General features: G+C 43.6%; 1 protein-coding gene across 1 annotated transcript; it reads right to left on the bottom strand.

The window, feature by feature from the left end:
• Positions 1-32,240: 32,240 nt before the first annotated feature.
• Positions 32,241-63,799, bottom strand: DIPK2B (divergent protein kinase domain 2B). The gene is made up of 5 exons (XM_047716193.1): positions 63,324-63,799; positions 56,483-56,747; positions 37,724-37,897; positions 34,983-35,271; positions 32,241-33,799 (listed from the first exon to the last, which is right to left on the bottom strand). The coding sequence occupies exons 1-5, from the start codon at positions 63,554-63,556 to the stop codon at positions 33,456-33,458; spliced, it is 1,305 nt and encodes a 434-aa protein (XP_047572149.1). The 5' UTR covers positions 63,557-63,799; the 3' UTR covers positions 32,241-33,455.
• Positions 63,800-72,089: the final 8,290 nt, after the last annotated feature.

Here is a 72,089-nt window from a genome sequence, read left to right as displayed (position 1 = left end):
CCTCCTTCCTTACATCCCTTCCTCATTTTGACTTAACTTTGTTTTAAAAACATAATATTTACATGTTAAAAATGTAAAACTATATTGAAACATACTTTCAGAGAAGTCTTGTTCCCATCCCTTTAAGCACCTTCAAATTTTCTCCACCCACCACTTATAAATAACCATTTTTAATTCATTAGCTTGTATCTCCTGTATTTCTTTTTCCAAAAGTAAATAAATTGGAATGTATAGTCCTATTTCCCTTCTTTTATACACAAAATGTAGCATGATGTGTGCACATTTTGGCACCTTGATTTTTTCCCACTGGATATATCCTGAAAGTCATTATCAGTTCATGGTGCTCCAGTGTTTGCATGTGTCATCTCTCAATGATGGACATTTGGGGGATGTTTCCAATCTTTTGCTATTTCAAATAATGTCTCAATGGCCTTACGTAGATGTTGTTTTATATTTGTGGAGGTATATCTTCAGGGTAAAATCATAGATTACTGGGTCACAAGGTAAGTGTGTATACAGTTTTCCTCAATATTGCCCTTCCTAGCTATATTGTGTTGCACTCACCCTAGCAACATATGAACAAGACTACTTCTCCTACAACCTTTCCAATAGACTGTATTGTGGAGCATTGGGAGTTTTGGAAATATAATAGGTGAAAATGGAATCTTAGGGTAGCTTTATTTGTTTACTTTTAAGATTTTATTAATTGCAGATAGAGCGAGAGGGAGCACACAAGCAGGGCAGAAGGAGAGGGAGAAGCACGCTCCCCTGCTGAGCTGGGAGCCAAATGTGGAGCTCTATCCCAGGACCCTGGGATCATGACCTGAGCTGAAGGCAGACGCTTAACCAACTGAGCCATCCAGGTGCCTCCTTAGGGTAGTTTTAATTTGCAATTCTTTAATGACAAAGGTTAAGCAATTTTTCATGTATTTAAGGACTATCTGTCCATTTTCTAAACCCAATCCTTTTTGAGATATGATTACATAATACAGTAAGCTAGACAGACCTTAAGTGTACAGCTGGATGAGTTTTGGCAAATGCGTCCGTTATACCCCAATCAAGAAAAATGCATTGTCATTGCCATAGAAAGTTCTCTTGTGTCCTTTTCCATTCTCTTCTCTTCCTCCCTTGCAGCCCCCAACCCCAGGCAACCACTTTTTTTATTTCTATCCCCAGCGATTAATTTTACTGTTTTTAACTTCATAAAAGTGGAAGTGTGCAAAAAAATTTTTTTTTTGTATTTGACTTCTTTCACTGGGCATAATTTTTTTTTTGGTAGGTTTTCCTTTTTTTTTCTTCATTTTATTTTATTTCTTTTCAGTGTTCCAGCATTCATTGTTTATGTACCACACCCAGTGCTCCATGCAATACATGCCCTCCTTAATACCCATCACCAGGCTCACCCAACCCCCCACCTCCTCCCCTCCGAAACCTTCAGTTTGTTTCTCAGAGTCCACAGTCTCTCATGGTTTGTCTCCCCCTCTGATTTCCCCCTCTCACTTCTCTTCAACTCCCAGTGTCCTCCGTGTTATCCCTTATGCTCCACAAGTAAGTGAAACCATATGATAATTGACTCTCTCTGCTTGACTTATTTCACTCAGCATAATCTCTTCCAGCTCCCATCCATATTGATACAAAGGTTGAGTATTCATCCTTTCTGATGGAGACATAATACCCCATTGTATATATGGACCATATCTTCTTTATCCGTTCATCTGTTGAAGGACATCTTGGCTCTTTCCACAGTTTGGCAACTGTGGCCATTGCTGCTATGAACATAGGAGTACAGATTTGAAATTCATTTATGTTGCTATCAGTAGTTCCTTCTTTCTTATTGTTGAGGAATATTTTATTGTATGACTATAACACAATGTGTTTTATCCATTCCCCTGCTGATATTTGGGTTTCCAATTTTTGCTACTAAGAATAAATATAGCTGGGTCATAAGATAGGTATATATTTAACTTTATAAGCAATTGTTGGACATTTTTCCAAACTGGTGGTACCAGTTTATACTTTCACCAGCAATATCTGAGAGCTCTGGTTGCTCTGTACCCTCGGAGATATTTCGTGTTGTTAGTTTTCAAAAGCTTAACCATTCTAGTCAGTGTGTGGTATCTATCTGATTGTGGTTATAAATTTGAGTCTATGTGATGACTAATGTTGAATGTCTTTGCATGTGTATACTGACCATCTGTATATCTTTGTTTATGAAGTGTGCAGATGTGTGGCCCATTTAAAATTGGGTTGTCTTTTTGTTACTGATTTGTAGAAGGTTCCTTATATGATCTGCTTATAAGCCATTTGTCAGATATTCATATTACAAATATTTCTCCCAGCCTGTGATTTGCTTTTTCATTTTCTTAATGGTGTCTTGATGAATAGATGATCTTAATTTTGATAAAGTCTAGTTTACCCATTTCATATTACAAATATTTTTCCCAGCCTGTGATTTGCCTTTTCATTTTCTTAATGGTGTCTTGATGAATAGATGATCTTAATTTTGATAAAGTCTAGTTTACCCATTTTTTTATGGTTAGTGGTTTTTTTGTGTGTACTGTCTAGGAAATTATTCCCTAACCTTGGTCTCGAAGATACTCTCCTCTGTTTTCTCCCTTAGGGGAGACATTTAGGTCTGTATATCATCTCAACCTAGTTTTTGTGTTCTATAAAGTCTTTCAAGCAGGCAGTGTAACTTTTCCAACTTTGTTATTCTTTCTCAAAGTTGATTTGGCTATTCTAGGTCTTTTGCATTTCTAGATTAATTTTAGAATTAGCTTGCCAATTTCTACCAGAAAAATCCTGCTGGGATTTTGACTGGGATTACTTTGAATCTATAGGTCCATTTGTGGAGAACTGACATCCAACAGTATTGAATTTTCTGACCCATGAAAAAGGCATATTTTGTCATTGATTCAGACCTGTAATTTTTCTCACTGTTTTGTAGTTTTGGGTAAACAGGCCTTCATATCCCAAAGTATTTGATATTTTTGATGCTATTGTGAATTGTATGTTTTTAAATTTTTAATTTCCTTTTTGGTGTGTGTGTGGCTAGTTTGTAAAACTAAATTAATTAATGAATACTGACCGTGTGTCCTGCAAACTTGCTAAGGTCATTTATAACTTCTAGTAGCTTTTCTGTAGATTCCTTGGGGTTTTCTACTTAAATAATTTATGTTACCTGTAATAAAGAGAGTGTTACTGCTTTCTTCCCAATATGGGCACCTTTTTTCCCCTTCCTTTTTCTTCCCTTTTTGCACTGGCTTAAACCTCTAGTACAATATTGAATTAAAGTGGTCAGAACAGACATCCTTGCCTGTTCCCAGTTTTAGGGGAAAGTAGGTATGATGTTAACTGAAGGTTTTTCATAGATGCCCTCTGTCAGGTTGAAGATGTCCCTTACTATTTTGCTGGTTTGCTGAGATGTTTTTTTTATTAGGAATGTATGTTGAATATTATAAAAAGAGTTTTTTGCATTGACTGAGATGATTATATGTTTTTTTCTTTTTTAGTCTGCTAATATGAATTACATTGATTGATTTTTAAATATTAAACTAATCTTATACTCCTGAGATAAAGCCCACTTGCTCATGTTTTATTATTTTATATATGGCTGGATTATATGTTGTTGCCAAAAGTTTGCTGAGAATTTTTGCATCTGTGTTCATGAGGGATAGTGGTCAGTGTTTTATTTTCCAGTAATGCTTTTGTCTGGGTTTATTATCAGAGTAATATTGGCCTCAGAGAATGAGTTGGGAAGTATTCTCTTTCTTCAATTTTCTTGAAGAATTTGAGTAGAATTGGTGTTAATCTTCTTAAAAATATTTGATAGAATTCATCAATAAAGCCATCTGGGCCTGGAGTTTTCTTTTTGGAAAACTTTCCAGCTACAAAATAAATTTCTTTAGTATATATAGGCTGCCCAGATATCTATTTCTTCTGGAGTGAGCTTTGGTAGTTTGTGTCTTTCAAGTCATTTATCCTTTTAACGTTTGTGAAACCTATAGTTCTGTGTCATTCCTGATACTGGTGAAGTGTCTCTCCCCCACCCCCATCAGGCTGGCTAGAGGTTTACAAATTTTCTTGATCTTCTCACATAACCAATTTTTTATTTCATTGATTTTTTTTCCCCTATTGTATCTCTGGTTTTTTTGTCATTGATTTTCTCTCTCATTATTTTCCTTCCTTCTGCTTACACCCAGTTTCTTTAGCTATTTTCATTCTAGTTTCTTTAGGTGGAAGCTGAGGTCATTGATTTGAGACATTCTAGTATAGGCATTTATTCCTATAAATTTCCATCTACTTAATGCTTTAGCTGTGTGTCAGGGTCCCCCAAAACCAATCTTGGGCTTGCCGATTCATTCTTGAGTCACAGGGCTCAGAATGGTTACAGTTTATTACAATGAAAGATACAGATTAAAGTCAGCAAAGGGAAAAGGCACATAGGAGAAGTATGGGGGAAACCAGGCTCAAGCTTCTGGGTATCCCCCCAACAACTTGTGGAGTTTCCTGATACATGCTTAATTCTTCCAGCAACAATGTGTTACATGTAAAGTGTTGCCAACCAGGGCAGCTGCAGGATTCTTACTGGGGGCTAGCACCTGCATGACTGACCTCAGGTAGCTAGACTCCAGGCCTCTAGAGCAAATGCAGGTGTTCACTATAGATCACATTAGCAGTATGAACTATCTAGTCAAACTGGTACAGAATGGCCAAATGCCTCAGACATACAAAAATTATCTTAACAGAACTTCCCAAGAGCTCAGTATTCAGTTCCCAGGAACCAGGCAAGAGTTTTTCTTAGTAATGTGCAGGATTTTATCAACTGAAGCCTACTGATTTAACATTTTCCTCTACAAGCTGCCTTCTATAAACCTGGATAGAATGTATTTTCATCTTCATTTTGAAATACTTTCTGATTTCCCCCTTTGATTTCTTCTTTCACAGATGGATTTTTAAAAGTGTGTTCTTGGGGCACCTGGGTGGCTCAGTCTGTTAAGTGTCTGCCTTCAGCTCAGATCATGATCTCGGGGTCCTGGGATTAGGCTCCGCATCGGGCTTTCTGCTTGTCAGGGAGCCTTCTTCCCCCTCTCTCTCTGCCTCCTCTCTGCCTACTTGTGCTCTCTGTCAAATAAATAAATAAAATCTTTAAAAAAATGAAAGTGTGTTCTTCCAACTATTTGGCTTTTTAAGATATTTTTCTTGTTCGTTTCTAATTTGATTCCATTGTAATCAGAGACTATATTTTGTATAACTTGGATCTTTTTTTTTAAAGATTTTATTTATTTATTTGACAGAGAGAGAGAGAGAGAGAGAGATAATGAGGGCAGGAACAGAAGCAGGGGAAGTGGGAGAGGGAGAAGCAGGCTTCCCACCAAGCAGGGAGCCCAACATGGGCCTCTGATCCTGGGACCCCGGGATCACAACCTGAGCCAAAGGCAGACACTTAACGGCTGAGCCGCCCAGGCACCCTGATTTGGATCCTTAAAAAATTTTTTTTTTTAGTATCCTAAATCTGTGGAATTACAGTTTTCATCAAATTTGGAAGATCTTGGGGCGCCTGGGTGGCTCAGTGGGTTAAGCCGCTGCCTTCAGCTCAGGTCATGATCTCAGGGTCCTGGGATCGGGTCCCGCATCGGGCTCTCTGCTCGGCAGGGAGCCTGCTTCCCTCCCTCTCTCTGCCTGCCTCTCTGTCTACTTGTGATCTCTCTCTGTCAAATAAATAAATAAAATCTTTAAAAAAAAATTTTGGAAGATCTTGGCCATTATTGCTTCAAATATTGTTTTTTGTGTCCTCCAATTATGTATAGATTAGGCTTCTTGAAATTGTCCCATAGCACTTCCATAGTGTCTAATTTGCTCTTAATCCCATCTAATTTTTTTTTATAGCTCAAACATTGTAATTTTTATCACTAGAAGTCTGGTATTGATCTTGTTGATATCTTCCATGTCTCTTGCTTTCTCCTCCTTGCTTGAACATATGTAATGTAATATAGTTTAATAACTCTTTGAATGTCTTTGTCTACTCATTCTGTTATCTGTGTCACATCTAGGCTATTTTGATTGATTTTTCTTTTAATTATGGATCATTCTCTCCTGTTTCTTGGCAGTCCTGATAAGTCTTTATTTAATGCAAGTCAATGTAAATTTTATCTTGTTAGGTTCTGGATATTATTTTATTTCTATAAATGTTCTTGGGGTTGTTCTGGGATGCACTTAAGTTACTTGAAAACAGTTTGAATGTTTCACATCTTTTAAGCTTTGTTAGGTGAGACTAGAGCAATGTTCAGATAAGCTCTCATTTTGCTCTACTACTGAAGCAGACCCATTGAGAGTACTCTACCCAATGCCATGTGATTCGTGAGGATTTTCCCATCCAGTTAGTGGGAACAGGAACTATTATTGGCAAAGTTAGTTCCAGAGATTCTTCCCTCTAATCTTTTTGGGTGCTTCCTCTCTCCCTTACCCTTCTGGTCCTCAAGTAGTTTCTTCACACCCATACTGATTCTTGAAGACTTGGAAGGAATCCTAGGCAAATCTCCAAAGGTATTGTTTTGTACATTTCTATCTACTGTGTGACTCTGAATCTTCAGCTGTCTTGGCCTCCTTGAATTCTCAACTCTGTCACTTCAACCCAGGGAAAACCCTGGGCTCTGGGTTCCCTCTCTCTGGGCTGCAGCCTGGAAACTCCAAGCAAGGGGGGATCACTTCATTTCCCTTTCATCACTGGTTTGTGTGTGTTGCTGCCTGATTTCTGATGTCCTAAAAACCATTGCTTCAAGTATTTTGTCCAGGTATTTACTGTTTAAGGCAAGAGGATAAACTGTCTTGTTACTCTGTCTTTATTAGAAGTCTCTTCTGTTTAATATAGAGCTATCTTCCTTTCGATTTTTATGATTGTTGAATATCTTTCCTTTTTCACTGCTGTTGCAAATGGAATTTTCTCTTCCACTATATTTTAGAAGTGATAATTGTGTGATATATAAAGCCTATTGATTTTTGTATGTTACTTTTATGTTGTTACCATCCTAAATTTGTTATTTGTATTAGTTTTAGCATTGATTCTCTTGAGTTTTTCAGATATCTTATCAACAATAAATATAATTTTACCTCCTCCCTTCCTATTTTTATGCCTCTGTTTTTTTAAAAAAAACTATTTGAGAAAGAGTGAGCACACGAGCAAGGGTGGTGGGGGAAGAGTAGAGGGAGAGGGAGAAGCAGACTCCCCACTGAGCAAGGAACCCAACATGGGGTTCGACCCCAGGACCCTGAGATCATGACCTGAGCCGAAGGTGGATGCTTAACTGATGGAGCCACCCAGGCGCCACTGCCTCTTTTTTTTTTTTTTTTTTTGTACTGGTTAATACCTCCATACAGTGCTAAATATTCACACTCTTCTATTTCAAACATAATATCGATAACTCAACTTATATCAGCTAGGTTTATTTTTAAGGCCTCAGAATGATGTTATGTTAGGCAACAATCTGGTGGCCAATGAAGTCTCTTTTTGAAGTGGGGTTAAATTGAGAGAAACCAGGATCCAAAAATGGATTGTCCCCAGAATGTCTAACAATGCATTCTGAACGTTTAAGTGGTGATGTTAAACGTGTATGGATAAATGAGTGCTCTGATCCACTTTGGTCTATGCTTCTTAGTTTCCCATTAAGACCTTTTTTCTTTTTAAGACTTGATTTATTTTAGAGAAAGTGAGAGAGCACAGGAGCAGGGGTGAGGAATGGAGGGGTGGGGAGGAAAGAATCTCAAGCAGACCCTCCGCTGAGCAGGGAGCCCTCTGCCTGGCTGGATCTCACAACCAGGAAACATGACCTGAGCTAGAACCAAGAGTTGGATGCTCAACCAGCTAAGCCACCGAGGTAATCCCCAACCCAAACCATTAAGATCTTTCTGATGCCTATCCTGTTGTTATTGAATGGAATGGTCTTTAAATACCAAATAGATTATGTTGGTTGGTATTATTGTTCAGATCTTCCATACCTTTGGAGATTTTGTCTATTTGCTCTATTGATTACAGAGAGAGGAATGTTGATGTCTCCAAGTAGAAGTGAATTTTGTCCATTTTTCCTTTAAATTCTATCATGTTTTGTTGTATGCATTTTGGGGCTCTTAATTTAGGTGCATAAAAGATTAGGATGGTTGATTGGAGAATTGATCTTTTATCATCATGTAATGTTCCTTTTAATTGCTGATAATTTTCCTTGTTCTGAAATCTATTCTGCATTATATTAATATAGCTACTCCACAGATTTTTTTTGATTAGTGTAACTGTGTGTGTGTGTGTGTGTGTGTGTGTGTGTGTAGCAGGTATGCATTTCTTAGGCCAGGAAAGATGTGCATAAGAAGTATAAGTTTTCCTTTCTGTAATTTCTATTTAGAGCCTCCATTTACTGACTGACAGAGGAAATTGCAGTCATTTCAAGGTTTGAACCCCTCGCCAGTGTTACATCTCAGTTCTGCATGGGACTTATGTGTCACCAAGCCTTGGGGAAGGGGAATCACTCTGTCAGTGCAAGCATCTGACAATATGACTCATTCCCCTTTGTCTTCTGTTGTTGGACCACACAGACTTGTTCTTCACCCTGGAAACAAGGCCTCTCTCTCCACTACTGCCAGCCCTCAGGGCCCCATCCACACCACTCTCAGCTTCATGAAAACAACCTCTGGGACTCTTTGTGCTGTGTTGGCATGTGAGAAGACTCTGGAAGGCTGCCTTGGGGATGTCTTCCTTGAGTCCCCCACACCTCTGCACTGTCCTTACCTCCCTCCGTCCTCTTAGAGCTGCCACAGTGCAGTTTGAGCTGTGGTAGGAAAATTTCATTTTTTATAACTTTTTACTTTCATGTTATGTAATATTGTTTTGATATTATTTTCAACTTACAGAAAAACTGAAAGATTAGAACAGATGTCTTATTCAGAGTCACCAGTTGCTTATACTTTACCACAGTTGGCTTTGTCATTATCTCTCTTTCCATATATGAGTGTAGAAGGTGTATTATTTGAGTACTTTCTTTTTGCCTTTCTGAGTCATTTGAAACTAAACAACAAAAAAATAGAATAAACCAATGAAATAAAAAATAGTTTCTTTAAAAGAACAACAAAATTAATAAACCTTTACTTTGATCAAGAAAAAAGAAGACACAAAGGATGAAAATCGCAGATAAAAGAGAAGGTATTACATTGACCGTACAAAAATTGAAATGATCATAAGAGAATGTTATAAATAACTTTATGCTAATGAATTAAACAACTTAGGTATCTTAAGTACAAATTACCAGAATGAACTCAAATAGAGGTAGAATCCAATCTTAGGAATGTACTCAAAAGAAATGAAAATAGATGTCCACACAAAGACTTACTTACAAATATAGTAGCATTATTCATAATAGCCAAAAAGTGGAAACAACGAAATGTCCATCAACGAATGAATGGATAAATCAAAGTTGTATATCTGTATAATGGAATAGTATTTGACCATAAAAAGGAATGAGGTACTAATATATCATACAACATGGATGAATCTTGAAAACATTATATTAAGTGTAAGAAGCCAGTCACAATTGGGGCACCTGGGTGGCTCAGTTATTAGGTGTCTGCCTTTGGCTCAGGTCATGATCCCAGGGTCCTGGGATTGAGTCCCTCATGGGACTCCCTGCTTAGTGGGAAGCCTGCTTCTTCCTCTCCTCCTCACCCTGCCTGTGTTCCATCTCTTGCTGTGTGTCTGTAAAGTAAATAGATAAAATCTTTTTAAAAAATCCAGTCACAAAAAACCTCATATTGTATGAGTCCATTTATATAAAATGCCCCAAATAAGCAAATCCATAGAGTCAGAAGGTAGATTAGTGGTTGCCTAAAGCAGGGGGAGGATTGGGTTGGATAGTGAAGGCTGAAGGATTCAGTGTTTCTTTTGGAGGTGATACAAATATTCTAAGATTGAGAGTGGTAATGGTTGCACACTTCTGTGAATATATTGAGTTGTACACTTCAAATTGGTGAATTTCATGGCTTGTGAATTATATCTCAATAAACTTCTTACCAAGTAAATAGAAAAGCTAAATAGACCTATAATAAGTAAAAAGATTAAAGTAATAATTAAAATTCTTCTCAAAAGGAAAAGCATCAGTCCAGAGGGCTTCATTGACAAGTTTTCTCAAATATTTAAAGAAATAATGTCATTCTTTCACAAACTCTTTCATACAATAAAAGAGGAAGAGACACCTTTCAACTAATTCTATGAGAACAATATTACCCTAACACCAAAGCCAGACAAAGATATCAGAAGAAAGAAAGATCACAGACCAATATCTCATGAACATAGATGCAAAAACGTTTAAGAAAATATTAGCAAACTGAATCTAACAACATACAAAAAGGAGTATGCATCATGGCCAAGTGGAATTTATCCCAGGAATACAAAGGTAATTTAACATTCAAAAATCAATTAATGTAATATACCTTATTAATAGAAGTTAAAAAACCACAGGATCATCTCAATATAGTAGCCAACATAGCATCTGACAAACAACAATTCATGGGAGAAAAAAATGTCAAGAAACTTGGATAGAAGGAAATCTTCTTCAACCTGGTAAAGGACATCTACAAAAAACCCACAGCTACCATCACACTGAATGATGAAAGACTGAATGCTTTCCCAAGGTGAGGGAAAAGGCAAGTAAATCTGCTCTCACCAATTTTATTCCATTATTGTAGTTAAGATTTGGGTCATTTCCATAAGGCAAGGAAATGAAAAAACTCCCAGCAGGCTTTTTTTTTTTTTTTTTTTTTTTTTTAATGGGGGTGTGTGGTCTTTTGTCTGTGCCCATTGCCATTTCTGGGGCAAAAAGAAAACACATGGAACTCACCACCAGGTCATTCTTTAGGGCCCTAGGCCTCTGGCTGATCAGCTACCTTTTCTCTCTCTCATAAAGTCACCTTATATTTGTTTTTTTAATCAATATTTAGAGTTTCAGTCTTCACTCAGTGGAAGGAATAGGAAGAAGTGCATATCTTCCATCTTGGTCTGTAACCAAAAGTCTGGACTATTTGCCTTTTATTAAAATTTTTATTTTGGAATAATTTTAGATTTTTCAGAAAAGTTACAAAGGTCACACAGTATAGTTCTTTTATATCCTTCATCCAGTTCTCCCTAATGTTAACATCATACATAACTATGGTATCTTTTTACAACTAAGGAATTAATATTGGTACAGTCCTACTAACTAAACTCCAGACTATTCACATTTCACCAGTTTTTCCACTAATATCCTTTTGCTGTTATAGGATCCACTCCAAGATACTACACTATATTTAGTCATCATGTCTGCTTAGTCTCTTCTGATCTGTGATAATTTTTCAGTCTTTCCTTGCTTTTTTTTTTAATGACCTTAAAACTTTTGAATCTACTGTGAAGCTCTAGAAAGATAAGAAACTGGCTACATAAAGAGCCTCCAGGGATAGCAAACTAGGTAGTTTTGGGCCAGGGGTGGGAGGAAGACTTTTCTCTGTCTACCCTTTAGTTGTGTGCCTTTTGAATTTTATATTCTCAATAACCATGAAGGTGCTGATGTATTACCAGAATTGTTAATAAAAATAATAAAACAATATGTATTCTGTTTATATGTATATAATAGTCATTTATATTGGCATTAACTGATGAATATTTATCTTAGTTTTGGAGTTTAAATCCAATGCTATTATTATTTACTTTGTTGCTCAAACTGTTTCAGCTTTGGCCATTGGGATCCCATTCAAGTTGGCTCTTGTGTACTTTTGACAACTCCCCTTGCATTTTTTCAGCACTTCTGAGTTTTTTTGGCACCACAAAAGGCTCCAAGCTCATCTTGTATTTACTTTGTCTTAGACTCCTAAGAGCCCCAATTCCTTTGATTGAAGAATGGTGTTAGAAACCAAGGTCTGGGTGATAGGTAGGCTCATGGCTACTGGGATGTCACTGTTTCTAGGCCCTCTAAAGGTACAGAACTAGAAAATATATGTATGTGTGCTAATACATGAATACACATACATCCATAATTCTATCTATATTGTATGTTAAAATAAACATGAGTTCATTCACATAAAAAAGATACAAGGAAATTGATGCAAAAAATTAAAATCAAGGGGTGCCTGGACAGCTCAGTTGGTTAAATATCTGCCTTCGGCTTAGGCCATGATCCCAGAATCCTAGGATCAAGCCCACCTTGGGTTCCCTGCTCAGCAGGGAGTCTGCTTCTCCCTCTCCCTTTGCCCCTCCCCCCACTCGTGCTCACTCTCTCTCTTTCAAATAAATAAAAACTTTAAAAAAATTGAAATTATGCCTTGCCATCCTAATCTTCCACAATTTCTTCATCTATAACAAAAACAAATATGTGATTACATGCATACATACATACATACATAAATGTGAGTTCAGTTTAGCTTTCTGCCCTCCCCCTTTGTATATTTGTAACTACTTACTCTGGTACATGGTACCAGAGGCTCCTATTATCAATAATTTATTTATGTATTTGTTCAGTTCTATAGTACATGCAAAATAATTTCAGAATTATTATCCTAGAACCCTGTGAGGAAAAAAAACTTTACAAACTAGAATACAATATTTACATATAGTTCTCTTTGTCTGTAGTCTGAGTAATTAAAACACTGTTTCCTGAAGTTATTTTGATCCGCTCCCTTGTTTTATTTTTTCCAGTTTTATTGAGAAATAGTTTACGTACACTGCTGTATAAGTTTAAGGCGTACAACATGATGGTTTAGTTTACATATGTTGTGAAAAGACTACTGTAATAGTTCATCTTCTCATATAAATGCAATAAAAAGAAAAGAAAGGAAAAGAAAACAACTCTTCTCCTTGTAATCAGAATTCTTGCCTCTTTATCCCCGCCCATCCGTGAGGTTTTGGCATACATTTGTAATACAGTTAGATTCTCTTGTCACAGTCGGTATTCCATCCATTTGTGACTTGACTCCATTACCACAGAGCTCCCCTGATACCTTTACTGATTTTTAAAAATTTGTATACAGTAAAGTTTACTCTGTATGGGTAGAGTCATGTATCTGCCAACTTGGGACAGTTCAATCACTCTAAAGTTTTTCCTTTATTTTCTCCCCATTCCTCCACTCCCCTCCCAGTCTAGGGCCATTTTGAAGGACTGGTTTCCAAGTCTGAAGAAACCATAACGTTGAAACTGCTGAGATGAGTGACTCCTGGCGTACAAGAGAACAGAAATATATTTCTTCTTTCTGGATGCCCTCTAGAGGCTGAATGAGAAGCCTGCAACTACTCCCAGAAGAAACAAAAGAAGGTCCGTAACCTTCAGTTGGACTTTTACCTTTTTCATATGCCATATTACACTTGTTTAAGTAGCAAATGGCTTGACTTACTCTTCAAGCAGCCTTGTGAAAGAACAGAGAGGACATCTATATATTTGAATAGAGACTTTGTAATTGACAATCAAATAGGTATATCATTTTACTTACAGGCCACTGAATTCAACTGAAAACATTTCATTCCGCACTTGTACATTTCTAGATATTAGATTAGTTTATGATTTTTTCTTCTCTTTTTTTTTTCTTTTGCTATCTTTGGTCAGGTTTTGGTATAAGGATTTTGCTCCTGTTGAGAAATACATGAAGTTAGAGTTCTGTAAAGATGACAGACTTGATGTAGGTAGCAACCCAAATTTAGTCTGCTTCTAGAGCCAATAGTTGGGGTAAGTGAGGTTGTGATCTTCATGGGAGTCTCAGATGGAAGAACTTGGGATGTAGCTTTCTCTGGGGTGGACTGGTTAAGCCTTGGAAACCAGAGTGGGAGAGCTCCAGTGAGGGGAGTAGAATGAGGCAGTTACTGGAAAACATCCAAAAAAAAGTCATGGAACTCAAGGTTGGGGGAAGGGGAACTGATGTTGGATCCCTTCAGGTGGGTTTCATTGTCTGGGCTTCCAAGATATCAACAGGAGCTAAGAGGGTAGAGTGTGACTTCTCCCATGCCTGAGTCTGAGGAGGTGTGAGGAGGTCTAAGAGCAGGAAGGTTTTCTCCTGGCCTTCAGTGGGGGTACTGATAGCCTGCCTGTTGCTATGGGGAGCTCCTGAAGGGTGAGACCACTTTGTCTTCCACTACTTTGAGGCCTACTCCCCTTGTACTTTAATAACTGGACCTTGGCTCCAAGTAGAACTAGCACATCTGAAGAGGTCCAAGAAAGCAGAGAGAGAAGATCAGTTGGAACAAGGATAACACATGTCTAGCAAAGCTTGTTGAAGAGAACCACTCGAGTCAAAAAATATATGAACACAGGAAGAGTCACCTGTATGGAAAATATTTTCTGAGTCCATATGAATTCCCAAGTGCTCAATTCAGTAGCCAATTAGAAGATAAGAAAGGTCATAACTGACATAAAACTTGGTGACCTGCAAACTCAAGCCGAGGAAATACTTGAAAGCATAGAGCAAAACACAAAGATGGAACCCATGAGGAACTTGTCATGAGTTGGGGTGAATATATGCATGAGTTTCTTTAGTATATACTCAAGAGTAGAACTAGTGGATCAAAAGGTAGGTGAATCATCCTCTTTATCAGAATATGTTTAGGAAATGTAGAATGGTTTAGAAACCATTTTCTAAAAAGTTGGTACAAGTTTGCCTATCCATCATCAGTTATAAGTTACCTTTACTGCATATCCTCCTCAGGATTTGGTATTATCAGACTTTTAAATGTTTGCCAGTATGATATGTGTGTAGTGGTATATCATGGTATTCATTTGTATTCCCTCTTTAACAATGAGGTTGGACGATTTTTCATATGTGTGTTGTTTACTTAGATTTTCCCTTTTTTGAAATGGCTATTTCAATGTTTTACACATTTTTATACTGAGTTGTCTTTTTTCCCTTAATTCATATGTAAGTATTCTTTACATATTCTGAATGTGAGTCCTTTGTCAATGAATGTGTTGCAAATATCTTCTCCCACTCTGTGGCTTGTCTCTTTATGGAGTCCTCTGAAGAATAAAAATTCTTAATTTTAATGTAGTCAAATAAATCAATTATTTGCATTATGGTTACTGCTTTTTGTGTCTTGTTTAAGAAAACTTTCCATGGTCTCATGTCATAAAGATAGTCTCCTATATTATATTCTAAAGGCTTCAAACTTTTGCCCACATTCAGTTTTATAAGCCACCAGAGTGTATATCTAAGGTGTGAGGTAGGGATCCAGGTTATTAGCCTCTTTCAAGTTGCCAAATGTCCTTGCATGAGCATTGCATGGTCTTTTGCATGGTCTTTTATTATCTCCTGCACGTTCTAATCAAGGCACTCAACTGAGCACTCTCTGGCACTTCTCCCCGTCTCCTGCATTCTCATTAACTCAACATAGTTCAGATCTTCCCTTTCTCTCACTTGGAATGGAGATTTCCCTGCCTCACTCTAACACCCCTCATACAGAATAAAACCACTCATCTCTTCCTAAAATTCTGAATCTATAATAGTATCCCCTTTTCCAATTCTACTTACATTTCCCATGGCTTTAAGAATAGAATTTTAGCACACTGGTGTGTCATCAAATATCTTGGCAGGTTGTGTTCCTTCTACATTTCTTGCTCTATCTTCCCCTCTTTCTCGTCAAAAACTCTGATCTTTCTATTCTATCCAATGACTTTGACCTTGCTTCTCTCATATTCATCTTTGAATTTCTGGTGCTTAGCACTTAGTAGGTACTCAATGATTGTCTGTTAAAATACAATTAAATCCACCCCACACAAAGTATGTGTTCTGGTCAAGTGGCACATCCTAAGTTATGAATAAGTGTTATCTTAATGAATGAGTGACCATCTCTGCACTTACTATTTATTTTGGTATCTAATATACCAAAGTAAGCTTTACCATAGTAAAGTTAGTATGATTTACTTATCTCATGCAGTTGTGGAATCTGGTCTTTGGAGAAATAAAACAGTAAGTTGCTAGCAGTCATAGATGACATAGCAAAATGTTTTATAGAGACTATGAATAATATAGTGAACATGAGGCTAATAGAACAATCTAGATAATAAAGACAAGAAGTGCTTATTAAGAGTGGGGCTACTGAGAGGCAATGTCAACAGGAAAAGCCTCCAGGAAGAGTTAGGACTCTGCTGGATTTTAAAGAATGGTTAGGCCTAAGGAATCCCAACCAGGGAGAAAAGCAGATGCAGGGGTGGGCTTGAGCTTAGAGTCTGGTGGGATATTCAGATTGGTGGTTATTGCCCCTGCAATCTAACCATAAGGTCTGTCACACAGGGTCTGTCTGTCCAGAGCCCGTTCTGAGCATTGGTGGTGGGACATGAGAGTGAGCAAAGTCCTGATGTCATCAAAGAAGTATATAGCATGATGGTTAAGTGCATGGACTCTGGAGTCAGACCTAGGCTCACATCCCAGGTTCACTTCTTAACTAGAGTATGTCCATGAACAAGTTATGATGGTGTGCTCAGCTGTTCCCCCCTCCCCGCAGTTCAAAAGTTGGAACCCTAACCTCTAATGTGATGTTATTTGGAGGTGGGGCCTTTGGGAGGTCATTAGATTTACATGAGGTCAAGAAGATGGGATGTCATGATGGAATTAGTTTCTTTATAAGAAGAGACACCAGAGAGCTTGCTCCCTGCCATGTGAGGACACAGCCAGAAGGTGGTTGTCTACAAGCAAGGAAGAGAGCTCTCACCAAACCTGACAATGCTGGTGCCCTGATCTGACTTTCCAGCCTCCAGAAGAGTGAGAAATAAATTTTTGTTGTTTAAGCCACCTGGTCTGTGGTGTTTTGTTAAAGCAGCTCGAGCTGACTATGACGCCTGTCTTCTTTATGCCATGCTTTCCTCACCCATGAAAATAATTACATCCCAGGGCTTCTGTGAGAAGTAAAGGCAAGCAAAAAACAAACAAACAACACCTCCCCGCCCCTCAGCTCCAAAAGTCAGAATGGTTTCTGGCACATAGTAAACACTCAATAAATCTGTAATAGGAGGCTAGGTGGAGTTACCCTTAGGAACCAGAGATAGGAGCAGGGCAAACACATCATCATAACTGCAGGGACACTTTTGGGCATCATCGATTTTGTAAAGGAGACCAGATCAGTTTCCTTGGTCTCCCCGGGGTGGAATCAGTAGCCTTTATTCTAGACCCACCACTAACAAATCCCTCCTGAGTCCCATAGGACAGCTAAGGGGTGAATGGATACAACAGAGTCATTCATGACAAGGTTGGTTCAGACCACACAGTTGGTGTCCAAGTCCAAGATCTGTGAGGCCAGGGTTGGAAGAAACTCAGCCAAGCACAAAATTTTAATTAAAAATAAAAACTTGAGTCCTGTCATGGCTCCCATTGCTCTTGTGTTTCATCGCCATCAGACACAGCCCCCTTTGGACCGTTCAAAGCATTGGACAGCTGACTCGATTGGGCAAAATTGGGACAACTTCTTTGATGCTTTAACTCTCTCTGTGAGCCAGGCCTCTGGAGATGAGGCCATCCCTCCAAATTCCCGTTGCTTTAGATGAAGGCTTCGGGCCCCATGTTTCATTGTCTTGGTCTCCCCCCCGGGGAAATGGATTCTTCAGTAAAACAGGAGTGTAGATATGTCACATGATGGAAGATGACTCAGCAATAACAAGGAACAAAGCATCGATACACTCAATATGGATAAATCTCGAAAACATGTTGAGGGGACAGAAGCTGGAGGCCAAGGAGCAAACACTGTGTGATTCCATTTATGCGAAGTTCAAAAACAGGCAAAACGAATCCATGGTGAAAGAATCCAGAATCACAGTTACCTTCGTTGAGAGCGGGTGGGGCTCAGTGTTGAACGGGGAATGAAAATGTTCTCTGTCTCGATGGTGCTCCCATGAGTTATATATCTGAAAAATGCATCAAATAATGTACACTGAAACTGTGTGCCTTTTTGGTGTCTAAGTTCTATTTCAATTAAAACAGGAAGAAGTAGGGCGCCTGGGCGGCTCAGTCCGTAGAGCATGTGACTCTTGATCTCAGAGTTGTGAGTTTGAGCCCTGGGTTGGGCATGAAGCCTACTTTAAAAAAAAAAAAAAAAAAAAAAAAAAAAAAAAAAAAAAAAAAAAAAAAAAGAACAGGAAGAAGAAAAGAAGGAACAGCGTGAGAATCTGGGAATGAAGTCATCAATAAACCCAGCAAAGCACATAACGAGGCTAGCAGGAAGTGCCATGTCGGAGTGTCCTCTGCAGAGGGGAGGCGGGCAGTTGCCCCATGCTGGCCAGTGAATGGAGCCAGTGTTCTGGTCTGCTTCCCAAGGGTGCCTGCTGTGAACTTGGCCCAAGGGGCTAGGCTTGATTTGACCTTGGGGCCAGGATCTGGCTTCACTGGGCCAGCGCTCCTCAGCCTCCAGAATTGGTTATCGCACACTCTTTCTGGGAAGACAGATAATTTTTGTAAAAATTACAGGGGCTTTTGCCAACTTCATTCAGCCTCTTAACCTTTTGGCAGCTGCTTCAAGGAACGTCACAGAGCCAGTTGAGACAGTTTCCAGAGTGCAACAGAGTGGGCATTAATCCCACAGTTTTGCTGCCAAACAGAAAGAGAAATGGTGACTTAAAAAAAAAAAAAAGGCAAAGAAACAGTAGAGTAGTTGGAGGCCAAGACTGCTTTTCACTGAAGGGCCAGAGTGCCTCCCAAACTCACCACGGAGTTCTGGTTGGGCTCAGTCTCCTCCTAATCTCAAAGGGCTGGCTCTTCTGACTTTCAACGTAGAGCTTTCATGCACCCGTACAAGGAGAGCTCTCTTATGGGCACTTGCATGGACGGTTACTCTTATTGTAACCGTAGCCAAAAATTATGCATGTGTAACTGAGACAAAAATAATTTATGTATTAATACCCTCTTTTTCTCTGAGCCCATGAAGGCCCTAGGAACTATGGTTCCCCCATAACACTCGGGACTCGAAGGAACAGCATACAACTCAAGTGGGACCTGAGAGAAAGCAGGCTAGGACTGTAGCAAATAAAACAAAAGGAATGATGCATGTGGAAATTATCTTTTTTCCCCCAACTTCCATTGTTAGTCAACCACTTTCTGGAATGCTTCTGAAACTTTGCGTTGATTTGGCTTTAATTCCTGGGACTTAACTTGAAAATACTCATCAAAACTGGTTCAGACTTTTTAAAAATAAGTTGTTTTATCTCGGTTCAAGAAAATAGCAAATCTTGGTGCCTCAGATGAAGTCTGTCTCAGAGTTAAGGCCAAGACTCGGAAGCTTGGTCAGGCCCCAGTTGGCTGGCCAGATCGTGGAAGGCGAGAGAAGTCCCTGCTCTTTAAAATGTCTGCATTTTTTTCATAATAAAAGCAATACATCTAGATGATTTCTCTTTTCTTCTTGGCCTGTATTAATATTTTCAATAACGAACACGTGTGTGGTATTATCATTAGATCTTTTTTTTTAAGTTCCCGAAGAATATTTGTTAAATACAGAAAAGTAGAAATGATTTAAAAAAAAAAAATCCAAAGCCCCATTATCTAAATCCAACCACTGCTAATATTTTGGTATCTTTACGTCCCATCTTATTTCTATGCAAAACTTTATTTATTAAAAAAAAAAACACAAACCAAACCAGAAAAAGCTCAACACATACAGAACATTTGATGATCTGTTAGTTTCACTGAGCATCGGTCATAGGCATTTTCTCATGGCGTTGCAATTCCTCCATAAACAGTATTTTAATTTAGTTACATATATAATTGTGTGGGTGCAACCCAAATTACTTAGTCATTTCTCAGCTCTCAGGAATTTAAATTACATACAACTCTTTGCTATTTAAAATAATGGCGTGATTATAATTTCAGTGCATAAATCTTCTGTTTCTTTTATTTAACATTTTGTGGTGTTGCATTAAAAAAACACTTTTGAGGGCATGTGGGTGACTCAGTTGGTTAAGCATCAGACTCTTGGTTTCAGCTCGTGTCATAACCTCAGGGTTGTGAGTTCGAGCCTTGTGTTGGGCTGTGAAGGGCTGCACACTGGGTGTGGGGCCTGCTTAGGATTCTCTCTCCCCCTCCCAGTATCTGTTTCCCCATTCATGCTCTCTCTCTCTCTCAAATAAATAAATAAAATTTTTTTTTTAAGAATTTTTTATTCATTTATTTGACAGAGAGAGATCACAAGCAGGCAGAGAGACAGGCAGAGAGAGAGGCAGAGAGAGAGGAGGAAGCAGGCTCCCCGCTGAGCAGAGAGCCCGATGCGGGGCTCAATCCCAGGACCCTGAGATCATGACCTGAGCCGAAGGTAGCGGCTTAACCCACTGAGCCACCCAGGTGCCCCAATAAATAAAATCTTAAGAAAAAAGACTTTTGGGGTGCCTGGGTGGCTCAGTGGGTTAAGCCTCTGCCTTCAGCTCGGGTCGTGATCTCGGGGTCCTGGGATGGAGCCCCGCATCGGGCTCTCTGCTCAGTGGGGAGCCTGCTTCCTCCTTCTCTCTCTGCCTGCCTCTCTGCCTACTTGTGACCTCTGTCTGTCAAATAAATAAATAAAATCTTTTTTTTAAAAAAAAAAGACTTTTGAAGAAGCTATAGATTTATATAGTTTGGAGAGTCACATAGTGCTGCAGGGTTTAGTTACAAAAACCAGCTGCCCTGGGGCACCTGGGTAGCTCAGTGGTTAAGCGTCTGCCTTTGGCTCGGGTCATGATCCCAGGGTCCTGGAATCCAGCCCTGCATCGGGTTCCCTGCTCGGTGGGAAGCCTGCTTCTCCCTTTCCCACTCCCCCTGCTTCTGTTCCCTCTCTCACTGTGTCTCTCTCTGTCAAATAAATAAATAAAATCTAAAAAAAAACACAACTGTCCCCACCCTTTCCCCTCTATTTTCCTTGCCCACAGGCAACAATATCTTTTAGCTAATTCTTTTGCCTGCTATCACTTCTCTGAATAACAGGTTTGAGTGGATGCTCTTGATTTTTCTGTTGTAAGCATCACTGAATCTCCATTGTGGAAGATGAAGATTTTTTTTTTAGCTTTACTTTTTTTCTCCCTGGCTCCCTCTTCCCACGCATGCTCTTCCCATACTCCCAATGTAGATATGTCCATCATTCTGGTTAAATCAATATTTAGTGTTGTTAAGGGCTTTTATTCGGTGATTCCTGAATTAGGCAGCATCCTTCTAGCAGATAGAAGGGAACTTTAAAGAGCTGTCCAAGGTAAGAGATTTTTATAGACCAAAATGAGCAGGAGTAAGGGAGTTATACAGGGCATTTGCTGCTTGGTTGTACGGCTAAAAAGGAAATTGATTTTGTTTTTGTTTGTTTATTTGTTTGAGAGAGAGAAAGAGAGAGAGAGAGAGAGCAAGTGGGGGGTTTGGGGAGAGAGGGAGAGAGAGAATCTTTTTTTAAAAAATTATTTATTTACTTTAGATAGAGAGCACAAGTGAGGGGAGGTACAGAGGGAGAGAGAGAGAAGCAGACTCCCCACTGAGCACAGAGCCCAATGTGGGGCTCGATCCCATGACCCTGAGATCGTGACCTGAGCTGAAACCAAGAGTCAGAAGCTTAACCCACTGAGCCACCTGGGCACCTCGGGAGAGAGAGAATCTTAAGCAGGCCTCACACCCAGTGTGCAGCCCTTCACAGGGTTCAGTCCTGCAACCCTCAGACCACGACCTGAGCCAAAAATCAGGAGTCGGACGCTTAACCAACTGAGCCTCCCAGGAGCCCCCAAAAGGGAAGTCCTGAAGCTTGTGCTGAGCAGGCTAAGTGCTGGTGGCTTGATCTAGTCCTTCCTTTTCCAGAAGAGCTGAGCATAGAAACTTGGTTAAGTTTGGGTTTGCTGCCACAGGGCTTAGCATCCGTGACCCCATCTTGGGCCTAATCTGGTGCCTTTAACAGTGTTTAGATAACTCTCTCTATGTAAATGCCTTTCAGAGCTGAGCCCTGTAGAATACAATGCTCAGTTTTCCTTTCCTGAGAAACTTCTCATTTTCTCAGAAGTTCCTAATTGTGTTAATTCTTTTGCTTGTTTCTCTATGTATTTATTGTTAATTCAAAGTTTCACCAATGGTCTAAGCCTTCTGTCAACACCTTCAGATGCTTCAGGTTTGCATGAGTTGCTTCTTCCTGAAAAAATGGATGAAGGCTTCTGACCTGCCCCACTGTGGACTTGGTGGCCCCATACCTGGCATACTGCTATCTCTTGGCACCAAGGACTCCTTTCCCCTCTCTCCCATGCTGGAGCCCTTGTTTCCTACACCTCGGGTCTTCTTTGTGGTAGAACACATCTTCCCATAGCTGTCTAAGACAGGATGTTTGAAAATGGAAACTTCTAGAATTTGGATGTTTGAAATCGATAGTTTATATATAGGACTGATTGATGGTTTTTTGGGGTAGAGAATTGAAGGTGGGAAATAATTTTCTTTCAGAATTTAGAAGTCGTTGTCTTCTGGCTTCTAGAGTTGTGAAAAGTTTGAGGCTATTTTCCTGAAATTTGCAAGGTCTTTCCTTTGTCCCTGGGGCTCTAAACACATGTGCACTGTAATGGGCACTCCAAAAGTACTTCCAGTATAAACACTAATGGTGTTCCATTCTGGGAAATTTAATTTTCTTATTGATGATTTCCTCCTCTCTCCGTGTGGCTCTACTTGTCTGTGTGTGTTTCTGTTTGTGCATCTTTGTGTGACTGTGTGCACATGTGTGTCTCTACGTCCGTGTCAGTATCTGTGTTTGGGTATGGGTATGGGTGTCTGTGTGTCTGTATGTGTCCTTGGGTGTGTGTTTATGTCACTGTGTGGTGTCTATGTTAAGTACGCATCTATGTCTGTGTGTGAGTGTGTGTGTGTGTGTTTGTGTTCTCTTTGGAACTCCTGTTATTGAATATTGGACCTTCTGGACTAATTCTGTAATTAAGGTTTTTTTCTCATTTTTAGTCTGACTTTGTGCTCTGCTTCCTAGGAATTTTTCTACTGCTCAACCCTGGGGAAATTTGGAGTACAAAAATATGTGATAATAATAAATTACAATCCATTGAATTAAATAAGAATCTTCCCATTATTATTCTGGACATAAAAGAGATATGAAAGCAAAAAGAAAATAAGAATCCACGAGCCCATATTTACATAAATTTATTAAGTAAGGAGGAAGAAAAGTTCTTTTGTTTTACAATTGAATGTCAACTAATACATGCAAAAGGGATAATAAAATTTAAAAAATCATCATTTGGCAACCACCATAGTAATAATTGATTCAGGCAAAATCGTCAATGGATGCTAGAACAAGTGGGAGGATTTTGATGAATAGAGGATATTTACATAATCTCAAAGATTTCTTCTCCAATTACAGATTAAATTTACAGTACTGAGACCTGGTAGATCTCAAGTTAGCCAAGTGAATCACGAATAATGGGACAAACTGTCTTCATGTGTTTTCTGATAGGGAACAACAGACAAACCCAAATTGAGGGAAATTCTACATCATAACCCCCGTCTCTTCTTCAAAGATGTCCAACTGATGAAACACACACACACACACACACACAGGCCGAGAAAATGTTCCAGATTAAAAGAGACATGCCAACTGAATGCAATATATGATGCTGAATTGTATCCTGGGCCAGAAAAAGATTTCTATGAAGGACATTACTGGCAAAATTAGAAAAATTTGAACAATGGCTGTGGTCAGATAACAATGTGGCATCAATGTTAATCTCCCGATTTTGAGAATTGTACTGTGGTTATGTCAGCCTTTATTTTGTTTTTAGAATATGAACTCTGAAGTTTTGGGGAGCACATCAGCAACTTATTCCAAGATAGTTCAGAAAGAGATGGTTGGGGGAGGGAAAAAGGGAGGGGGGAAGAGAGAGAGAGATTGAGATGGAGGAGGAGAAATAAGGAGGGAAGGAAAGAGAGGGAAATGAAGAGAGAGAAAATGAGAAAGCAAGCATGGAAAGAAGTAAACAACTGAGAATACAGAAATTATTTGTATTCTCTATGGAAATTATTTGTACTTTTCTTTCAACTTTTCTGAAAGCCTGAAATTATGTCAAACCAATATTAGAAAAAAAAATGAAAAAGAAAAGGAGGGGGGAACTGAAAAGACAGTTATGTGCTCTGGCCAGCCTGTGAGGACTTCCCTGCGGAGCCCTGAGTGGGGTGGTTGAAGGGCTTGTGATGGTGGGATTTTTTAGCCTTTTCCCTCGGGGCTCCCTGGCATGTTCTCCTGCCTGGGGTGGGGGGTGGAAGGACAGACGGGCTGCCAGCTCACGGGGAGGCGTGACGCATCTCTTGTGCACACATGCCCTTGGTCCCCCGTTTTCAGTGTCACCTACTATTCTAATCAGTGTGCTTGTCCCTAAAGACCCTTGGACTTACTCTCTCTAGGGAAGGAGTTTCTGATCTTTTGTTGGATCTCAGAGGGCCATCACCTGGCTATTATCTGGCTATGAAGTTTGGAGGGGGGCAGGGGGCAGGGGGTGGAGGATCAGTTCCATTTGGTACTTCTTCTTTAAAAAATTTAAATTCAATTTAATTAACATATACTGTATGATCAGTTTCCGAGGTAGAGTCTAGTGATTCATCACCCAGTGCCCATTCCCTCACATGCCCTCCTCAAAGCCCATCCCACCCCCCGCCCCCACTCATGTGCCCTCCAGCAACCCTCAGTTTGTTTCCTACAATAAGAGTCTCTTGTGGTTGGTCTCCCTCTCTGATTTCGTCTTCTTAGTTTTCCTTGCCTTCCCCTCTGTTCTTCTGTTTTGTTTCTTAAATTCTACATGCGGGTGAGATCATACGGTATTTGTCTTCCTCAGACTGACCATTTGCTTCTTAAAATGGCCTTTTAAGACTTCTCCTTATTTCATCCTCCCCCCTCACTTCCTGAAGGATCTAGCGCCACCAATTCCTCAACTTTTTGAGACATTCTGTGGTGTAAATGGAGATGGTTCTCGGTATTCTTTGCTGGCAGCTTAGAATTCCGTTCTTTTGGTCCTGCTAAGTTATTTGCTTTCCAGCTTTCACAATTTTGTTTCTATTTTTCTCCTCTCATTTCCTCTTGTGTGATAGTCGATGCCTATTAAAAATTCCACTTACTCTCACTTTTGTAGAGGTTACAAGTGTTCAGTCGTGATTTTTAACAGTCAGTCTGTGCCTAAATCTCTCTGCATTCTTGATTACTTCCTTTGGGTAGCATCCCAGAAGTGAAATTATTGGGTAGAGTGCACAATCCTTTTTGGGGCTCTTGATGAATTTTGCCAAATTTTAATTTTCAACAGGATTATATTTTCACCCAATTTCCGTGACTTGCCTCTTTTCCTGAAATGTTCCCCACCTCGGGTAGGATCGTTACAAAAATAAAATACAAAAATATGTGTTATTTTAACCAGGGGAATAAGAACTCCCTTTTGGCATGTATTCCCCCCTCGAGAATGATTTTTCAGAGAGAAGCTCCAGGTAGGTTTATGAGACTGAAAGGTGGATTCAGATAAATAGGGGGGAGTGCAAGGGTGCGAAGAGGATCTTTAACTTGTGCCGTATGCTATCTCTACATGAGGCACCAAGGAAGCAGAAGTGAGTATGTGAGCCCCGGGTCTCTACTGCTTTCCAGTGTGGTCAGGGTGTCCCTGGTTCAAGCATGGGCACGTTCACTTGGACGAATTGATCGCGAAGCAGAGAAAGAACAGTCGCAATGAAAAAGCTTCTAGTCCATGAGTGTCATCCCGGAGTAAACCCCAAATTAAACCTCAAATGGGAGACCTGAGTCTTCCTTTTTTTTTTTTTTTAAAGATTTTATTTATTTTGAAGAGAAAGAGAGAGAGAGAGAGCACAGAGGAAGAATGAAAGGGAAAAGCTGACTCTCCGCTGAGCAGTGAGCCCGATGAGGGGCTTGCTCCCAGGATCCTGGGATCACGACCTGAGCTGAAGGAAGACACTTAACCAGCTGAGTCACCCAGGCACCCCGTGAGTTGTCCTTTTAATCCAACTCAGTTTCCATGTGTTTTTGTCATAGGCAGGACCATCTTATCACACAGGTAATGCTTTAATACTTTGGGTGATGTCTTTTGCTGTATACAACGCAGCTCCAATATGCAAGCCAGCTTCTTCACCTGGTGCCCAGCCAATTTCTGCCCCACTCGCTGAGGTTTTTGTTTTGTTTTGTTTTTACTTTTTAGTGTGGGATAATTTTAGATTGACCCAAACGTTCCACAACAGTATACAGAATTCCCATCCGATTTCCCCTAATGCGAACCTCTTACCAACCATAGGACAATTATTAAAACTAAGAAATTAACATTGACAAAATCTGAAGTACTAATTGAATAAACCTTAAATGGGATTTCACCACTCATCCCTCTGAGAAAGAGACAAGGACCACACACTAGCTGGGAACTGGTGGGTCATGGCCAGGCCTTCCCCCTTGGTTGTGCTCAGAGCTGGCCTGGTCCTTACCTCAGGGCCTCCATGTTCTCCTCGAACATAAACAATCGCTCAGATCACGAACATCAAACAAGGCCACTCTGTGACCACAGTGAGTCAAGACAAAACAAGACCACACCATACTCATGTCTGAACACAAACAACAGCACGAACATTATGGAACCAAAAATAACTGAATGTCCCCCTGTCCTGGCTACTATGAGCTACTAATTATTATTAGCTAATAATAATTAACAATTAATAATAATTAACACCTATTATTAGGTGTTAGCTTGCTTCATTTCCCCACCCCCCCCGCCTTAGAGATAAGATTCATGGAGGTGTACAGTCATGGCTTTACCCCCACTTGTTGACAGCATGCAATCGACACCCAAGCCCCACTTCCTTGAGCCCTCCCCAAACTCACCTAACAAACTCTAAACCTCTACCAAGTCCTTTCTGCTCCCCTCTCGTGGTGTGCATTTCCCCCCTTGCCATGAGGAATAAACCCAACCTGTTCCACTGGGGGGTGTGTTTCTGGTAAGTTTTGCCCAGTGGGTATCGATTCACACCACTGATGTCCCTTTTCTGGGCCAGGATCCCATCGAGGATGCCACATTGCATGTAATTCTCACGTCCCCAGTCTGTGATAATTCTCCAGTCCTTCCTTGCCTTTCATGGCCAGTTGTAGGATGTCCCTGGATTTGTTGGGTGTTACCTCATAATTCAACTGAAGTTTTGCATTTTGGGCAAGAATATTACAGAAGTGATATGCTGTGCCCTTCTCAGGGCATCATCTAGGGTGGGGGGGCACATGATGCACGTCACTGCTAAGGTGGACCCTGATCGCTTGGCTAAGGTCGTGTCTGCCAGGTTTCCTCACCACTAGTTTTACCTTCATTCTTAATGAGTATATTGTGGCAAGACCACTTTGAGTTGGTGCAAATGTCCTGTGGCTTCCGTTTTCATCTGATTCTAGGTCCCCACTGAGGATTCTTGCCTGCAGTAATTAGTGTGGTGTTTGCCAAGGGATGACTTCCCACTCCCATCATTTCTTCTACATTTATGAATTGGAATTCTACCATAACAAAGAGCTCTTGCTTCCCCTACTTATTTACTTATTTGAGTATTTATATCAGTATGGTCTCATAAGAATTGATTTTATTTGTGCATTAGAATCTATGACTATCACTATTTATTCTGTTGTTCAGATTGTCTCAGATTTGGCTACGGAGAGTCTCTTCAAGTTGGCTTCTGTGCCCACAATTTTTTGAGCATTTCTTTTCTTTCTGGCCGCATAAGATTATTCCAGACTCATCTTCTGCTTTCTTAGTTTTGGAATCAGCCGTTTCTCCAAAGAGTTTTGGTCTCTTTTTACCGGAGAAACCAAGACCTGGACACCAGGTAGTGGGGGGTGTCACTGTTTATAGGTCTTCTCAGAGACAGAGCTGGGAAATATATTTCTAACACTCACATCTTTATTTCTGTGTCTATCCATTTGTGTATCCAAAGCAAAAATCCCGTTTTTAGTAATACCTCCAATTCCTGTCCAGCCTTAGAGGGTTCAAATTTGCCTTCCCTCTTTCCTTGTTTGTAACTCCCTTCTCCAATGCTAAGAAGCCTGTCTCTCATTATCCACAATATATTTACTTACTTACTCAACACTTAAAATAATTTTGAAACAGCTAAACCGCATCCCCCATGGGAAAAATATTTACTAACTAGAGCACAATTTTTTGTGTATGGTTCTTTGTCTCCTCTCTTGTTCTAATTTGAGGTGAAATTCACACAGCACAAAACTAACAATTTTCAATCGTTAGCCTTATACTGTTGTAGTCAAATGCTTAGTTTTCAAGTTGCTTAGGCTAGTTCTTTGGTGTGGTTATCCTAGTCATGTGTAACACAGTTAGGTCTGCTCATTATCGTCTATCTTGCATCTTAGTGTAACCCACATCCTGGGGGAATCTTAATTATTTATTTGTGGGTTGTGTGAGGCATTCCCATGGCTCTAAGAGTCAGATTTATTAAAAAAACATATACTCAGAGAAGGTTCACTCCCTCTTCATCCCCCCCTCCATTCCCATTCCTCCCTTCTTTCCATCCCATTCCCACCACCCCCTGTAGGTAACCAATCTCATTAGGTTCTGGTTAATTCTCTCTCTCTCTCTCCTCTCTCTCTCTCTCTCTTTGTGTATATATATAAAATATTTTATGTATATTTTCATATAATGTATATTTATATCACAAGTGAGCAGATACATAAATGTTTGCTTATACTCTTTCTTCTTCTTCTTCTTTTTTTAAAGATTTTATTTATTTGACAGAGATCACAAGTAGGCAGAGCAGCAGACAGAGAGAGAGGAGGAAGCAGGCTCCGCACTGAGCGGAGAGCCCGATGCAGGGCTCGATCTCAGGACCCTGAGATCATGACCTGAGCTAAAGGCAGGGGCTTAACCCACTGAGCCACCCAGGCGCCCCATACTCTTTCTTTCTTACCCAAAAGGTTGCATCCTCTAAATACTCTTGGTGCTTTGCTTTTATGTTGTTCTCATTTAGTGGGTTATCTTGCAGATCATTCATACCAGTTCATAGAGATCGTCTGCATTCATCTGCAAAACAGCATGGCACTCCACTGTGTGGAGGTATCATGGATTTAGCCAACCATTCTCCCATGCACAGACACTTAGGTCGTTTCCAGTATTTTTTTTATTACAAGCAACACTGCAGTAAGTAACTTTGACGTGCTAACTTTTCCAAGAGGGGTCGGTTTAGGACCTGACACCCTAGTGGGACGGGGGTGCTTCCTCTCCTTGTCTGCTCCTACGAAGAGCTACATGGGGTGGGCCACTTGAACTGGTTGCCCAGCTCCTCTCTGCTGGTCTGTGCCTCTCAGTCACCCTTTGGAGGGTCATTATGTCTGCAAATTCATGGTCCCCTGCCTGGGCGATGACGCTCCCACATGACTCGCAACTGCAACTTGCCACGTGGCATCCTAAAGAGCTGCAGACGGACCACGAGTATACCCGCGGGCACACGAACCCAGCTGCGCCGGCCTATGTGGCCAATATGCCTGAAGTGGGCAGAAAAGCCACATCTCCGCGCACAGGCGATGAGACAACAGCTTTCGATGAGCCTTCTCATTGGCTTCTGCTCTTCTCTTCAGTACTGAGCATGGATGGACTTCCCAAGGCACCCAACATTACCTGCTTGAGGAGGATTCCCTTCTGAGCCCGGGGGAGGGCTGGGCTGGGGAAGTGGGTATACTGGCTGCCCAGCTGTCATTCACGATCAAGCCAGAGTCTGTTTGGTGGGAGGGGTTAACAATGACCCCACACTGCCCACCAGCCTGCGGCATTCTGGTTTCCTTACGGTTCCTCTGGGCTGGAGCAGAGCCCTGGGGCCAGGATGAGGGGCCTGCCGGAGCCTGCAGCACTTTCCTTGCCCTACATTTGCCTTCAAATACAGAATGCCTGTATGTGCCAGCGTCTTGAGAGACATTGTATCACTGAACTAGGACAGTAACCCTGCAAGGGCAGATCCTTTCCTCCCCATTTTATGCAGGCTCAGAGAGGTTAAGCAACGTGCCCAAGGTTACACAGGAACCAGCAGAATCATTACTTGAAACCAGGTCTGTCAGATTCCAGGGCTATATTCCCAAAAGAATATAAATCCAATAACGTATTGATTCATTTCTTTAGCAAACGATTTCTTTTTTAACCCTAGAGGAAACATTCAGGCTCACGGAATTACTGGTGGACAGGAGTCAGATGCTACAGGGGAGGAGTGGAAAGCAGGAGACCAAAAAATGGTCACTTTGAGCGAACGCTTGAACCGGTTTCCTCTTGTGAAGAGTCGGACTTGACCGCCTGGCTGTGGTTCCTCCCACGAAGTCGTGTCTGCGGTGGGTGGCGTGTGTTCTCGTAGATCAGTTTCTTTGTCATGGTAGTTGTCCAGTTTTTTTGTATATTGCCTCTGGTCCCATGCCTAGTCCCCTTGAGGGTGAGGTCAAAGGAGATGCCAGTGAACCCCAGGAACATTCTCTGCCGTGGTGAAGAGTTAGTGTTCTCAGGCACCCAGGGCCAGGTTCATGGGCACTCAAGCTCCTCAGTCTCATGGAGCCTGCTCTCAGTTTCGTGCTCTGTTGTCTGGCCAATCCCAATAATAGGAGGCCCCACAAATTACGGAGCTGGTCCTGCAGGCGGAAGAGGCAGTAGGTAGCAAAACTCTCGAGGAAGCCGCTTCGTGCTGCATGGGCCCAGCAGCACGTCTCAGTCTGTTTGAACAACTATAACTAAATACCATAGACTGGGGGACTGGCAAGCAACACACACTTCTTTCTCATGGTTCTGGGGGACTGAGAAGTCTGAGATGAAGGGACCAGCAGGTTTGGTGTCTGGAGAGAGCGCTTTCACTGGCGCATAGATGGCCATCTCGTCCCCGCATGCTCATGTGGCAGGAGGGGCAAGGGGACTCTCTAGGGTCTCTTTTAGAAGGGCACTAATCCCCTCCATGAAGGCTCCACCATCAGGAGCTCCTGCTCCAAGCCTTGCTGTGGAGAACACAAAGGGCGCTCACTACTGCCATCTGGAGGCTGCTCTCAGCAGGGTGGGAGCGTGAGTCACATCGGATATATCCTTTGCATTAGCTTCAAATGGGCCTCATTTCAATGGGCCCCTCATCAATGAGACCCATGCCTCACGGGGACAGAGAGGGGATTCAGAAATGGCTCCCTGAGGGCCGGGCTGTCAGGAAAAGCTCTGGGTCAAGGTAAGACTCAGACAGGGTCTTAGATGACACGTGGCACTTAGTAAGCGGAGCCATCTGAGTCTCAGCCCCGGGAACAGATGGCATAGCACACTCCCTCATGGTTGGGCTGGGCCGGGCCTTTGAACCCATCACTATAGACCAGCCTTGGGGAATACTGCAAGTTGCATTCTCTCCAAGCAGACAATAAGACGAGGTTCGGGGTGTGTCTCAGTTTCCTGTGGCTGCCTTAACATATTAGAACAAAATGGGTGGCGTCGACCAACAGAAAACTTTCCTCTTGTGCTTCTGAAGGCCAGAAGTCACAAACCAGATTCACTGGGCGGAAAGACAGGTGTTAGGAAAGGTGGTCAGTCCTCGCCCCTCCAAACCGAGCCAGGAGGCAACTGTCTCAAAGACTGTCAGGCAGCCCAGGCCTGCCCTTTCAGAAGCTTGGCCTGCCATCCTTGCTATCGTAGTTGCCCTGGGAGTTAGTGCCTGGAGCCGTCAAAAGGCAAACCCCCCCAAGACAAGCAACCCAGTGGACAATGAGTTAGGACTTTTCTTGGCCCATGTTTAAACGTGAATGAAGGGACCTAAACTGGGTAGGACAGGGTATGAATCAGCAGCCAAAGAGGAAGGCAAAAGGAGCAAGGACTATCTCAGCAAGTTGCTCTTCTTCCTGGGCCTCAGTTTCCCCATCTGTAGTATGAGAGCTATTAAGTCCAGCATTCTTTTTTTTAAAATCTTTTTTTTTTTTTTTAAGGTTTTATTTATTTATTTGACAGACAGAGATCACAAGTAGGCAGAGAGGCAGGCAGAGAGAGAGAGGAGGAAGCAGGGTCCCCGCTGAGCAGAGAGCCCGATGTGGGGCTCCATCCCAGGACCCTGAGATCATGACCCGAGCCGAAGGCAGAGGCTTTAACCCACTGAGCCACCCAGGCGCCCCTAAGTCCAGCATTCTAACCTAAAGGTGCCAATTCAGAGGGGAAGAGAGGAGGCTGACTGGGAGGTCCCTAAAGGTAGCTGACAGGGAGGCTGGACAAAGGTCCAGAGAGCCCCCACTAAGGCTTAAGGGGCCAGGGCAAGAATCCACATGGAGGCCCACATACCATGTGACTAAATATTTCAAAGGTATAAAGGAAACTAACAAACTGTTGAATAAAATATGTTCTGTTGGCTGGCCTTGAAAAAATGTTGTTGCAATGACTCCTAAGGCCAAGTTTGAGTGAAAATTCTTAGACTCCTTCGACTGCTACACTGGAGGCTGTGGTGAGGACAGAGCTGGCCTGGGGCCCCAACTGTGGCTGCTGTGTCCTGCTCAGGCTTCCTGCTCCAGGGAGCAGAGCAGGCTGTGGGCCCTATGGTGCACTCTGAACTCTGTCTTTGCGGTGAGGCCAAGGTCACGCTTCCCACGGGCTGTTCCCTGCCAGCAACGGAGTACAGCAAGGCCTTGTGGAACCTTCCTTCAGATAGCACTGATGCCAGTCATAGAATGCCCCCTCTGACCTTCTCTCCCTCACTTGGGCTCAGATCGGCAATACCTCCTTCTTCCCTTCTATGCAGGGATCCTATACGATCCTTGCCCGTCTTGCCCTTGTCCTGACACCTGCTTCTCAGAGGTCCTGGAAGAACACATTGGCCCATAGCCCACAGCTCATCTCTTCTCACTCGGGGCTCCTTCCCACATCACGAGGTACCTCGTAGGAGCACACAGGACCCTAGGCACCCAGAATGTGGCCCTGTCCATGTGTTTCCTCAGCCTGCAGTCCCCACACCCTGTGGCAGTGTGGGAAGTGTGGCAGAAGGGCTAGGGCGAAGGCACGGGGAGCAGGGAGGGGGCACTTCTTGTTTGAGTCTGACACGGTCCTGGCCAGGGGCCTCACCTTCCCGCTGCCTTCCCTCTATGTCAACCTCTACCTCCACGGCTCTGTCTTATGTGTCCTGCCTGTACACGATTCTGGAACACTCTTTGTAACCTCTTATACGTGTCCCTGGCCCTTCACATCCCTATCTTTTTTCACTAACTCGAGAGTCTGCCGGAGAACAGAGGACACCAGGGCTCAGCAAGGTCCAGTGAGTGTCTGTGGTCGTGGTTGGGTCTTCTGCCGCCCAGCCCCAGGCTTCTCTGTGACGCTGTAGCCAACAGGGGCAACCGCGCCGTGCAGCACGACTCCCCTCTGGTTGTCAGAGTGTTCCTCTGTTCCTGGAAAATGAAGCCCATCTCTCCAAATGTCCCAGGATGCAGCTGCTTCTTTCAACCCTGCAGCTACTCTCCTGGGTAAGGGAGGGCCAGGAATGTTGTCCCCCAAGGCCGGCAAGGATCCAGCCCCTCAGAACTTATCGTTATATTTGCAGTCTGGGTAACGGTAGGCAAATCTGGGGTCACAGGTTCTCAGGGGCCTCAAGATGTCCTTCAGCCGGCTGGCGGCCCCAAGGACTTCAGGGTCCGGGAGGGAGTCCTCCCCACACTGGCGGAGGGCGGTGTCTATCTCCTCTTGCACTGGGGAGGGGAACTTCCCCTGGAGGAGCGGAGGTAGCAGCTGCTGACACACGAGCACCAGGCTCTGCTTCTCTGGGATGGTGTAGCAGGAGGGCAGCTCAGCCTGGCAGCCGGAAAGCAGGCAGCTAAAGATGTCTCTACTCTCTCCTACCGCCCCGGCGGCTGCCGGGCTGCCTAGAAGAGAGAGATGCATGATATTACACACCGTATGACCTGCGCCCTTTGCAGGGGAATGGAGGAGTGGCACCACTAATTAGAATTGCTGGATGAACGTTTAGGGTCCTAGCATCTCCTGTCACCAAGAGAGTTAGAGCTTGGGGACACAGTGGTCCCTGCAGAGGACAACACGGGAGGGACTCTCTGGGCTATGGCAGGAGGAGGCCGGGGCATGGAAAATGCGCTGATCCCTGCCAGAGGCTGGGCTTCTAAATGTAGGGCTCAAACCCACACTGTGATCCTCCCATTATTATTAGGGAACGAGTGAATGCAGGAAATCGCTAGGACCCATCTCATCTGCCCCTGTGGAATACAGAGTTGGGAGAAACAGCACGTGATGTAGAATAAGGATGCAACAGGGGCCGGGGGCCTGCCCAGCGCAGTGGTTTCCGTCGCCCCAGTATTCCGCCATCAGCCTCGTTTCTTCCGACTCGATTCTTTTTAACAGAGGCAACTCAGGAAATGAGTCAGTGTGGTTTCACAGGTCAGTCTTCGGAGGCCTTCTGTTATCAGCAAAATCAGAGATCAGACAAGAAAATCCTCTGTTCTGTGACTGGGCTAAGAAAATGTGGTCACTGCCAGAGACTGGGATGTTCAAAGAGTTCTACAACGCTGGCTGAGCCCCGGAGGGTGGGGAGAAACCCAGTTCCCTCACATACCACATTGGAGGCCATGCCTTTCAGTCTGGAAAGTTTAGAAAAAGCTAAGGTGCGCACTAGGGCATCAGCCAGATAGGTACGTGTGAGATAAAGTCTAGAAACATCTGAGAGAGGCTCCGAGGAGGTAGACCCAGAGATGGTGCGTGTGTGTGGTGGGGAGGGGGGCAGGGCAGGTGCCCCGCGCCACACTGACCCTCATTGGACACCAGCAGCGTCCTGAGGGTTTAGGCAGGGCCGGGGCGGCCATGCAGAAGACCGCCAGGGACAAAGTCAAGTCCAGTTCCCCTTTGGAGATGGAGCTGGAGCCCAGACTCAAAAGGGGAAGAGGGACATTTTAAGAACTGGGGCTTCTCTCACAGTGACGCACGGAGACCAGAAAGGCCCCGGGGTGCGACGACTCCCCTCCCCCCATCACCTCTCCCTGGCTCCTGTCACCCTGATCTCCCCTCTGCCAGCGGCTCAGCTAGGCCCACGCTGGATACCTTCCTGCTTGTCGATGACGCCCAAGGCGCTGGCATCCCGGATGAACAGATGCCCGTTGTTAAAGATGCCAAACGTGCCCGCATCGACGTGGGTGAAGTACAAGAAGTAGTTCAGGTCGTTGCTCCTCAGGGACTCCAGGACGGCGAGGAGCTGGAAGGCCAGGTCGGCCACCTGTTCCGGGGCGGCGCCGTAGAAGTCGCGCAGCGGGCTGGTGCTGGTGCTGACCGCGAATCGGCCGCAGGAGCCCAGGTACTTGGGAAGCGGCCAGCCCTCGGCGCCGGGGAAGATCTGCAGAGCAGGACGGGGGAGGTGTTCGGGAATGAGAGAGAACATCGCAGAGAAGCCGCTCCCCCCAGTCTCTCACTGGGATCCCCCAGAAGGATGAGCCTCACCGCGCCCCTTCCTCTGCCGCGTGTCCCTCAGCCTATTTTTTACCTCTTGGACCACGGACCCCGTGCCCCTTTCTTTCCATCGTGGGTGGATGAAGACATTCGGAAAAGGCAGCCCTTATTTCCAGGCCGCGGATGCATTTCAACAGGTTCCCCAAGCGAGGGGCGATTTTTCCTGCGCTTCAGGATTCAGGGGACTATGTTTATTTCAAGACTTGAAGAGTTGAAAAAAATATGACTAGTATTTGGGATTTCACAGACAGCCCTGCCTAGGAAGAGGCCATGGGGTGAAACAAGAGGGTCAAGTTCAGGTCGATGTGAAGGAAAATATTTTTTAAAAATAATAGTGCAGGCACAGAGTCTGGGAAAGAGCAAAAATCATGACAGCGGCCCTTGGTGGGCTCGAGTTTGGGGAACTACGGCTCTGGCTCTGGATGAATCTGCCTGGCTAGGGCAACTACCTGCTCAGAGATGCTGCACCTGCCCCCCCACCCCCTTTTTCTTATTTTCCTTATTTAAAAAAAAAAAAAAAAGTTATCCCCCTCTCGACAATTTTCTGTGGTCTTCTGCCCATTTTAACCCAGCGGCCTGTTGTGAAGAACATTTTCTTGCTTCCCCTGCCCACCCGGGACATCTGCCACTGAGGGCCGTGGAGGGAAGTCCTGGGCCCCCTGGCGAGGTCTAACTGGGCAGATCCAGGCTCTTCCTGGGTGGGGCCCAGGGTGGTGGAGGTACCCAGCCCAGGCCTCTCAGCAGTCTGCTGCCATCACCGAGCTTAGGATGCTGGGAAAAGAAGACTCCGGGGAGGGACAACCAGCAATTCCTTCTCCTTCTCTAGGATTTAAGATGTCAGTATTACTAGGCAGCTTTTAGCATACAGACCTTGCAGTCAGATAGCTCTGGGTTTGGTCCCATTGCCGACATTAGCTAAGTGACTGTGGTCAAGTCACCTTACATCTCTAAGCCTCACCTACCTCATCTGGAAAAGGGGATAATAATAATATTTCGGTGTGGAATTGTTAATTAAAACATTCAACACAAAACCCGGTACACAGCAGGTGCTCAATAAGTGAAAGCACTTCACTGATTATATATCAGTTTATATTAATTATTCATATATTAATAAATGTGCACAAGACAGCAAGTTATATATTAACATATTAATAATTGTATATTTCATATTATGATTATTAATATATTATATAGTTTATATATAGTTCCTGTAATTATATATTATGACAAACTAATGTTATGTATTATAATTATATTATTATGTACAATTATTATATATTATACATTATATAATCTATATTATATATCATAATATTACATATAATTATTATATAATTACAATATATTAATATAGTATATTCGTCATATAGATTATATTATAATCTATGTGATTATTATATAATCTATATGATATATATGATACACTATATGATTATTATATATAATTATATGTATTATATCATATTATATATTACATATTATGTTATATATAATAATTATTATATATTAGTTACATGTTGTATAATTATATATAACAAATAATATATAATAAACATTATATAATTATGTATAATAATGAATGAAATAATTATAGATAATAAATATATACCAATTGATTAATATAGACCAAAATATATGATAATATATCAATGATTATTGATTATACATATTAATAATTATACACAATTATATTTAAAATTAAATTAAATGATGAAATTATAATTATATAATTAATTCTGAAAATAAACATCAAGTGTCTTTGTTGTGGTGTTTTCCGACTTGCTCGACTTGCAGCTTCTCCCTCTCCTTTACATTCTTTTCTTTCCCCTCCCTCTCCTTTCTCTCTTCCCTCCCTTATTCCTCTTCCTTCTTCTGCCCCTCCTCTCCTTCCTCTTTCTCCCTCTTCTCCCTAGCCCTCCTCCTTTTTCCACTCTTTCCTCCCGCTTCCTAGTTTCCTTTGTGTCCACAGCGTGAGTGTCCTGACCCTTGGGATTTGGGGCAAGTGGGTGTGACTGGGCTCCACACGCTCTGCAGACGCTTGCTGACTCGCTCTCTCCAACGCTGGACTGGAAGCTACAAGGAGACAGGGGCCACCACGATTGTCTCGTTAACCATGGGACCCCCAGGTCCTGGTGCGCCTTCATTTATTTGACCATTCCCCTACTGATGGACAGCTACAATACTTCTGTTTTTCTCTCCTCCTCAGGTACGGCTGCAGGGCATATCTCCAGGTGGTGGCCCCAACAAGGCTTTAGGTAAAGGGGAAGAAAGCTCAACCCGGGGCTGGCCCCCTCGGAGCCAGACATGAAGCCCCTCCCTGGGCGGGGGTCACTGCCTACCTGCAGGAGGACGGGATGAGCATTGACAGCGAGGGTGTAGAGCAGACGCAGCTTGTCGCGGTCAGTGAAGTGGTCCATGAAGATGCTGCCAGCGTCGGCCACCTCGGCGTAGCGCCGGACCACGCGGTCCAGGAGTCGCTGCGATGGGCAGCGCAGGAAGGGGCTGGGCAGGCCCTGCAGGGGGTAGGTGGGAGAGACCTCAGGAGTGGGGAAAGGGTGCTGAGCTCTTGCTGGGAGGGGGGAGACACCAGAGCTGGGGGACAAGATGGGCTTTGTCAGGGAGAGACCCCTGACAAGGGGTCAGGAAGGGGGCATCTGAGTGCTACTGGAGGGCGGAGTGTAAGGGCCTGTGCAGGCGGGGCTGGGGGGCCTGGGGAGAGACCCCCCAGGGTCAAGGAGAATGGACGGAGCCATCCTAGGGGCAGGGCAGGGTGGCGCCCGACAGGTGGCGCACTTCAGCAAGCACGCAACACGTTGGAGCGCCTGCTTCTCCACCCCACCGCACCCCCACTCTGCCTCTCCACAGAAAGCCAGTCTCAGGCTGAATTAATTAGATCGGCCCTCTGCCAGTGACCTTTAGGTCCCTTTCACCATTTCATGACAATGTTACCACTGTTGTGATGCTAGGCACCTGACCATCTTCCTGTGTTTTGTTCTTTTCTTTTCTTTCTTTCTTTCTTTCTTTTTTTTTTTTTTTTGTGGTGTTAGAGGTCATACTTGCCTCATTCCAGATCTTCTTCTTTTTTTAAAAAAGATTTTATTTTATTCACTTGAGAGAGAGAGAGAGCGAGAGCGAGCACGAATGGGGGGAAGGACAGAGGGAGAAGCAGGTTCTCTGTTAGACCTGGGACGCGATCCCAGGACCCCGGGATCATGACGTGAGATGAAGGCAGTCCCTCAACTGACTGAACCACCTAGGTTCCCCCACTTTGTTCTTCTTGGGATAAAATCGGGAAGCAAGGACTTCTGTTTATTTTCCACGACCTTCCACCCCGCGCCTGTACCTTTCTCTCCACACAGAACAAACACAATGAACCCAACCTACTTTAATAAAAGAAAAGAGACATACTTAAAAATAAGGCCCCGGGTCCAGTTTGCCAGAAATCAGCGCCAATGCCACACCAACCAGCTGGCTGTGTGACCTTGGACAAGTTCCTTATAAATCTCTCTGTACTCTGGGTTACAGTTTAAGAGGAGGGTGCCAGTAACAGCACACTAAGAGATCACGAGGATCAAAAACAGCTGACAGGTGTAAAATGCTAGAACAGTGCCTGGCCAGCAGTAAGCACTCAATAAATGCTATCTGCTCTTATTAAATGAAAAAAGTTGAAACTTGGGGCACCTGGGTGGTTCAGTTGGTTAAGGATCTGCCTTTGGCTCAGGTCATGATCTCCGGGTCCTGGGATCAATCCCCTGTTCATTGGGGAACCTGCTTCTCCTTCTCCCTCTGCCCCTCCCCTTGCTTGTGCTCTCTCTCTCTAATAAATAAATAAATCTTTAAAAAAGCTTAAATTGCCGAACATTATATAAAAAGCTAATGATGTACTATATCTTGGCTAATTGAATTTAAGAAAGAGTTTAAACTCCCAGCACAGAGAATAGTGGTGATAGCCGATGATATCGGTGATAGCAAGAGTCAGACTTTGCGGGTGAGAACAGGATTTTCAACTTCTAAGAGCCCGACTTCCAGGGTGAGGAACTGAAGCCTGAAAGACCAAGGGCAGAAAGTATGCCCCCAGGTGTCTATAGACGGTGTTTGCAGGCTGCCTGCTTAACGGAGGTGCTGGCGGAGTGAGCCATGGGGGTTATGTGGGTGGGGTGGGAGCCTCCAGAGCCCCAGACCTTGGGGCACGGGGCAGGGCCAGCAGCCTGAGCCCTCCCTCGCCCCAGCCAGAACCTAGGAGGGTGGAAGGACTACTGGGAGCCGGGAGAAGTCTTGGGAGTCTTGGAGGTTGGTGAGGGCATGGACAGGCTCATGGGGTAGGATGCTCAACCATCCCAGCTTGCTTGGGACTGAGGGTTTCCTGGAATGTGGAGCTTTCGGAGCTAAAACTGGGGACCTGAGACAATTGCTTGCTCTGCCACAGGGCCCCAAGTGGACTGTGGCTGTGGACCCATACGCTTCTGCTCCCAGACAAGGGTTGAAACTGACTGACAGAAGCCGGCGTGGATGCTTGTTGAACTGGCATCATTGCGGGTACCCAGTGAGCCCCTGGGGCTCCCCAGGGAGGGAGGGGGCTAGTCCAAATTCTGAAGTGTCTGGGCATGATGAAATGTGCCCGGGGTTGCCGATGAGAGCCCAGGAGTTGTGCTCAGGGAGAGAACATTAAAGAACATTCCATGTTTGCACCTCCAAGTCTAGGAGTGTTCAGTTCATGTGCGCTCCAGCCCTCGGCCCGTGTATAAACAGGAGGAGAGGGGACGAACCCATCACATGCCAGGCAGTGGGCTGCCTATTTCCCTGCCATTGCTCATTGAATCCTCCCAGGCACCCACGAGGCACGTGCCCTTATGAGCCTCTTTTTGCAACCGAGGAATTGGAAGTCGGCCGAGTGTAGGTAAGGGTCAGATTCTGGGTTCAAACCTGGTATGGGCCACATGTTTGTTCCCCTGCCCCTGCACCAACCCTCACCCCCCCCCCCCATTCATATATTGAAACGCTAATCCCCAATGCAATGGTATTGGGAGGTGGGGCCTTTGGGAAGTAACTAGGCCACCAGGACAGAGCCCTCAGGATGGGATTAGTGCCCTTATAAGAAGAGTGGTGAGGGACGCCTGGGTGGCTCAGTGGGTTAAGCCACTGCCTTCGGCTCAGGTCATGATCCTAGGGTCCTGGGATCGAGTCCCGCATCGGGCTCCTTGCTCAGCAGGGAGCCTGCCTCTCTCTCCGCCTCTGCCTGCCTCTCTGCCTGCTTGTGTGCTTTCTCTCTCTCTCTTTCTGACAAATAAATAAATAAAATCTTAAAAAAAAAAAAAGAAGAGTGGTGAGAGCACCACGTGAGGATACAATGAGAAGGCAGCTGTCTGCAAACCGGGAAAAGACATTTCCTAAGAGCCAATTAGCTGGCACCTTGATCTTGAACTTCCCAGTCTCCAGAAGTGTGAAAAACAGTCTTCTGTTCTTTAACCCACCTGGTCTATGGTATTCTGTTATAGTAACCTGTGCTAAGACAAGACCCTGTCCGTTAGACTCCAACGTCCATGCAGTTTCCCCCATAATGGTTCCTGCCCCACCTCTGGCCCCCTAAGCTACCCAGGTAGAGAGCAAAGAAGGTGATTTGAAGCTAGGAGAATATATCTTTGCTTCTTCTTCTTTTTTAGGATTTTATTTATTTATCTGACAGAGAGAGAGAGAGAGAGAGAGGGAGGACAAGCAGGGGGAGCAGTAGAGGGAGAGGGAGAATCAGATTCCCCGCTGAGCAAGGAGCCCAAGGTGGGGCTCGATCCCAGGACCCTGGGATCATGACCTGAGCCGAAGGCAGAGGCTTTAACCCACTGTGCCACCCAGGCGCCCCAATAGATGCACCTTCTAACCACCCATGGTCCTCTCTATGCCCTGTGTCCTTGTCTAGCCGAAGCCTCTCCTTCCATGGCCACATACTTCGGCAAACAGGGCAAGGCCATCTTTGATGGGATTAGGAGTGCCTGGTGCGAATAGGGTATCAGTGAAAAGCTAAGCCAATTTTCCTGACTTTTATTTTGGACTTGAGATTTGGGATCCATCGGAGAAAGAGGGGATGGGGGCAGAGCTGTGGCAAGAAGCCAGGGCTCCATGACCCGGGGTAATTGGGGTAAGGCCACCCAGGAGCTTCCAGGCCCAGTTTTAGGCCAGGGATGCCCTTACCCCAAACTCCTTTTCCAAAGAGTGTGTTAGCTGGGGCATGGAAGAAGGGCAACAGGTTTGGATTGGAATCTTGGCCCGACTGAGACTCAGGCCCAACTGAGACGATGGTGCCTTTTCTACCTCACAGGAATGGCAAGAGGGCTCAGGAAGACGGCGCGTGCCTTATAACCATCCTAGCCTCAAACTCATTTCCCATATTAATCATCCCACTTGGGTCTGGATGACTCTGGGCTGTTTCCCAAAAGCAAATATTACGCGGAAGGCCAAGATTTACCAGGACTGAACAAATTTGAACGCTTGTTGTGATGGAAATAAAAGTGTAGAAGAAAGAACACTAACTGCTCTCAGGGAGAAAATCTAAGGCAAGAAGGATGGCTTTCCTTTTGAAAGATTGGGAGTCAGCAGTCTGAGGTCATGAAAATGGCTGACGGCACAGCTGGATTCGGGACTCTGACCTCTCTTGCCAAGGACATAGGCAACTAACAAATGGAGAGTTCACGCTGAAATGGGTTTTAGTTTTCACTTCTCAGAATCTGTTCTTCTAAGGCTTTATAGAACGTAAAAATAAGGCAAACAGATATTATTTCATGTTCACAAATTATGAGACACATGCTAAAGACAGCAAATGTGCTAACTCAAGTCACTTTACTTCCCTATTAATTGTATTTATTTATTTATTCTTCATTCCACTTAAAAAATTTTATTTCTCCATCTGATAGGGAGAGAGAGAGAGAGCGTACAAGCAGGCAGAATAGCAGGCAGAGGGAGAGAGAGAAGCAGGCTGCCCACTGAGCAGGGAGCCCCACAAAGGGCTCGATCCCAGGACTCTGGGATCATGAACTGAGCCGAAGGCCCACGCTTAACGACTGAGCCACCCAGACACCCCCCACCTTTTTTTTTTTTTTAAAGATTTTATTTTTTCATGGGAGAGAGAGAGAGGAGAGAGAGAGAGAGAGAAATTGAGCACGAGCAGGTGGAAAGGGTGAAGGGAGAGAGAGAAGCAGGCTCCATGCTGAGCAGGGAGCCTGATGGGGGACTCAATCCCAAGACTCTGAGATCATGACCTGAGCTGAAGGCAGATGCTTCACTGACTCAGCCACCTAGGTGCCCCCATTTATTTTCCCTTTTAACCTTTTCCCCGGTCATCACCATCTTCCCCATCAATGGATTAGGCTACAGACAGTGCCCACGCTGTCTTTAACAAATGGCTAACCGGTGCAATTTTTGCCATGCACTGGGAGGAAAGAGGCTTCCAAACTCGGCCATCCCATGCGCGTTCATTGTCAGACATTCAAACAATATGGAATTGTACAGTGTGAAAGTGAATAAGAGCTCCTGTTATTGCCCCCAGAGGCTATCATCATTGTGGGTTGAGATGTATGAATACACACATATAGTGATACCAGGAAAATAAAAAGATCACAAATCAGCTTTTCCAGTGATGAGTCTACCCTGACCAGCTCAATTTGGAGGGCTGAGGGAAATCTTGAACAAATGAATTTTTACTCTTAGTGAATTTACTGTTATCAAGCTCTCCTAGCACCCAGGGGGAAAAAGAGAAAATTCGAGTGCTAATAAACCTCTGAGTTGACTTTCTGGTTACACACCTGAACATCTTTTACATGATTTAGTTGTTAAATATGCTTTCGAAGCAGGGTTTAGGTTAATTATATATCAGAGTTAATCAGCGTGTCGTAATTAAAACAATGATGATTCACTGACTGTACGGATTGTTCTGGGTAATTAAACCAAAAGTTACAGAATGTTTCCTCAAGCTGCATTGTATTCAAAACCAGGAAAACCCATTTGGTTTTTGTTATTACGAGAAATAGCTCACAGTTATTTCCTACTCCAGGAGATGGATTCCCTCCTTCCCCACCCTTTCTACTGAGGTGCTTGCTGATTGTTTTTCTCATCTGGAACCCGGATACTACACGAAGGTTCTTGGTTTGTTAACATTTCATTCTGCAAGGGCTGACTGCCCCAGCGACTATTTGAGAGAAACCATTTGGATGATTCAAAAAGTTCAGACATCTAGGGTGACTGGGTGGCTCAAGTCAACTAAGTGTCTGACTCTTGCTCTCAGCTCAGGTCTTGATGTCAGGGTCAGGAGTTCAAGCCCCGCATTGGGCTCTGCGCTGGGCGTGGAGCCTACTTTAAAAATAAGTAAATAAAAAATAAAAAGTTTCGACATTTAAAAATGTCCTCATCATTCTCAGTCATGTCCCTTTACAGGCATAGCCCATCCTCAATGACCGTTACTGGCACTGGAGAAGGGAGGGAACTTGGTACAGTAGCTGGTCCCCTCATCATCCATGATTTACTATTGGCCCTTTCGCCCATAAGGAAGTTTCTCTATGCTACTGTTGGCCTGGGTTTATCAGTTCCGGTTGCTTACACGTCAGTTACTGATGACGAGTAGGGCTTGGAAGAGTAGAGGCAGAGACCAGAAATGAGCCAGGAGCAGGTCCAGAATTTGGAGTTTGCTTTGGATTCCCCTCTACCCGCAGTGGATAACCCTGGGAAGGTTGTGTTGATGTGAACACATTAAATGAACACAATGAAACAGGTTTGGTGGTGCGGGCAGGATGCAGTCTACGGAATGTTTCCCTAGCACAGGAGGGCCCGGGTCTAGCAGAGCTCCCATTTCCATGCAAAACAGGGCCTCTGACTCTGGGTGAACTCCTTCCCTCATACAGGGCTTCTGTTTGCTTTCTATCCCTTGTAGCCCCGGGCCTCAAGTGCAGGACCGGGATGCAAGGCGTCTTCCCTTCCCCAGGAACCCTGGGCATCGTCTGGCCAGTAGCAGATGCTGTGCCTCTTGGATGCCCCCCCCCCCCCCCCCGGCTACTTTCTTCACCAGCTGCTGTTCTGTGTGTTTGGCTTTGCCTTACTTTTGTTACCCAGCCTCCCCAACCCCACTGTGGACCCTTTGCCAACCACTCTGCCTACTACTTTTAGGTCCATTTGTGGAAAGATCCCCTGTCCTCAAGTCACTTGTCTTTTAGAAATGCAAATTCTCAGTCCCTGCCCCAGACCTGCTGCATCAGAACTTCTGGAGCTGGGGCTCAGGAATGCCTGTGTTAACGAGCCCTCCAGAAGATTCTGATGCAGACTTGAGGTTGAGAACAGCTGTCCTGTAGAATGAACGTCAACACTCCCTGCCTCCTAGTCCTGCTGTTGCAAAGCTACTCACTGCTGTGGACTCACACCGTGATCATGGACTTAACACTTAACTACTTTCCACATTCACACCTTATTCTTGCTTCTGCATCTTTCCCTGGCATGCAGTTCTTTTATTCTTGGGAAGATCTGCCAGGGACATTTCCCCCAGCCCATCCTTCCCCTCCCAGGTCAGATCACATGTCCTCTAAGCAGCTTTCCTGACCTAGCCAAGCCCTCATTTTCTTCCTTCTCCTGGAGTCTGGGCCTCAGGCCCCATTGTGCCTCAGCTCTCGGGTGCTCGTGGACAGGGATGTTGAATACCAACACTTCTGTAATCTCCTCAGCTCCCAGTCTGGAGCAGGCACCCAGGAAGTCCTTAACACTCACATCTTTGGTCATGGATGGATGGATGTGCCAGGGTGCACTTACTCGGGGCATCTGCTCCAACCCCCAACTCCTGGGAGGCTGAGCCAGGCGGCGGGTGGTGGGTCCGGGAACGGTAATGTCCTGTCACGTTGGGGAGGAGCGGGGAGCATGACCACACGGGGAGATCCAGTCTGCCGAGAAGGTGATGGAGCAGACATCGAAAAGAAAGCGGAGATGAGAAACAATGTTGCCTTGGAGGCAGAGATGGGCTGAGTTGGTGCCTTGGAACTTCCTAGTTTCCATGAGGTCCTGGTGGATGTACTTCTGGCACAACAAAACCCCCTTTATACTTTAAATTGTTCTGAGGAGGTTCTGATCTCTGCAACTTCTGATCCCTGAATAAGCTACAAACAATTGTTTCCTTTTAGAAGACGTGCGTCATTTGTGGTGCCATAGGTGACCACTGTTGCTGAATTCCAAACAGCGTCCCTCCTGGTGTCTGTGGCACAGAGGCTATGGTCAGTCCACCTTCTTCCCTTGCCTCCCTGTGCTCCTTGCTGTCAAACCTTCGGCAGCCAGAGGCTCACTTGGTAGCAGTTGTGGCCCCCTCTTCCATGGAGTAGCCAACACCTTGGGTGAGCCTTTCTATAGGAGTGGTGGCTAGTTTCATCCTCCTCTTTCTCTCTTTCCATCTCATCCTCCATCTTCTCCTCCTGTGGAGCCCCAGGCTTTGCCACTGCAGAACTTGTGAGCTGCTCAAAGATTTTTCACTGTGGCAGATGAGATAATCTTTGTGGCAGGCAATTCAGCCGACAGTTGGGATGGACGGGGCAGCTGATGCAGACGAAAACACATTATTTCATGGTCTGTCATTTTGATTCAGGTATGCCAAGGCTGGTCATAATTCTCCACTGGGCCATTTCGTTTTATGGGCTGCTGGGTTTCCCCACCCCCACCTTTCTTTTTTAATCAGAAGACAGGATGCCAAGGGCTTCTGACAACTCACTTGCGCATGCAAGCTTGCGGAAACTTCCTTAGGAGTTCAGTGGCTTCTGCTGTGCAAAGGTCCTGTGGTCCAGAAAGCTCAGATAGAATCCTGATCATCAGAAAACACTTCAAACTAGCCTTGTGCTTGCTTGGGGGAAGGGCTGCCAGGATTCTGCTTCTCCCTAGCCCCTCTCTGTCGAGGTTGTACCACCCCTGTCACTCAGGGTTCAATCAGAGAAGCAGAAACACCAGGTTGTTTTCTCTTCTTTTTTGAAAAACAGGGATTTGACCTCACACAATTGACCTCACCCCAACAAGGGAAGCCAGCAGAGGGGACACTGTGTGTGAGCTAAAAACTGGTCACTGTTTCCCTTCTGCCCTCCAAAACTCCCAATGAAATCTTTCCATAACCCACTGGAAATGGAAACTAACAGGAAAGGGAATTCTGGGAAATGCACTTCAGCCAGGCCAAGGTGATATGTTACAAAACCACCCTATCACCTTGGCCTTTCTTTGTGTGTCTCATGGCAACTTTTCTCCTCATTAGTGATATAGGGGAGGGCATGTGATACCATATTAAGTTACAGAGGAATGTGCAACATTCCATATACTGCATTTTCCATATATTTATTCAACTTATAATTTTTCAACTTATTCAACTTCTAGTTCTTCAACTTCTTTTTAATTAAGTTAATAGCACTAGAAAAAAGACTAGAAGGAAGACCTCTAATGTGTTCACAGTGGTGGCCTCTGGGGGGTGGGTTCTAAGTGATTTTTCCCCCCTACTTCCTTATGGATTTAAAAATATATATACTTTAGACATTTTTATAATGAATATATGTAACCTTGATGAAATCAGTACAACCACTTTGGAAAACTGATAAGATCCACTAAACGAGTCCCTACGTACGTGTCATCATCTGGCGATTTTACTTCCATAAGTATACTCATGTCCACCAACTGACATATATAAGAATGTTTGTAGCAGCTTTAATTCACAATTGCCCAAACTAAATAGAGCCCAAATGTTCATCAAATGTGGGATGAATAAATAGTGACATCACATAGTGGGATATTAGACTGTGATGAAAAGAAAAAACTAAACTACTGATTCATGCAACAACATGGAAAATGGCACACAGCACCACGCTCAGTATATACTGTGTGATTTCATTAAAATGAAGTTCAAAACCAGGCAAAACTAATTCAGGGTGATTTAGGTCAGAACAGTGGTTACCGTTGGAGGGGGTAGGATGACCAGTGGCTCCAGTTTGCTTGGGATTGAGAGGTTTCCTAGGATGTGGATCTTTTAGAGCTAAACCCAGGAGAGTCTCAAGAAAATAGTACCATTGGTTACCTTTGAGGGGTGTTGTCTTTGTAGGGCAGTGACATGAAAGAGCCTTCTGAAGGGTTAGAAACGTTCACTGTCTTGATGTGCAGCACGGTTACATGAGGGAACACATGCAAAACTTTATCTAGCTGTACACTTAAGATTTTTGCCTTTAAATATGTAATTTCTCCTTTGATTGAAAAGCTTTGAAAATAGCTAAATTTTGTGATATAGGATTCATTTAATCAAATCATTCTAGATTAACTTCACTTTTTTTCTTTGACCTGATTATTTGATTTTTAATCCAAGACATGCAATAGACTTAGAACATGTAAACTTCAGTGAAGCATTCAACAGTAAGGAGAATTCATGGATTAATCCCCATAGAAAAAGAAGACTTTCTCTTTCTCCCTGCTCTCTTTAACATTTTTATTTATGACTAGGACCTAGATAAAAACTGTGTTCATCAACACAGGATAGTGATATGCAGTTGGGTGATAGTGACTATGATGAGTAACAGAATCAAGTTGACAGGCTCTTAGAGTAATGGATTTAATCTAAGAAGATCATATTTAATGAAAATGAAGGTCTAGCTGTAGCAGGGGTTTTAGCTGATACAATGTTTAGTGTGCATCAATTTGAAGGGAATGACCTAGATGGGAAAGGGAATTGGGGATTATCTGGACCGGGAAACCAGGATCGAGGGGGCAAACATATGGAAGGGAAAAACGTCACATATAACTCCAAGGAGTGAAAATAATTTAATAATTTAAATGAGCAAAAGCCAACAGAAGACGGATTTGGGATGAACTTTCTAACGATTTGTTCTGTTCAAAAGAAGGAATAGGCTATTTCTTAAAGTAGTGAGTTTTCCATTTTGTATGGTAAGATAAAGGATGCAAATATTTCTAGAGTTTCAATTAGTAAGCTTTCAAGTTTCTTTCAACCCCAAGAGTCTAGGACGCATGTATGGTTCAGTGGGTAGAAATCTATCTTGACCTGAAACAGGTTGATACGTTGCTCTGTGGTTCGTGCTCTTATATACATAAACCAGGGATAAATACACTTGCTTTGCACTTAATCCACTGAAAAGGTTTACAAATCAAGTCTTCCATAGAATTCTTGGTAATCCTTAGGGAGAAGGGCTGGCAAAACTGGAAAAGTTTTTAATGTTATAAGTGGCCCTGAGTCAGGACCAAGTTGACATATAATTCCTCATTTTTTAAAAAGAATCTTATTTATTTATTTGACACAGAGAAGAGAGAGAGAGAGAGAGAGCACGAGTAGGGGGAGAGGCAGAGGGAGAAGCAGGCTCTGCGCTGAGCAGAGATCCTGATGCAGGACTCAATCCCAGGACCCCGGAGATCATGACCTGAGCTGAAGGCAGAAGTTTAACTGACTAAGCCACCCAGGCGCCCCTGTAATTCCTCATTTTTAAATCTTTTTGTATTATTCCTCCTCATTAATGACCAAAGTTGTATGGATAGCTGCTTAACACAGCACTGGATTGGTTTCCAGTTCTCCTCTGAGCAGTGATGGGGCAACAGTTAAATCATAGATTGGGGCTATATAAAGTTTTTATGATTGTTATTTTCTTGATATAATTATAATTTCAGTTATGTGCTTTGTGGTTCAAAGATAATGTTTTAAAATTCCAGATTTGGTAGGGTTCTTTTTTCTCTCCCTTTTTATTGTTGTTAATGTGTGATGTTATTGCCTTTTATTTATTTTGCTTTTTAAAGATTTTATTTATTCATTTGAGAGAGAGACAGAGACAGAGAAGAGCGCAGCAGGGGGAGAGACAGAGGGAGAAGCAGACACCTCACTGAGCTGGGAGCCCAACATGGGGGCTCGATCTCAGGACCCAGGGATCATAACCTGAGTCAAAGCAGATGCTTAACCATTAGAGCCACCTAGGCACTCCCTGCTATTGCCTTTTAATCAGAGAAAGTGGTCTCTGTTATTTCTACCTTTTGAAATTTATTGAGAGGTTTTGTGGCCTAATAAACTGTTTTTAGAACCCAACCAACTTAACAGTTATTTTCATCATTAATTTTTTTCAAGTGACTGTCTTTCTAGATATCTATCATATGCTATACAGTTTAACCTCTGTTTACTTTGTATTATGCAGGCATATGCAGAGAAACAACCAATTCTTAGGCTTCTGAGCCAAGCAAACATTTTTGTTCCAGCATATGTCAAAATAGGGATATTGAAATAGCAAAGAAAGAAATCGTAGCAAGAACAAAAGATGGCTTGATTTATTGAAGAATAGGTTTGGCTGGCTAACAGCCAAGTCCAGGGAAAGCTGAGAGCCCCATGAAGGAAGAGCCTGCTTTGGCTGGTCCATCTTGATGTTCGTCCAGGCTTTAGTTCTGCTGTGGCTGTGGGCTGCCTCTATTCTCCATTGGAACTCACTGGGAAGGAACCCCTGGTGACTCATCTCACGTCTACCTTCCCTGAGTCTTCTCTTGCTTCTCTTCAATTTCCCAACTTGTTTTCGTCAAGGTGGGGAACACCTTTCACTGTCTTCTTTTCGTTTGCAAGATCCATCAGGAGTAATTTGGGACTCATTTGAGCAGACAGGCTGAGTGATCTGTTAGTCCCTTTTCCACGAGCCTATGATAAAATGGAGCCAGGAAATAGTCTCCATCCCATTCCAGATAACGTTGTCGCACATGCCGAGGTGATGAAGTCTCTCTGTGTTTGCAATCCTCTACGAAACCTATGATCCAAAGCCTTAGTTGTTTCAACTGTCAATGGTGCCGTGACTGGAGGGAGAAAAGTGGGCTGGGTGGAGCTCAGATCCAAGACCTGTAATCTCTCTCCAGTTGGCTCCTGAAACTCCCATGGGCGACAAAGTACCATAAGTACCACCCAAGGGTCATGGGAAGCAGGGTCTCAAGACCACATTGGGCCTCGGAAGGGCCTCTGCTCTCCAAAGATGGGTCAGCCAGAGGGTATGTGTTGATGTTCTGGGAATAGACCTATGTGGGACTGGCCAGGCACTTTTAGTCACTAGCTTATATTTCTTTTTTCATTGATACTCATTTCATCTTTGACTCTGTTATTAGATCAGTGTGAAAATGGTATGGCCACTGATCAGCTATTTTTCTTTTTCTAGCATCAATCTGGCCATGTTATTTAAAAAAAAAAAAAAAAAAATATATATATATATATATATATATATATATATATATATATATATATATATATATATAACTTTTTGGAAGGGTCCTTGACCTGGTAGCCTGTGAGAGATTAAAATCCTTATGGATTTTAAAACTAGCTGTGACTCTAACATAAGATTTTCATCTTCGTTCAAACACGTTATCATAACCTGTCTCGTATCACAATGGGCTTTCCGCCCCAGCGGGGTGTCGTCTCCCAGAGTGCCGGGACCTTGTATCCACACCCTAATACCCTCCTAGGGCCTCACATAGGTCCTGCAAACCCTTCTTAAGTATTTTTAAATTAACTTCAAGTACAGGTACAATAGCTACAAGTACAAATGAGTTTTATTTTAGTATTTACCTCTAAAACCATACTCCAATTAAATGGTTAACATGTGTTTTGCTAAATTTGCTCACTGCCCTTGATTCTATCTCTTTTTTAAAAAATTACCAAGACGGACGAAGTAAAATTGCCAGCCATCCTTGTTAGAAGGTAGCGGCCTGAAGACTCTATACTGCCATCTAGTGGGAGAACAGGCTGCGTGGCCACGGATACTGTTCCCACTGGAGGGAAAAACAGGGTCTGTGTTGAGAACAATGTCAGAAGCAGCCAGTAGTTGAGGGGATGGGAGGCGGACCCAATGGGGGATATGTGTTTTCCTCCGATTAGCCACGCACTGCTGGGGTGGTTGCCTCTTTGCACTTGGCATAACAGCAGAGGAAGCCTTCTTTGTGGTTTTTCGAACAGGCAGATCATGATAAACAGGGTGGTGTTCTTGGCTGTGGTTCTGTCTGTGGGCTAGTAATTTAGGCTGTGGGATATTCCCATCAGAACAGAACAATGCAGTTTTTTGAAGCAGAAAAGTCACGGTTTTATTAGCGTAAGTCACACACACACACACACACACACACACACACACACACTGCACTGTTTCACCCTCTGGCTGATTTTTCTGGTCCCTGCAGCATACTTACGGCCCCGTGACTTGAGAAAGTGTCCTTAATACAAAGGAGCTCTTGGCCCTGCAGGAGCGGGGGAGCCACTGACTCCCTGGCTGTTGACTACTGGGGCTTTTCATCCAAGCTGACTTTATTTACTCATAAGCAGAGCTCACCATCAAAGTTCAGAAGGCCCTGCACCGGTCACATCCCCACCCCCCACCCTTTAAATTTTCTTTTATTTCTTTGGCTGTTTCTCTTCTCTCCCTTGTCAGTTCTCTGAGCAAACCTGTGGGTTCCCTGCGGCCCCTTCTCCTTTCCGCAAACGTGCACTGGCGCGCGCGCTCGCGCGCGCGCACACACACACACACACACACACACACACTGGAGGGCCCTGGCCTAGATCCCGGTTGGAAAGTGGCTTTTGAGAAAATCAGGGAACACCCACTCAAGTCATGGTCGAGAGAATTCCTGGGGCCAGCCGAGCTTTTCGGCCAAATCTGGGATGAACAGTCCCCCCGAAATAGGCTACTTGCCTGGAGCATCACTGAGAAGGATTCTAGGGGCACATCTGGATTTTGTGTGTGTGGGAGGGAGGATGCAAGGATGTATTAGGAAGGTGTGAGATAGTCATGGGATGGACAAGTACAAGTATTACCATATTGGTTTTACACACAAATGGTTTCTTGGAGAGCTCACAGTGAAATGTTATTAGCTGTTAACATCCTAGCATGAATTAAATTATTGGATTTGCTGCCCATCACCTCTTGGGGCTCCAAGGGAATAAAGTCACAGGATTGGTGAAGTTTCTACGGGGCTTATCTTTCCTTTTTTTTTTTTTTAAGCTGAGGTGAAATTCACATAACATAAAATGTACCATTCTAGCCATTTTAAGGTGTATAACTCAATGGCTTTTAGTATACTCATAAGGTTGTACAATTGTCACCACTCTCTAAGTCCAGGATTTTTCCATCACCCCCAACAGGCACCCTGTGCCCATGAAGCATTCATTCCTAATTCTCCCCCTCAGTTAATCTGCTTTCTGTCTCTATGGGTCTGCCCATTCTAGACATCTCCTCTACAGGGAATCCTCCAGTGTTTGTCCTTTTGCATTGGCCTCCTTCACTTAGCGTAATGTTTTGAAGCTTCATGTTTTGAAGCTACCCTGATAGCGGGTATCAGGACTTGAGTCTTTTTTATGGTCAAATAACATTCCATCGTGCGGCAATAACATGTTTTGTTTATTCATCCATCAGTTGATGGATGTGTGGGTCGTTCCCGCCTTTTGGCTCTTGTGACCAGTGCTGCTGTGAACATTCACGTGTGAGTTTTTGTGTGAACACTCATTTTCAACTGTCTGGGGCAGATAGGTGAGTTTCCCCCCAACACCCACCTTTGGCGATGATGGATCCATTTCAAACTGTCTGGAAGGTGGTTTTTTTTTTTTAAGATTTTATTTATTTGAGAGAGAGAGAGAGAGAGCATGAAAGGGGCGAGGGGCAGAGGGAGAAGCCAGCTCCCTGATGAGCAGAGTGCCTGATGTGGGACTTGATCCTAGGACTCCAGGATCATGACCTGAGCCAAAGGCAGTTACTTAACCAACTGAGCCACCGAGGTGCCCTGGAAGGTGAGTTTTGATAAGAAGGAAAGTGTGGGAGTTTGGGTGCTGCTTGGAATAAGGCCCTGGAGGGAAAGGGGACAGAACACTTAGGGCATTCTGCAGAATCCTAAGGTGAAAGTGTATCTGGAAAGGAGGACAGGAGAGGGAGGAAGTGTTTCCAAACGGGGTGCCCATAACCTTGATCTTTAGTAGATGGAGGAAAAACGGACTTTGTTCAGCATTTATAAGATGGCTGCTGATATTTTTCATGTTTTTAATAAGGAAAGGAAAATAATGATGTATTATACATTGGCTAATTGAATTTAAATTTAGAAAAAAAAGAAAGGAAAAATCTCTGGTGGGGATGAAAAGATGAGTTAGCTAAAAAGTGAAAATGGTTGTGGCTTTGGATGTGTCTTAATGGGGTGTTGTTAATGGATGTGTTTTTGGCAAAAAGAAGGAAACCTGGTTTGGCTGCATGTTAGAGTGAGAGGATGAATTTAGTCGAGCAGATTTTAGCACGACACACTGAAGAAAGAGATCTCTCAGTATAATAATATTGCCGTGTATTTCGATGGCGATGGACTTTTTCTAAAACGTCTTTATACTCATTAGCTCATTAGGATGAATGAATTGGGTAGGAGAGACACTATTTGCTGCCCTTTGAGAAGTAGGAAACCAAGGGGCTCCTGGATGGCTCAGTGGGTTAAGCGTCTGCCTTTCGTTCAGGTTGTGATCTCCAGGTCCTGGGATTGAGCCCCCTGTTGGGTTCCCTGCTCAGCGGGGACTCTGCCCCTGCCTCTCCCCTCTGCTCATGCTCGCTCTCTCTCTCTCTCTCTCAAATAAATAAATAAAATTAAAAAAAAAAGAATTAGGAAATCAAGGAACCCATGAGAGCACCTGCTGACAGCAGTCGTTCATCAGGATTTGTTAAAAAATAAGTGAAGCAGAGTCATCTCAAGTTGGAGAATGTCAGAGCTGGGAGGCTCTTGGAGATCATCCATCAGGCCTCCCTCCCCAACCCACTTTGGGAGGAAGGATGTTGGGGCAAACAAAGCAGAGAAGTCCTGCGCTTAAAGGCTAGGTCACCTGGTTGGTGAGTGAAGGACCCAAGTCAATGGTTTGTCCTCTGTTCCCTTACTGAGTATCACTGTAACATCTACCACATTGCTTTGTGGTGGTTTGTGTTCTTACCTGTACTTGCTGTTGGGCCACCTGCTCCTGGAGGTGGAGCTTGGGTCAGATTCATTTTGTGTCCCCAAGATAAAGCACAGTGTTGAAGCTTGTTGACCAGGGGCATGGGAAGTGGCAGCTCTTTGTTCTTCCTGGGTCTCTGCTCCTTCCTGTTTCACCCCAGCTTCAAGTGGCAGAGCTCAGGAAGAGTTTCTGGACCCCAGAGATCTTTTGTCTAAACCCAATGTCTACACTCATCATGGTGGGTGATGCTAGATGTACTGGGCAGGTTGCTTTGGACTTGCTGGGGTGGGGGCTGGGATAATCCCTGGGGGGTTGTTATTATGGAAATCTCTAGAAGATGAAGGAAAGAGGGAGCTTTCCTTAGTTCAAAGTCAATCTGGCCACTTTCTATGGGATCTCAAGTGTATCCTGAGCCCCCGGATGTCCTTTGGTGTGTTGTCCAGGGTCCCGAGTGGAGGTAATCTGGAACCAGTACCTTAGGGGAACTGTGTCCTTCAGCTTGGGACCTGTCCATGATGGGGACAAGAAGAGGTGATGGGATTTTCAAGGGGGTTCTCAAACAATTCCGTGTGTATCTTGTTTAGATTTTCCTGGGGACTTTCACTAGTTCCTGAGCGTATAGTTGAGGCAAAGTGGAAAAGGTCTCACATTGGTCCTTCCTGTGGCTTGGTACTTGCTGTGGCCAACAAATGGCAGATGACAGGTACCCAGGCCAGTGCGTGGAGGGTCTGTCGACTGGTGCAGGAAGAGAGGCACAGGGAGATTATATGTATGGTGTGGACCATGGTGGGGGCTTTGTTATCTGTCTTCTGTTATTGGGTTCTGCTCAGTGTTGAGCAGCCCCGGGAAAGGGGGTGGTTCTTCTCACCTGAGCCTCCTCCACTTCCTGTCTCCTGCGCAAACTCCAAGACGTGGATGTTGGATCCCACCACCACCTCCCTGGCCTGGGAAGGGCTTGACTTCCTTTGGCTCCTTCTCACCCCACTCCAGGGCAGTGAGATTCATAGAGTGGTGTATAGAGATTCATAGCAGGGTGCAAAAGGCTCCCACTGGAAAGCTCGATGTCAGATGGCAGTCATGTTCCCACAGCTTGATTACTCCTGATTGCAAAGCAGTGCCCACACAACTGAAGAACAAAGCCAGGTGGTCTTATGTCATGTATGACACATCCAGGGACCAGTGGTTCTTTGCTGGTGTCCCTCGTCTTGAAGAAGCCAAGGGAAGGTCTGAGTGCTCAGAAGTCACTCAGGCAGCCTCAGGTGTCCATGTGAAGGGGGCTTGTGGTCTGGGGAGTGCAAGAGGCAGCGTCGGCATCCACTGGAAGGTGTCAGTTCGTGCTCTCCAGCCCTGTCATGGCAGGGAGCTTGGGGTGAACCTCTTCTTTCCCATCTTGGCTGAAGGAGAGACAGCCCTCAGTCCTCTGAGGGGGCACCTTCTGCCATCAGGGGCCCATTGGGGTGTGTGGGGAGGTACGTGGTTGTGCTGGTTTGGGCGAGGAATCAGGATCCTGGGGACCATAGCACAGGGGTGGGGAACCAAAGCAAGGTATGAGGACATCAGCAATGTGCTCAAGTCCTGGAGGCAGCCTACAGGGGGGAGCTAGTGGGAGCTCTCTGATGGGAAGAGGGAGCTGTATTAGCAGAGCCCGCGCTTCTGCCATGACTCAGGTTTGGTTCTTCTTTCTGGTGGGCATTGGACGAGGAAGCTGATGTTTAAAGTGGGCTCTCTGGATGGTGAAACAGGGTATCTAGGAGAGCTTCCAAGAGAGGGAACGGTCTGAAGGTTGGCAAAGGTCCCCCAAGAAGGTTGTAGGGTGAGCTAAACCCTGGGTGGGGGCGGGTGGGGGGAGGAGGAAGGTTGGTGAGGGTCATCCCATGGGTTCTTCAGACCAGAGGGAGCAGCCAGAAATTGTTTTCTAAATAGTTGCGGCATTGGGGGGTGGTGTATGTCATGTCAGCGAGAGTGGAGGATGACAAGGGGAAAGGTCCCTGTAAGTAAAGCTGTCTAGTTACCGTCTTGTCACAAGCCACTCTGCTTTGTGACATGGTTTGGTCCCACTTCAGACAGACCGTGACTCCTTTTCCCCACACGGAGCTGAGAATAGATGTCTCCCTCCACCTTGCCCCTTTGTCTTCCACCTCACGACCAGCACACTCACCTGCACAAGATCCGGTGTGAGGCGCTTGGCCTGCAGCCATTTCTGGAACCTCCCGGTTTTCCGCAGGATGCGCTCGATGCTGCAGGTTTCTGGGGCTGCCGCAGAGGCGCAGATTCTCCTGTCCGAGATGTCACTCTGCTGTTTGCTGGCCAGCCTGGAGACCTCCACGGGGCGCCAGGTTTTGGAATCATCCGAGTAATTTGCAGGGTAAGAAGGCAGGTAGTCGGGAGGCAGTCCAAGGGGGGAGGCCAGCCAGCTGTCAAACCTGGAAGAAGGGCCCTTTTATTTTATTTATTTTATTCTTTTAATATATATATATTTAAAGATGTAAAAATTTATTTATTTGACAGAAGAGAGAGAGAGAGAGAGAGCATGCACACAAGCAGGGGGAGCTTACAGAGGCTTACAGAGCTTAAGGACCTCGCCCAAGTTCAGACAATACATTGCCGAGCAGAGGTGCAGATCCAGGGCCATCGGTCAGTAGAGCCCATGATCTTTCCCCTTCCTCAACATTGGTTCTAGAAACAGCCCACCCTCTGACTAATGGCTGGGTCTTGGAACCATAGTTCGTGAAGAGACTTCTGGGCCTGCACTCGGAGGAGCACTGGCTCCCCATATCCCATCCCAAGTGGCCCCCTCAGTTTTGCCTTCAGTCCAAAGATTAAAGTCATCCATACCAGCCAAGTCACAGGAAACAGTGGCAGGTAAATTGTCACCACATTTCAAAGCCATCAGGGATCCAAGAGGTGTGTCATGTTACACAACGGCCCGATTGGTCCTTAGTCCCCTCCTAGGACCCCTCTTGCTAGTTTCCTAGGCCCCACCTTAACTCTTTTCTCCAGTGATTCTTCTGGCCACATGCCAACATTCCCATTAGGGGAGAATGTGAAATCTCCTTCTGATTTATGTAGGAAAAATTAGGAAGGTAATGTTTGCTTTCATGATTAATTGTATTAGGCTTCTGAGATGTGTTCTATATTTAATTTAAGTAAGAATCTGGAACTTCTTATTATTGGGCATTATTGGACCAACCTCATGATCATGACTTTTGGGGGAAATGAGCATTTTGATTGGCCCCAGAACTTTGTTTTCTCACTTACGTGATGCAGCTTTACCCTAAGAGACTGCAAGATTCTCAAAGAAGGTGCCCCAGGAGAACCTATCAATTAACATCTCCCACAATGCAGTAGTGTCATTCAAACTGCTGTGGAAGCAGGCTCAAAGAATTTTGCTCAAGAATATTGTTACACATCTATTTAAAAAGGTGAAATATTGTGGGGCGCCTGGGTGGCTCAGTCAGTTAAGCGTCTGTCTTCGGCTCAGGTCATGATGCTGGGGTCCTGGGACGAGCCCTGCATTGGGCTCCCTGCTCAGTGGGGATCCCACTTCTCCCTCTCCTTCTGCCTCTCCCCAGCTCATGCTCTCTTCCTCAAATAAATACATAAAATCTTAAAAAAATAAATAAAAATAAAAAATTTTAAAAAAGATGAAACATTATAAACCAGCAGTGAGTCAATTTTACCAGCTTTCTCAGGACAACCATTGGGAATGATCCTCCCCTCCAAGAGGATAAAGAAGGGCAGAGGGCCCTGAGGCAGGCCTATCTGCTTGTTTCCTATAGCTGCTCTTGTTCCTGGGGGTTTAACCCCATTGAAAGGCCTGTGACCGAGGATTTATGATAGGTAGCTCTCTTAGACATTGATTGTCACAACACGCATGTATGAAACACTTAGGCATGCCAGTCACTGTGCTAAATGCTTCATGTGTAATTATTCAGTTAAACCTGGCAGCGAACCTGTGAAGTCAGTAGTATTCTTAATCATACAGATGAGGAAACTGAGGCACAGAGAAGTAATTTGTCCAAAGTCATACAACCAGAAATTGGAGGGAGCGGCATTCAAGACTCCAGAACTCACAATCTCAAGTGCTTTGCCATAGCCTAGTCCCCTGTCATCCTTTTTATGACTTCGTTTGTGGGAACAGATTGGTAGGTAACATTATTAGGGGTCGTAGCTAGCAGTATCATAGTTTCCAGAGCTGGAAGAAAGCAAAGAGTTCGTGTGGTCCAATCTACCCAAGCCCCTCAACATGGAGGACAGGGTGGAGGTGTGGGACAGAGCAACAGTGCTGCAATGAGAATAAAACACTCTTTTCTCTAGCATATTCTTCATGCTTGCATTCCGTCAAACACTAAGTTTGTAGACATGCCTTCTTAAATATTTCTTGCCTCCCTTTCTTCTTCTCCATCCCTCGGGTCTGCCTAGAACTCTTAAAGCATCCAGCGTCTTCCCAAAAGCTCTCAGGACACCTGTCACACTACTTACAGCAGTTCACAGCGTTCTTTCTGGGCCCATCTCCTGCTGCTCCCCCTTCCAACCTTGTTTTTTCTCACCGAATCAGTGATCATCCTTGGCTAAGCCATGTCATTTTGCACCTCAGAGCCTCCACTCACCTGGTCATGTACCCATCCCTTTGTCTGAGATACTTTCTTCCATTTTCCCAGTATCATCATGGTTTTCCCAGTGGAAAGTAAACTCCTGCAGGGCTACAACTGGGCTTCCTTCAACTTGGTCACTCAGTGCCTAGCGGAGGGGTGGGTATGAATTTAGTGCCCAGTGCATTTTAGTTGGATGGATGGATGTGTATTTGGATGTATAGAGGGATGATAAGTGAATGGAGGGAAATGAGGAGGACTAGCTGGGTGGCTGGCTGCAGAGGGATGGTTCTGCATGAACGGATGCTTGAATGAATGGGTTAATGAGTGGATGAGCGCATGCGTGGACGACGGAACGTGTACATGGATGCTTTTGCCATAAGCTCTGGGGCCCTGCAGCTCCTGAGACCCCAACTTAATTCCAGAAAGTGAGTTAAAGCAATCATTACTATGATCTTCTGAGATGAAAGAGACAGATGAGGGCAACGGAGAAGAGAAGGCAAAAGCGAGTCTAATGATTTACTTATTTTACTGCGACCCCTCCACTAATCAGAAGTATTTAAACTTCCTTTAAGACTTTGGGATTTGGGGGATGGGGGTGCAAGTCCAAGTGAGTACAGGAAGGAAGGGCAGGGAAAGCACCTGTCTTGGTGAGAAGCCAGGAATCCCTAGGAGTAATTCTGATAAGAAATACTGCTGTTAAGTCCCCCGCCTCCACCTTTCTCCCCAACCTATGATCTGCACATAGATGAATTATGATCGATCAGTTTCCTGGTCGATCTCATCAGCTGGCACGATCGATTAGGAATTCACAGATAGGTATGTTTTCAGAAGGAAGACTATGTCAATCAGGTTTACTCTTTTTTTCTGGCTTCCCTTAACTCTTTCATTCAGGACTTGAAAGTCGACACGGAATGCATGGGGAAACTGGTACCCAAAACATGGAAATGTTCAAAGGTCAACCGTTGGGTATGGGAAGCAACAAATTTATCATTAGCGTTCTTGCCAAAGAGAAGATAAGGGTTAGAAGGAAAGATGCGTTCATCTGCGAGTTCTGCTGGGCTTTTCCCTAATGTTATCATCATAGTCATTTGTTAAAGTGGGAAAATATTTGGAGATGAACAAGAGGAACACTCTTAGAAAGAGAGGTAAAGATATGAACTTACAGATAATTTAGCAAACAAGGAATAGAAATGGCCCATACTATATGTTGGCTAATTGAATTTAAATTAAAAAAATAAATTAATTTAAAGAAATGAATTCTACAAGCCCATCCCTTAAAAGAAATGACCTGTAATCCTGAAAAAAAGGCTCAACTCAGAAGACATACAAACTAAGAATAGCAGTAATATTAAATATTTGTGAGCGTGCAAGATGAGCTCTATAGGTAGAAGTCTCCATTTGGAGATATATACATATATAAAGTCTCCTAAAAATGCACTGCGTTTTGTGACCCAGAATTTTCCACTTTTGAGAATCTGTCATAGGAATTTATGATTGATGTGCACAAAAATCTAGCAATAAGGATGTTCTACATAACACTGTTTATAATGCTGAAAAGAAAAAAAATACCTAGCTGTCTCACAGCAGTGGATTATTTAAATTACGGTTGACTGATGTGATTGAATACTGCAAAGCCATTAAAAATCAAAGTGTGGTTGTATCATTTGCAGCTATCTTCTCCCATTTGGTGGGTTGTTTTTTTGTTTGGTCTTGTTGCTAGTTTCCTTTGCTGTGCAAAGGCTTTTTGTTTTGGTGCAGTCCCAAGAGTTTAATTTTACTTTTGTTTTCCTTGCCAAAGGAGACAATCTAGAAAAATGCCTCTATGGCTGACGTTGAAGAATAGTTAGTAATGTGGAAACGTGTTCCTGATATACTATTAAGTTAAAGTTTATAGAAGAGTGTACATAGGATGATCACATTTTTGCTGAAAAAAAATTTTAAATCCATACTTAGAAAAAAGTGGCAAGGATATATAATGAAGGAGGAATTATACATGATTTTCATTTTGTGCTTTCTTCAATATTTCTTGAAAATTCTAAAATAAATAGCTATTACTTTTAAAATAAAGAAACAGTTGCTTCTGCTGTAAAGAACTATAAACAAGTCCACGTCCCCACAACCACTCGCTGTCTCTCTCTGCAGCTGAACTTGAGGAATGTACGTTCTCAACATGGAGAGCCCTAAACTGCAACCTGCCCCACCCAGTGCTTTCCTGCCTGTCTCTGGACACATCCCTTTCGGACGCACATGGAACATAAATTCTGAGGGAGCTGAGGTAATATCCTGAACTTGAATGGAACACAAACCCATGTGGGGAAATGTTCCCTGAATTCGGCCAATACCTGCCTGGTGAGAAAAATTTCATTTATTGCCACTTGGCGAAGAGTCAACTATATGATTCATATACTCTTGTTTAGTTACCTTAGGGAGGATGTGACCCTGGGACTCTCCTTCTGTTGACTCCCATAATGGCCCTCCCTCCTGTCGGAAAAATCTGTCCGTGTTCTCTCCGCCTCCTTTCTCTGAGGAATCAGCCCCACTTCATCCATGTTCTTGGTCCTTCCCATCCCGTTTCTTAGGCGGGATGGCAATCTTGTGTTCACTTTCAACATTCCCATCTTTCTGTCACACTGAGTTGGTCAACAAAATGACTTCTCTAGCTGAACCCACTGGCATCCTTCCTGCCCTGCTTTGTTCCCACTGACCTTTCTCCTGGGCTAGGAGAACTGACCTGGCTGCCCCTGCCAACGTCAACCAATCCATCCTGCACACTGCTTTCCTTTTTAAAATTATTATTATTTTTTATTTTTCTTTAATTATTTATTTGAGAGTGAGAGAGAGTGCATGAGCAGGGTGGCAGGGGGAGGGGCAGAGGGAGAAGAAGCAGACTCCCCACTGAGCAGGAAGCCTGCGGTTGTGCTCCAATCTGGGACCCTGAGATCATGACATGAATCAAAGGCAGACTCACATTGCCTTCCAGAAGATTCTTCCAAAACACAAGTGTCATCTTATCTCTACCCCACTAAACTCCTTTGCCATTGCCTGCAATAGTTTTGCCAGTTGGAAAGTCTTTCAACTCTTCACCATTAGAGACGCCTTATAAAAAGACCTAATGGGGAAAGTCCACATCAATACGATATCTATCATCTCGCCAAAGTTCCACATTTTTGATCGATATTTTCCATTCATTATATCTGTTTAGTAACTTAGTTGAATAATCAAATATGTCTTCGGTTAGTACAGACTGAAAATCAAATTATTGCAAATTAGTGCTGTTTGTTTGGTTACCAAATCTTACATGCCTCAGATAGGTTCCTGGAGGAGGGCTGAGGAGAAAAGGCCTATTACAAAAGGTCTCGAAGAGGCTGGGAACTGCTGGCCCACGGGTGAAGGTCCCAATTCCTCGGAATGGCATTCGAGGCCCCTTCCCCATCTGCCTCTTCCAATAGCCTCCTTGACCATTCCTCCACATTGGCCCCATGCTCCAACCACTAAGTGCTTCTCTCCTCTCCCCACACCCTGGGCCATTGCTTTAGCTGGTCCTTCTACCTTAAGCTTGTCTCCTAAATTTTGGCTCATCCTTTAAAGGCCTTGCTCTGAATGCTTTCTCCAGCCCCCATTTAGAATTAATATCCCCCTTCCTTAGAACTCCCGGAGGGCCTGTACATTTCAGGCCACATCTTATTATTGTTATTTGTAACATGGCTCTCTCCTCCTGAGCCCTTTGAGGGCAATGAGCAAGAGTTACAGCAATGCCATTGGAGCACCTACTGGGTCTTGACTGTCGTCAAGACTCATTGAACTCTGTACTGACAGGCTTGAACTCCAGAGTGTGATACCATCCTTTGGTGAGATCCAAATGCATCACCATTCACTAAACTTGGGTTTTCCTCTGGATAAGAAAATTGGTTACGAAACTTTGAAGTAAACTGCCCTGGTTTGAATCCCAGATCTGCCCCTTAGTAGGTGGTGACCTTGGGCAAGTCACTTAATCTTGCTCTGGTCACTCTCTGAGTAATGAGTGCTAAACATTAACGTTCCAGGATGGTGATGTGGAAAGAATAAAAAATAAGCTTTAAAATGTCTGTCACATAGTAGGCCTTCTATTAATTTTATTTCCCTCTTTTTATGAGAAATGAGCTTGGTAAACTCAATGATCCCGGGCTACTCCATTCATAGAAAAGAACACTTTAAGCTCCTACTTCAAAAGAAAACTTTGGATTTAGCATTTAGGGCTAGCACTTAGCTTCATTCCTTTTCCCCCTCCTCACCCCAATTTCAACCCATCACTGCTCTGATTACATGACTTTGCTTCAGCTCCCCCCACTGAAATTGCCTCCTGGCCATCATCAAGCGAAGAGAACAGGAGTTTGCCCCTCGGAATTATCGAACAGAGATTCTGACCTTATTTCTTCTTTAAAGAACTTCTTGCAAATTGATGTCCCGATGCAGGCATTGCATTTATCAAGACCGAGGAAAGTCCTTCCAAAACTGTAGCTGGTTCTGCTTCGGGGCACCAGAGAAGGAGAGGGAGAAGCCAGCGAGGAAAAAGAACAGCTCAGGGCTGAGACCCACAGCAGCAGCACCAGGCGGCCCGGGCAGAGGCCGACAGCCTTGGGCCCCAGCTGGGGCTCCATCTCCCGCTCCAGATTCCCGCCCGCAGCCTTCAGCTGCTCACTCAGAGCTGCGCAGGGCTAGGGCTTGGCAAAAGAGAGGGGGCTGGGTCCGGGGCAATGACCCCATCTCAGCTTCCCCAATTTCTGTTTGAGGATGCTAAGGAGCTTGGGGCTAATGTGGCTGGAGAGGAGATGAGGAAGTCCACGGAGGATGCTGATAACACCGTTTCCAGAGTTACTCTTCCTCTGTCTGGGGCGGCTGCCTCAGGCTGGGGAAGGGCTGACTGGCAGATTTAGGGAAGGACAATGGTCAGGGCTTCCCTGTGCGGTCCTTTCGACAAACACAGGATATCCTGGCTGGGCAGGAAAGGTCCATTCAGGATGTGTGTCCGACCTGGATTCCACCTGGGAGTTTCAAAGGATCCTGAAGGTCTCCACCCTCCACTGTTTCAGTTCTGGGCACATCTGTCCCTATTCTTGCATGTGCCCCTACCCCCCAGTTACATCTCTCCCTGTGAATCTCTCTCTCTCTCCACACACACACACACACACACACACACACACACACACACACTACATTTCTCTCTGTGGATCTCTTTCTCTCTCTCTCTCTCTCTCTCTCACACACACACACCCCAATCACAACTATCCCGATGGATCACATGCACACACACACACACACACACATCAATTACATCTCTCCCTATAGATCTCTCTCTCTCTCTCTCTCTCTCTCACACACACACGCACACACAGACACAGCAATTTCCCCCGTCTGCAGTGGATACTTTGGCCCACCCCTTGACGATCCATCCCAGCCCCACTTTGATTCTATTTGGCTGTGAAATAACTCTAGGTCAGTCTGCTGGTAATTAAATGGCACATTTAACACTGATTCCAGTGGTAAAAACGTTTGGCTGCTTCAGGAATAGAAAAACTCAAGTTAGCCCATGTATCAGCTCCTCTCGCAGAGCTGAGCAGGGAGAAGATGGAATCTGGTGGTCTCTGATGTGATGAGGGAGCACCGGAAAGATTCTTCGGCCTGCACCCAGCTATGTCTGTCCCTCGACCCGCCGTCCCCCCACCCCGTCCCCAACTGCCTGTCCCCCTTCCCTTCACCACCCTGCCTCCCTTCTCCATGCCAGCCTGACTTGGTGGCATTTACTGTCCACAATTGCCTTCCTTCTGACAGCAAGATAAGGCCCACAGCATGGGAGTGGAAGGGAGTGCTAATTTAGGAATGGAGAGAGCATACGAGGACCAAACCAGGGAAGGCAGGCTTGGAATAGGGGAGGAGGGACAAGGCAGATAAGAGGGGGCCGGGGATGGTCTCAGAAGAATTGGGCGGTTTGGCTAATGATTGGCAGGAAGAGCAGGTTAATGGTTGTTCTCCGATGATTAAACATGTGCTTATAACCTCACTATCTGTCCTCCTCAGGGGAATGTTCGGTTGTGTTTAATTCTGGAGTTGGGAAAGTTCTTTATATATTCTCGATACTAGTTCTGTGTTAGATATGTGGCCTGCAAATATTTTCTCCCAGGGGGGAACTCGTCTTTCATCTTCTGAACAGGGTCTTTTGCAGAATCAATGTTTTTCCTTTTTTGGATCATGGTTTTAGTGTCAAGTATAAGAACTCTTCACTTAGCCCTAGACCCCAGGGGCTTTTCTCCTATGATTTCTTATAAAAGTTTTATAGTTTTATACTTTCCATTGAAATCTATGACCCAGTTTGAATTAAATTTTCTGTAGGATGTGGTTAGGTCAAGCAGGTTCATAGTTTTGCCAATGGATATCCAATTGCTCCAGCACCATTTATTAAAAAATCTATCCTTCTTCCATCAAATTGCTTTTGCACCTTTGTCAAAAATCGGTTGTCTGTAATTATAGGTGGCTATGTCTAGATTCTCAATTCCGTTCCATTGACCTGTGTGTCTGTTCCTCTGTCACTGTCACACAATCTTGATTATTGTAGCTATAGACAATGTCTTGAAATTGGGTAGACTGAGCCTTCCAATTTCTTTCTTTTCACAATTATTCTAGCTATTCTAGTTCACTTGCCTTTCTATATAAATTTTAGAATAATCTTGTCTATACCTACAAAAAAAACCTTGCTGGAATTTTGATAGGGGTTGCGTTAAATCTGTGTATCAGTTTGGGGAGAATTGATATCTTTATTAGATCGAATTTTCAATTGCATAAACATGTTATGCCTCTTTATTTATTTGGATCTTCTATTTCTTTTGTCAGCATTTGGTAGTTTTCAGCATCTAAGTCCTGTACACTAAAGTATTTTATTTTTGAAGGAGTATTTGGAAATGGTGTCATGTTTTAAATTTTGGTGTCTGTGTGTTCGTTGCAAATATATAGAAATACAATTGAGTTTTGTATGTTGATGTTGTATCCTGTGACCTTGTTGAAATGATTTATTAGTTCTAAGAGATTTTTTTTGTAGATTCCTTGGTATTTTAAAAAAATATTTATGTATTTATTTGTCAGAGAGAGAGAGGGAGAGAGTGAATGCACAAGTGGGGGAGCAGCAGGCAGAGGGAGAAACAGGCTCCCTTGCTGAGCAAGGAGCCTGATGGTGGACTCGATCCCTGACCATGGGATCATGACCTGAAGAGAAGGCAGATGTGTAACCGACTGAGCAACACAGGCATTTCAATTCCTTGGTATTTTCTATGTAGATTATCATGTCATCCTCAAATAGGGAGTTTTATTTCTTCTTTACATCAGTATTTTGTACATTCCAAGATCCACGTCCTATAAATGGTATTATATTTTAAAATTTGGGTTCCACATGATCACTGTGAGTTGCTTTTTTGCTTTTCTATTTTCCATTGATTCCTAGTCTTACCTTTATTATTTCTTTCTTTCTGTTGGCTTTGGATTTGTCATGCTCTTCTGTTTTCAGTTTCTTGAGATAGGATCTTAGATTATTTATTTGGCAGCTTTCCTCATTTTAATGTAAGCATTTTATATTATAAATTTTTCTTTGGACACTATATTAGCTCTATCCCACAACATTTGGTATGTTGTATTTTAATTTGTAGTCAGTTCCATGTACTCTAAGATTTTTCCATGAGACTTCTTCTCTGACTCATGAATTATTTCAATGTCTGTTGTTTACTTTCAAAATGTTCAGACATTTTCTTGCTTTCTTCCTGTTAACTGATTTTTAATTTGATTCCACTATGGTCTGAAAACATGCTGTATGGTTTCAAATTTTTTAAAAAGATTTATTTATTTGAAAGAGAGAGAGAGAGAGAGAGAGAGAGATTGAGCAGGGGCTGGGGGAGGGGCAAAGGAAGAGGGAGAGGGTCAACCAGACTTCTTGCTGAGCAGGGAGCCCCACGTGGGACTCGAGTCCAGGACCCTGAGATCATGACCTGAGCTGAAGTCAAATGCTTAACCCACTGATCCACCCAGGCACCCCTTATTTCAATTTTTTATTTCAAATTTGTACAGGTTTGTTTATGGTCCAGGATATAGTCTGTCTTGCTGTGTGTTTCATGAACTCTTGCCAAGAGTGTGCATTTTGCTCTTGCTGGGCAGAGTGTTGTACAAATGTTGACTAGGCATTGCTGGTAGACAGTGTTGGTTCTTCTATATCTTTGCTGATTTTCTATCTGGTTGTTTTTCAGTTGTGGATTGACTATAATTGTGGATTTTAAAATTTTTCTCTTTTAATTTTATCAGTTTTTGCTTCATATATTTTATAGCTGTCTTGTTTGGTGTACACATTAAAGATTCCTATGTCTTTATGATGGATTGACCCTTTTATCACTATGGAATGTCCCTCTCTGTCCTTGAAAAATTTCCTTGCCTTCAAGTCTACTTTATATGATATTAATATAGCTGTTCCCACTTTCTTTTGATTAATGTTTGTATGGTGTATCTTTTTCCGTCCTTTACTTCCAACCTAATTATATTGTTATATTTAAAATGTGTTTCTTGTCGACAGTATTGTTGGGTCATGTTTTGTTTATTTTTACTCCACACCACCAATCCCTGTCTTTTAATTGATATATTTAGATCATCAACATTTAATGCAAATATTGAAAAAGTTAGGGCTTAAGTATGCCATTTAATGTTACTTTTATTTGTTCTTTCTGTTTTCTTTGTCCTACCACTTGAACATTTTAGAATTCCACTTGAGTTATCTATAGTGCTTTTAAGTGTATCTCTTTGTATAGCTTTACTAGTGGTTGTTGCGGTATTACATTTTACATACACCACTATCCCAGTCTTTTGGTGTCAACAGCTTACCACTTTAAGTGAAGTGTAGAAACCTTAACTCCCCTAATTATAATGCAATTGTCTTAAATATTCCCTCTATATACATTTAGGGCCACACTAGACAGTGTTATAATTTTTGTTTAAAAAAAAATCAAGTGTTAATTTTAGTCAACTCAAGAGGAAAAGGAAGGTATATTGTATTCACCCATATTGTTACTCTTTCCATTGCTTTTTCTTCCTTCTTAATGATACAAGATTTCTTCTTCTGTCATTTCCTTTCTGCTTAGAGAATTTCCTTCAATTATTCTCTTAGAGTAAGTCTGCTATTGACAAATTCTCTTTGTTTTCCTTCATCTGAAAATGTTTTATTTGCCCTCTTTTCTTGAAGGATATTTTCTGTGGATTTAGAATTCTGAGCTGATGATTCTTTTCTTCTAACATTTCAAAAATGTTCCATTTCCTTTTGGCTCATATGGTTTCTAATAGAGAAATCCACTTTCACTCATTGTTCTTTGCCTATAGGTTAGTCTCTGACTGCTTTCAATATTTTTTCTTTGTGTTTAGTTTTGAGAACTGATTGTCACACCTGGGAAGGAGGGTCTTTTTTTTTTTAAGATTTTTTAATTTATTTACTTGACAGACAGAGATCACGAGTAGGCAGAGAGGCAGAAAGAGAGAGAGAGGAGGAAGCAGTCTCCCCGCTGAGCAGAGAGCCCGATGCGGGTCTCAATCCCAGGATCCTGAGATCATGACCTGAGCCGAAGGCAGAGGCTTTAACCCACTGAGCCACCCAGGTGCCCCGAAGGAGGGTCTTTTTACTTCTGAGGGGCTATGGGAACTCCTGACCTCCACTAAGCCTCTGCTGATTTCACTCTAGCTGGGATATCACAAGTGCCGCATTGGGTTCTCTGCTCAGCAGGGAGCCTGCTTCCCCCTCTCTCTTCCTGACTCTCTGCCTACTTGTGATCTCTCTCTGTGTCAAATAAATAAATAAAATAAAAAAAAGAAAGAAAGTTTATATGAGCCAAAAGAATTAAATGCAGCTGCCAAAAAAAGAAAATATAATCTCTGATATATAGATAGATAGATAGATAGATAATGCCCAGCATGAATGAAATATATCATGCCCAGCATGAATGAAATCCAGACCATATCTACTCCTTAATATGGAAATCAATTGAGTATATCATTGGTTCTCAGCATGCATCAGAATCACCCAGAAGACCTGTTAAAGCACAGATTACAGGCCCTGCCACAGAGTTTCTGCTCAGTAGGTCTGGGGTGAGGCCCAAGAATGTGCATTTCTAGTAATTTCCCAGATAAAGCTTGTTTTAGGGCCACACTTTGAGAGCCACTGAACAAGAATATTGTCAGAGGGTACACCACACTATGGCAAATGTTCGAGGAGCATTATGATAAGAGAACATGTAGGTTTTTGCTTTGTGGTTATCATGAGACTTGCTAAAAACACCTTATTGATATAACAGTTTATTTTATGCCAATAACAATTTAACTTTGATTACATTAAAAACTACTATTTCACTTCCTCCTTTTATGTTTTTTAAAATTATTTGAGAAAGAGAGTAGGGGAGGGGTGGAGGGAGAGGGAAAGAGAATCCTCAAGTAGATTCTCTGTGGAGTGGAGAGCCTTACGCAGGGCTTGATCTCGAGACCCTAAGGTCACAACCTGAGCCAAAGTCAAGAGTCTGGCACTTAACTGACTGAGCCACTTATTTTATATATATATATATTTTTTAAAGATTATTTATTTATTTACTTGACAGAGAGAGAGATCGCAAGCAAGTAGAGAGGCAGGCAGAGAGAGAGGGGAGGAAGCAGGCTCCCTGCGGAGCAGAGAGCCCGATGTGGGGCTCGATCCCAGGACCCTGGGACCATGACCTGAGCCGAAGGCAGAGGCTTTAACCCACTGAGCCACCCAGGTGCCCCACTTATTTTATATTTTTGATGTCATAATTTATCCTGTTTTATGTTATATATCCATTAACAATTATTATGGCTTTATTTATTTATTTATTTAAAATTTTAGCCTGGTCTATCCCTACATGGCCCTGAATCAGGGACTGATCCAAAGGAGTCTGGATGTTGAGTCCCACAGCACTCACATGCACAACTTACTCCTATCCTCAGGCATCAAGCCCTCCCAGCCTGCTGAACAGGGCCTGTCCTCACCCACCAGGCTATAATCTTGAGGCCAACAACTTTCTGCATGCTGTCACTGGCCAGAAAGCCTGAATGATTGTCACCACGAGACGCCACACAGTCCTGAGGTCCTGGGGGCCACTTTGTCTTAGCTACAGTTATTTTTAGTACTCTGTCCTTCAACTTTTATACTCAAGTTAAGTGGCTAATACACCACCATTATTATAGCCTTAGAGGATTCTGAATTTGACTGCATACTTACCTTTACCAGTGTTCGTATATTTTCATGGCTGCAAAACCCACTAATAACTTTTTGGAAGTTTTCTTTTAGGTTACAGGCTGATTTTCACTTTCTGGTTTAAAAATTATTTTACTTTGGTTTTTCAAAATTTAATTATATGTCTTACAGAGGATTTCTTTGAGTTTGGTGACATATGAGCTTCATTAACTTCCCGGATTTGGAGAGTTCTTGGCTATTTTTCTTTAAATAAGCTTTCTGCCTCCACTCCCTTACTTCTTCTCTGGAACTGCAATCATTTGCAAATTGCTTCTTTTGATGGTATCCCCATAGATCCGTTTTTCATTCTTTTTTCTTTGTTCTTCTCTGACTGGATACTTTCAAGATTCCTTTCTCCTCCTCCTCCTCCTCCTCCTCCTTCTTCTTCTCCTTCTTTTTTAGATTTATTTATTTTAGACAGAGAGAGAGAGAGAGAGAGAGAGAGAGAGAATGGGAGGAGGGCCATAAGGAGAGGGAGAGCAAGAATCTCAAGCAGACTCCTTACTGAGCATGGAGCCTAATGCAGGGCTTGATTCCACAACACTGAGATCATGACCTGAGTTGAAATCAAGAGTCGGATGCTTAACTGACTGAGCCGCCAGGGGCCCCTCAAAGTTTCTGTCTTCTAAGATATTTCCCTTCTGCTTGATTCACTCTGTTGTTGATACTCTCTAATGCATTCCCTCCATTTCTTTTATTATGTTCTTCAGTTCTAGAATTTTTAAATGATTTTTATCACTTTGTTAAACTTCTTGTTTTGTTCATGTATTGTTTTTCTTATTTGTTTGAGTTGTCATTCTGTGTTTTCTTGTATCTTAGTGAGTTTCTTTAACACAGTTATTTTGAATTCTTTTCTGGGTAAATCACAGATCTCCATCTCTTTGGGATGAGTTACTGGAAGATTTTGTGATCCTTGTTGTGTCATGCTTCCTTGATTTTTGATGTTCCCTGAAGTTTCGCAATCCTGTCTTCACATTTGGAGTAGGAGCCATCTTCTCCAGTCCTTACTAACTGCTTTTGGGAGAGAAATACCTTCTGTCAGTCTTGCTAGGGATTCTGAAGGGTCTGTGGATACACCTTCTCCACACTCCTTGCTCACTCCTGTGGCAGAATTCTTAAATAGGGCATGTCTCTTCTCCATCTTGCAAAGCACCAAAGAGAGTGCCCACAGCCTCACTTTTTTCCTCTCAAAGGTAGTACTAAGGCTCAAGTTTGCGGTCTCTTCCTGGCCCACAGATCTGGGTCAGTTTTCTACATGTGCTCACTAGTCACCTGACAAACCTTGCTCTTGTCACCATGAGGAGCATACAAGGCAACCTGCCACAGGGTGGAGGTGTGTGGGGGTTAAGTTCAAAGAGTGTTGATGGTGCCATGGCCAGTTGGAAATATTTGAGGTTGAGGTGTCCCTAGTGGCTCATAGGCAGCCTTTTTGATGGAGTCCATCATGCAGTTAGTAAGATCTTCATCCTTTTAATACTCTCCAAGAGTCCTATCTGTTGCTTTTCCAGTCTCTTCCCACCCCTCAATAATACAGCTCACTATTCAGTATCCTGGATGGGGTAAGGGTGAGAAGAGCCTCTTTGGCAGTGTCTCACACCAATTGCTGGGCAATCTGGATGCTCGATCACATGCTCTTATTCTCCCCTGTGGGGAAAAGTCGTGGGCTGAGATCTTTCTTGGCCCTTGCTGTGTTGCCTCAGAAGAGGGATGATGCAGGTAAAGTCATACTGTACCTCTTACTCTCTTCAGTACATCCAAACTTATAATTTTTGCTCCAAAAGCATGCTGGACTTTCTCAGCTGGAAACCCGGAGTTCCACAAAGGCTCTGTCATCTGTGAGTGATTGTCTAAGATGGTGTTTTCTAGGTGATCTTGGA

Source organism: Lutra lutra, chromosome X (assembly GCF_902655055.1).
Source record: "Lutra lutra chromosome X, mLutLut1.2, whole genome shotgun sequence".
NCBI classification, from domain to species: Eukaryota; Metazoa; Chordata; class Mammalia; order Carnivora; family Mustelidae; genus Lutra; species Lutra lutra.
This window is presented reverse-complemented; position numbering and strand designations above follow the sequence as displayed.

Coding starts and splice junctions, on each gene's coding strand:
- DIPK2B (XM_047716193.1), bottom strand. CDS start 63,556: ATGGAGCCCCAGCTGGGGCCCAAGGCTGTCGGCCTCTGCCCGGGCCGC. Junction 35,272..37,723: donor CTCATCCCGTCCTCCTGCAG/GTAGGCAGTGAC, acceptor CCTGCTCTGCAG/ATCTTCCCCGGCGCCGAGGG. Junction 33,800..34,982: donor CGTCATCGACAAGCAGGAAG/GTATCCAGCGTG, acceptor TCTCTCTTCTAG/GCAGCCCGGCAGCCGCCGGG.